This window comes from Pyrus communis, chromosome 15 (assembly GCF_963583255.1).
Source record: "Pyrus communis chromosome 15, drPyrComm1.1, whole genome shotgun sequence".
Taxonomy (NCBI): Eukaryota; Viridiplantae; Streptophyta; class Magnoliopsida; order Rosales; family Rosaceae; genus Pyrus; species Pyrus communis.
Window position 1 is genome coordinate 10,258,502 of NC_084817.1, and position 72,089 is coordinate 10,330,590.

The 72,089-nt window shown below is 37.9% G+C and overlaps 3 protein-coding genes across 11 annotated transcripts; 1 reads left to right on the forward strand and 2 right to left on the reverse strand.

The window, feature by feature from the left end:
* The first annotated feature begins 26,374 nt into the window (after positions 1–26,374).
* On the forward strand, positions 26,375–29,280 carry LOC137718386 (probable protein phosphatase 2C 22). 2 transcript variants are annotated; one of them, XM_068457924.1, is made up of 4 exons: positions 26,375–26,953; positions 27,204–27,410; positions 27,650–27,861; positions 28,498–29,280. In XM_068457924.1, exons 1-4 carry the CDS (start codon positions 26,804–26,806, stop codon positions 29,060–29,062), a joined length of 1,134 nt encoding a protein of 377 aa, XP_068314025.1. In that variant the 5' UTR covers positions 26,375–26,803; the 3' UTR covers positions 29,063–29,280. The 2 variants fall into 2 exon arrangements, with proteins under 2 accessions (XP_068314025.1, XP_068314026.1); XM_068457925.1 differs by having other exon boundaries at positions 26,375–26,935.
* A 1,443-nt stretch (positions 29,281–30,723) lies between these two features.
* LOC137717371 (pleiotropic drug resistance protein 1-like) lies at positions 30,724–37,699 on the reverse strand. Its single transcript, XM_068456725.1, has 24 exons — positions 37,001–37,699; positions 36,780–36,900; positions 36,615–36,703; positions 36,440–36,524; positions 36,198–36,357; positions 36,032–36,112; positions 35,883–35,932; positions 35,699–35,789; positions 35,313–35,614; positions 34,923–35,204; positions 34,512–34,828; positions 34,285–34,445; positions 34,091–34,194; positions 33,810–33,966; positions 33,622–33,729; positions 33,405–33,526; positions 33,008–33,340; positions 32,626–32,916; positions 32,461–32,544; positions 32,186–32,319; positions 31,828–32,055; positions 31,561–31,732; positions 31,198–31,452; positions 30,724–31,107 (listed from the first exon to the last, which is right to left on the reverse strand). The coding sequence occupies exons 1-24, from the start codon at positions 37,249–37,251 to the stop codon at positions 30,850–30,852; spliced, it is 4,236 nt and encodes a 1,411-aa protein (XP_068312826.1). The 5' UTR covers positions 37,252–37,699; the 3' UTR covers positions 30,724–30,849.
* Positions 37,700–60,709: 23,010 nt separating this feature from the next.
* Positions 60,710–69,605, reverse strand: LOC137717562 (pleiotropic drug resistance protein 1-like). 8 transcript variants are annotated; one of them, XM_068456969.1, is made up of 24 exons: positions 69,064–69,605; positions 67,344–67,464; positions 67,163–67,251; positions 66,990–67,074; positions 66,738–66,897; positions 66,568–66,644; positions 66,404–66,457; positions 66,217–66,307; positions 65,825–66,126; positions 65,421–65,702; positions 64,945–65,261; positions 64,697–64,857; positions 64,500–64,603; positions 64,266–64,422; positions 64,109–64,187; positions 63,831–63,957; positions 63,305–63,637; positions 62,932–63,222; positions 62,758–62,841; positions 62,508–62,641; positions 62,153–62,380; positions 61,889–62,060; positions 61,409–61,663; positions 60,710–61,304 (listed from the first exon to the last, which is right to left on the reverse strand). In XM_068456969.1, the coding sequence occupies exons 1-24, from the start codon at positions 69,390–69,392 to the stop codon at positions 61,047–61,049; spliced, it is 4,290 nt and encodes a 1,429-aa protein (XP_068313070.1). In that variant the 5' UTR covers positions 69,393–69,605; the 3' UTR covers positions 60,710–61,046. The 8 variants fall into 8 exon arrangements, with proteins under 8 accessions (XP_068313070.1, XP_068313064.1, XP_068313067.1 ...); XM_068456963.1 differs by having other exon boundaries at positions 63,831–63,994; positions 64,080–64,187; XM_068456966.1 differs by having other exon boundaries at positions 63,831–63,969; positions 64,076–64,187.
* Between the last annotated feature and the right edge of the window lie 2,484 nt (positions 69,606–72,089).

A 72,089-nucleotide genomic window follows, 5' to 3' on the forward strand; every position in this document is an offset into this window, starting at 1 on the left:
AAGCCATAACATGGAAGAGCTGTCATTAAGAAGCACATGTTTCGAGACAGAATGTTCAAGGTTGAGACAATTTTCATAATATGAGCATTGAATTTGCCAAAGATCTCCATTTGGGAATGCATAACCAATGGAATTGTCAAGCTGGTTGTTAAGGAAAAACTGAATCTTATTAACACCACCAACATATGAAAAACCATCTTTAACAAAACTGAGTAACAAAAAACAAGTTCCTTCTTATTGAAGGAACATAGAGTGCATTATTTAAGTTAATACATAACCAATTGACTGTTTTAACATTATCCTGCGAATTGCTTCAACTACCACTTTATTTCCATTTCCAACAAACACATTGTATAGACCTCTTTATTTGTCCCCTTATGGTTTTGAAATCCCTGCAATGAATTTGTAATATGGATTGAACAACTAGTGTCAAACCATTATGGGTTTTGAGAAATGAAAATCATGTTAGACTCACTGTGACAAAAACATTGATTTTAGTATTACCTTTCTTAATCAACCAGACTCTGAATGCAGGACAGATTCTCCTTAAATACTCAATGGATTGACAATGAAAACACTTTTTAAGATGGACCTTATTAACTCTTAAACCTGTGGAGGAAAAAGCACCATCATTCTTGATAGCAACTAAAGTGTTCTTAAGGGATTTCTTGGAACCAAAGTTTGCACCAGCTTGATTTTTGTAACCTGGCTGCTTTTTGCCTTTTTAATTTTCATTTTTCATTACTGTAGTCATTTTACCCTTCCCTTTATTAGAACTAACAAGACTTGCCAACTCTAATCTCTTAGCTTTGGGCTCCTTCATCCCTTCTTCCTCCTGACAGCAGAAGGAAATGAGTTCATTGATGGTCCAATTCTCCTTCTAAGTATTATAATTCACTTTTTTTTTTTATCATAATCTCCTGACAGGGAATAAAGAGCCATATGGACCAAAAACTGGTATGTGATCCCCACTTCTAATGCATTCAGTTTGTTGGAAAGGTTGACCAACTTAAGCAAGTGCTCTCGAACACAACTGATACCATCGTGCTTGGAATTGATGAGTGTTGAGAGATAAGCTCCAATCTCAGCCTTATCAGATTTCTTAAACTTTTCCTCGATTCAAGCCAAGTAGTCCTTAGCCAAATCACATGTTGGTATACCACCTCTGATGTGTTGTTCCATAGCATTTTGCATGATGAGAAGTGACATCTGATTAGCCCTTTCCCACTTTGTAAAAATTTCCCTTTCAGATGCAGTGCTTGAATCAATGAGTGCAGAAGGTTGTGGAGTTTTGAAAGCCATATTGAACTCCATCATTCCCAAGTTCATCTCAATGTGGTGCTTCCATGTGTTGAAATTGTTACCATTGAGTTTCTCAATGTTCACAAGATTCAACATGTCAAAACTTGTAGAAATTACTTCCTTTAGTGAATTCATAAGTTTGTGATCAAGAATGTAGCATCTTGTCACACTAAAGCATGTATAAAATCAACATCACCTTTAGGCAAGACACCATCCATGTATAAATATGAATTACTTAATTCTTGCAGAGCCAAACATAAATATACATGAATATATGTAAAGCATCACCTTTAGGCAAGAAAAACTTTACACAATTGACATGTTCATCATCACTCACTATACATCAGTGAATAAGTAATCCCAGTAATCTATTTCTTTTGAAATATTTTTACTGTTAGCCCTATAAACTGCTTTATTAATTGTTCAGAAGATACTTGTATCATAAGATTAGTCCATATACTTTGGTGTAATTAACTAATTAATCGTAATGCATCAACACTTAATACTGAACTTGCATTCAACTTGCTAAAATCAAATTAACTGGTGCAAAAGCATCAATATTACTGCATTACTGCAAATAAAATGAGTATGAAGCATTTCTGTATGCATAAATATATAAAGGTGTTTCTTAGACATGCATAAAATAAAGATTGTGAAAGAATCTTGTTTACCAACACAACTATGTGTGTACTTTTGCAATTCACAATTTTAATAACAGCGGAATGACATGTATGGATGCAAGTTGAATTCAAGTCCTTCTGATACCACATGTACACTTTACACACACACACACACACAAGGATCCAATCAATTAAGTTACTAAACTACGTGTCATTCAATATGTAATATATACGACTAACCCTAGTATTTACTGCAATGAATGCAGTGTCAATATGAACCAGTCCTAACGTTAAATTTATATGCATGAATAAGCATGCAAACCTGAACATCCAGCCATGGTTTGCAAAGAAAAATGTCTTCCCTTCTCTTGTACGAGAACAAGGTGGTTCTCTAGGTTTCAATGGGACAACCTTTTTACTGACATGAACACCATTTATGTACCAAGAAGAGAGACCAAATCCCGATCAGTTCGGTAACTGCCTCATCCCATCATTAAGGCAGTTACATGCGGTTGTGCACTTAAATTAACTCACATTTAATTCAAATAATACTTAAAGGTCTATCCTTTATGCCTAGCTCATTTACTAAGTATTGCTGCAATTCATAATTTGATGAACTCACATGAATTCAAACATGTGAATTCACATGACTTCTTATATTAATCAGAAGGAGGCAATTGGATGTCACAATGATTATATGTTACGCTACTCAAACCGCTCCATATATGGCATAATGGAAACTAATCCAGCTTTCTACCTGCCCAGTGAAGTTAGTGTATCGACGGGCTTGGATGCGTTTAGTCTGAGCTCTCATTTACTTAATGGACTGGGACAAAAAGCAGCAATGGTGATCTTCGTAAATTTGCAACAGGAAATTAACGCAGGCATTCCAAATCCTAACTTAAAAATATATGGACTTGTTCAGTGCACCCCAGAAATGTCCAAGCAAAGTTGCATTGATTGCTTAAATTATACTTTGGGAGTGTTTGGATCAAGTTGTAATGGAGCAGTTTCGTGTGAGAATTGTGACACCAAGTTGTGGCTTAAGGTATGAAACTTACACCATTTTTTTTCATACTGGTCTCTCATCAAACTCTGTTATTCTCACTGGTTTTGCTAATTTTTGTCTACATTTTTCTAGTACTAACTCTTCTCTTATGGCACTCGTTATACTCCCTGTATCTATCATAGCTGTTGTTTGTATCTTATATTCTTTTGCTAATTCTATTTCACAATTTATGGTAGTTAAAAAACTATTTTTTGGCTTTTCTATACTATAAACAATATTACCTAATATTTTAGTATTTTCTTGTGATTCTACTGAATTAATTTCTATTAACCTATTACTATAGCATTTTTCACATAATATTGAATATGTATTATAGTATTTATTTGCAACTAACTTGGTACACTTACGACATTTTTCTGGCCAACCTAAGTTAATGTATTTGTACTCTTCTTTATGCTGTTCTTCTATGAATGCACACATATACTCTTCGAAATCACTATTTGAACTACTTGGATCTTCCGAGTCTGAATCTATCATATTTATATTTTCTATACTATAAATACTCTCATTATCACTTAAATCATCTAAACTGTATATTGACTATATATCTTCATCTTCTTCTAACTTAAACAACTCCATTAGATGTACTTTTTCTCTGGGCTGTTTTCCTAATTTTGGACACTTAGGTCTAATATGTCCAACCTCTCCACATGAATAATATTTACAACTACTTTTATCTTTTGGTGCTTTATATTTTCTAACCCAAGGTCTACCACTTCTTTTTCAAAATTGTTTTGGAATATATTTTCTCTTCCTATATGTTCTTGAAGGTCTTATGCTGAAATTCTTATGTTGTTTGTAGGGTTTATATGACTTATATTTCCTTTTGTATATTTTCTTATGCTTATTCTTCTTATGATAACCATACTGTTGTGATAAATCTATATTTTTACAACTCATGTAAAATTGTTTCCTAATTTGTCTCTTAACTTTTATTTGACTACACTCTTGTCTAAGTATGTCATATACATGTTGAATTATAGGTCCTATTGCAATATCATTTTTCTTTGGATGCTTTTGCCATTCATTCCAAATCTTTTCACCTATTGGTCCTTTTATTTTTGTCATATAAGTATCTAATAAATTAATATCACTAATTCTACATGTCCTTCCTAAATATTTAAAGAAATCTGTTGTATATTCAGCTATATATTGTAAATCACAAATTTGTAATTATTCTAAATTTCAAATTGCCCTTATTTGTTCTTGTTCACTTCTGTCATCTAACCTATTATGATCTAAAAATTCTTGTTTAATCAAAGTAACAAAACTGTCAATATTAAAATGTATTTTGGCTGCCTGATGCTGTTCTGGATTTTGAACTTTCCATGACTGAAAATAATAAAAAACTAAACCATCTAAAGTATGTTCAAAATAATCTAATATATTTTTTTGAATTACTAAAATCTAACATTAATACTACATGTACGCAACCTTTTTCTCATCTTTCAATTGTTCACTACCAATCTTGTGGATCTACATTAACTAAGTTTAATATATTTCCTGCTATATTAATTTGTTCTAACCCTCTCTCAAATATGGTATCCTATTTTTTCTAGATGGTTTTATCATATTTTCTTCTATGTAATCTACTCTTACTTTTTCATTATATTGTTCATTTGTTGATCTCAAAAATTGTTGGTCAATTCTACCTGTATATCTTGGATTTTCTACTCTCGATGTACTACTTTCTTCTGCTAGATTACATTCTGCTTTCAATTCTAATAAATTATTGTATTCTTTTGATCCTAAAATATGTTCTACTCCTATTTCTAAAATTAAAATTTTCATCTCTTCATCTGAAATTCTATGTAGTCATAAATCATATGCATTATATTTTTCTAAGTACTCTTCTTCATCTAAATGATCAATATCTTCTATAAGTTTATCTACAATATGATCAAAATTTTGCTCAACTAAATTAACATCTAAATTATCAAAAGCTATATGAATATTCTCATTTTCGATCTCACTTTCATCCTCTTCTATTTTTTCTAGTTTCTTGTAATTAGTAAACCTAATTGTTGCTTGACCTGTACTATTTTCCTATATTTGTACTTTATTTGGTTGTCTATTTCTTGCTACTTGTAAATTAGGTAATGTCCACTGAGTTCCTTCTAAAAAAAACTATTATCTACGGGTTTTGCTTCTATCATATTTACATGTTTACTACCAAATGTTTGAACTAAATTTTGAAATTCTAAATTAAACTTATGATTATATCTATCAGACACTTTACCAATATACATTAAGCTAATACACAAATTTTTATACTCTCCCTTCATATTATAATTTTTTGTTCTTATGCTTACTTTAATATATTTACTAAATTCATTGATTGTCATAACATAATTTGGAATACATCCTATGACTGCTAAGTTTGAACTTAAGTCTACTTCAGCTGTTGCTATTGCTGCTTGTTGGTGGTTATCCCATCTATCATCATATATGTATACTAAAGCTTTTGTGCCTACTTGTGCCGACAAGGACGTCGGGCCCCTAAAAGGGGTGGATTGTGAGATCCCACATCGCCTAGGGGAGTGGATCATGTAAGCCTTATATGTATGTTCCCATCTCTACCTAGCATGAGGCCTTCTGGGAGCTCACTAGCTTCGGGTTCCATCAGAACTCCGAAGTTAAGTTCGCGCAAGAGCAATCCCAAGATAGGTGACCCACTGGGAAGTTCTCGTGTGAGTTCCTAGAAACAAAACCGTGAGGGCATGGTCGGGGCCCAAAGCGAACAATATCGTGCTATGGTGGAGTCGAGCCCAGGATGTGGTGGGGGCCTGGGCCAGGATGTGACAATTATTTTTTTATAACAATTAAGCATTTGCAGCTGGTTTTAGGATTCAGGAGCACAATAGTTAAAAGTGCAGTGATGGTACTTATTTGGTTAGGAAAGAATTTGTCTGTTGCAAACAAAACAAAAATACGGTGGATGTTAATCCTAAATCCAATCAGAAAGTTAGGAAGGGAGATGTTAGAAGTGACTATAAAGCAAAACTTATGCTGTATAAGGGAATTGGTTGTGAAAAGTTTGTTGTAACAGTTTTTAATGATAAACACAATCATCCTATGGCAACTGCCTCACACTTATTTAGATTTCATAGTCGAGTTTTGAAGGCAAAGAAGATGATGATTGAACAATATGCGCATTCTAATATTTTCACAAGTAAACAAGTGGGTTCATGGAGGTGAAACTTGGAGGAATTGGCAATATTAGTTACACTCCCAAAGATATGTATAATGTCGAATAGCAAATGCGAACTTGGAACCAAATTCACGCACCACCGTGAGTGGTGGAGGTACAAATCCGAGTAACATGTAAAATAGAAAACAATCGTGGGCAATCCTTAAGGGGGGTGCCGGACAAAGGCTCTCAGACCGTCAAGCAAGTTTGAGACTAACAGTATGATAATTGCACCACTAGAGATAAACCTTAGATGGGTGTATTTATACTAATTGGGGGAGATACCTTTTTAGGGTAGAATCCTTGTACTAAGTCAAGTGAATCCTAGAGGATATCTAGAAGTAGATTTTGCATCCTCTTAGGAGTGTGATTACTTGCGGCGTATGCCAGTTCCTAGATTGTAAGAACTCCAAGATATATAGAAGATCCAACTGATTTAGTATTGGATCAGATCCTCTTATCTTGCTGAACAAGCATGGTCATTATTGGCGGAGTCACTCAGACTCTGTCTATTACCACGGAACAAGATGGTGGTGGCACCACTACTCCGTCTGATCCAGATTCGCTCAGAGTTGTTGAGTCCATGACTAGACTTTTGAGGTAAACATAGTCCGATTAGCCTTACTTCGGCCTTGAAAAATTGTGGTCCCACATATGAGAAAGATAAAAAATACTCATTCTATTTTAAGATGGAGATTAATAAAGGTGGAACACTTGACCATTTTTTTGGGTGGATGTTAAGTCATGACATGGTTATGGCCATTTTCGTAATGTGATTATGTTTGACACCACGTTCAACACCAATGTGTACAGGATGATGTTTGCTCCTTTGTTAGGAGTTGATAACCATGGTCATAATTACAGATCAAGATGGAGCCATACTAAAGGTACTAGCAATAAACTACCAACAACCTTTCATCGGTACTGGATATGACATATTATTAACAAATTCAATGATTAGATAGGGGGCATTTTCAAGGATTTGCATGAGTGCATATGTGATATTGAAAACAAAGACTTTGAGGCAAGTTGGAAGGGGTTTGACGAAGAAATGGATTGGGTGATAAATCTCGGCTTAAGGACATTTATGGCTTGTGTGCAAATTGGATTCCCATATTTTGTAAGCACTTTTTTTTTCTGCTGAAATGTCGAACAGTATGTGCATAGGAAACACTCCTTGATTGAATTGCTCATTCGCTTTAATCAACCCTTGGACAACAATGTCAAAAATAGGTGGTTGGTGACCACAATGATGAAAATTGTCTCTCCTAAGCAACTTCGTACCCCAATGAAATATTAAATAGCCAAATTCTACACCGGATTTATGTTTAAAGGTTTCAAATGGAGGAATTAAAGAGTGTGACTTGTTTCTTGAGGGAGAAGTCAGCGGATGGGAATGAGGCAGTGTATGAAGTACTTAAGAGACCTACAGGGGTGACAAAGATGAAGACGTTGGTGGTTGATATGGTCTCAGAATATGCTAAATGCAGCTGCAAAGAGATGGAGTTTTGGGGAGTTCCTTGTCGCCACATATTTGCCCATTTGAGAATAAAACAAATAGAGTTGTTACCTCAAGATTATATAATGAAAAGGTGGCTTCAAACCGCCAAATTCGATATTGTTTTGGACAGTGAAGGCAAAGAAGATGGCAAAGGTGCCGACAATTTTGTAGCGTTCAAAAGACCTCAGTTTTCAAGAAATGCTTCAAATTTGATTGACAAGGCGGTGATGTCTATAAAAGGTGGCCAATTCTGCCCACACTTTGAAATCCTTGGATACAGAGCTAAACTCTTTAGTTGTTGATAACCCTGGTCGAATAATAATAGAGAGTGAAGAGGGAGGTAGGAGTTCTCAAACTGGTTAAAATTCAATTCAAGTTAAAAGAAAAGGGACATCAAAAATAAGTCAAAAAGAGAAGCGAAATCAATGTTGGAAACACAGCAATGGGAAACTGAATACCAAACACAATGCACAAGATGAAAGTAATTGTCGCCTATGCACTAGCTGACAATATTTTAGTGGTAGTAATATTTCAAACAAGTTTGAATTGTGTTGTAATTTTTCAGGTCTTGTCCTACGGATCCTGACGAACAGAGGTCACACCGAGCGTCGTTGTCGATGCTGTTATCGAGACAACTGAAAGTGCTCACCTTGTGCCAACTTCTCAGCCAACTCAAAATAATAACAATGATGCGACAGCTGGATGTTCGGTAGCGCTAGACACTTTTTACGAGTACATGCTCGATGAACGATTAAGCACGTTATGAAAAGTCATTTGTGGCGGGCACCTTATTAGACAATCAGTGCTAACTGTCCGGAGTGATGTACATGTACTTTTGTTTTGCAATGGCCAAAGCGGTTTGTCTTGGAATGTATTGTGTGATAGCACAATTGGATATTGTGATACACTAAATTTGACTTGTGATGAATGTATATGAATTTTTATGATAACTTATGAAAGTTTGTGAAAATAACAGCTGTATCAATGAATGACCCTTGAAATTCGATACTGATTTTATAGGAACGCATACCTAAATACATTCCGATTTGAAAACGAATCCGAAAACTTGCGTTACAATATACTTAAAAGTGCACAAATTAACGAGACCTAAATCACTAAAAAGGCAAATTTTACACTAAGGATCCTAGAGGGTCTTGTGAGCAGCCTTTATGTAGTGGTGCTCCTCGTAGTCACCACCATCTTTGAGGATTTCATCCACGTTTGAGGAGAAAATGCAGTCCCAAAGGGTTACCATTGAGATACAAACAAAACTTCTCGAACTCATAATAGAAATAGCGGAGCCCAGCTCCCTTCCTCGTCCTCCTCCTCCTCCAAGCCCAAATCCGAATTGCTATCCCCCTCATCGTCATCCTCCTTTTCCGAGCTTAGATAAAAAGAATTTGAATCATCGTCTTCCTCCTTCAACTCATAAAAAGTTTTGTTGTCAGTGATCGAAGCCGAACGGAGGAGGTGGATTTGGTACTGTTCACAAGGTAGTGAAACATCATTGCGTGACCAATTAATAATTAATGGGCCTAAACGAATATTAATTATCCTTAAAATTCCTTGATTGCAGGGTAAGCTTTCCAATGAGGAATATACTGCTGTGAAAAAGGCTTTCTATGGATTCTGGACAAGGAGATTTAGAAGTCAAAAATGAGGTCTCCTTAGCGGCTCGACTTCAACACCGGAACTTAGTCACGTTCCTTTGTTGCTGTTTGGAAGGAGAAGAAAGACTTTGTCCCTAAGGCTAATGGAAGTCTCGATCAACTCATATTTGGTGAGCATATTTCAAAGACTTTTTTATCATGACTACAATCATGCTTTTATTTACATTGTGTTTGGACGAGGAATTTTAAAATGACGGAATTTTATTTTCTTGAATTTGTGAATTTTCTTGTTTAGTTAACCTAAAAGAACAATGAAATTTGAATACAGAATTTTTTATTTCTAAACTCTCACTCATAGAAATTTAGAACTTACACATATTTGCATGAAATTCAAACTTGGGAATTAGAGGAGGTCCCAAATTCCAAGTTTTTTTTTTCATGCAGAAATTCTAAAGTTTCATGTTTATAAGTCCAAACAATGGAATTGATGCATACCAATTTATAAATTATGGCTTTTGTCAAAATTCCAAGTTTATTTCCCTCGTCCAAATAGAGAACATTAAGGGTGGGCATGGTACGGTTTGGTGCAATTCCACCCTCAAACCGAAATCGGAAAATATCTACGACTCGGTTTAGTGCGGTTCCACTTAAATTTACTACTAAAACCATACGGTTCGGTTTACACCAGTTCTGGTTCAGTTCATGACGGTTTATGGTTCCGAATACTAAATCATTTGAGTACCAAATCAAAATGGTATTCAAAGTTTACTTGTTTTTTTTTTTCCTTATTTTTTGCATGCTTGCATTCAAATACGACTTCTAAAATGGTTATACAAAGTTACAAACAAAACATATTTTTTCAAATACTAAATCAAAATGCAAATATCCTTGACACCAAGCAAACAAAAAAAGAAACACAATTCATATGTACATATACATTGATAATACAAATATACATCTACACGTACTATGCAGTAAGAATGTTAGTACGAATACAGTAATTTAAGCCTAATAAGGACTTATCAAGAGATTAAAAAAAATGCCTAGGAAAAAGGGAAAGAAAAAAGCATGATGTAATTGAACACCTTAAGATCATTCTATCCAAGAAAAATATGAAATCAAAACCTGAATGTCAAATTTGGATATCTGGGAGAGAAAATGACCTCATTTTTTTAAATATGTGGATTATCTCAATAGGTGAACCGTGCAAGTGAAAGACCAAATCTAGAAGTGCTCCTACGTAGTCGCACTAGGTGGAACCAGTTTGGCTTTCACCACTCATTTGATGACACTTGTATACAACTATTAAATTTAATTAATTATTTATAGTCACGGTTCGGTTCTAAGTGGTTCTACTAACATGAAAATCGGAACTGGTATGGACAGTTCGGTCTGGTTCTTGAACCTACGTTGACTTTTTTGGTCAACACACTTTTGTTTTTGATTCATTTTGTTGCAGTTCAATTCGGTTTCGCAGTTTCACAGTTATTATGCCCACCCTTAGAGAACTTTATATACGTCAACATGAAAAAAATGAGGCTCCACCATAAAAACAATTGACATATCAAGAGTAGCAACACATGCAGGGTCTGCCTTTTCTCGATGTGGGATTCACTTTCAACATGCCCCCTCACATGTGGGGCATTTTCAAGCCTTACATGTGAGAAATTTTCAAGCCTAACACGTGGGGATTTTGGGCTTCAAGCATTGGATAACTTGGTCTAATACTATGAAGAAGTTGAGGCTTCACCATAAAACCAATTAGCAATATGGGGAGTAACTCAACTTTTAAGTCCTTACAAGGCGAGTAACTCAACTTATAAACCTTTAGAAGGTTTCTTTTTTCACCGATGTGGGACTATTTAATTAATCTTCACATCCTCAAGCGTGGCAAATTTTAAAACCAAACACGTGGACAACACAAATTGGCTAACGTGATGCACATTACCATTGGGCTTCAAATGTGGGCTAATTTGCACTGATTTTATTAAGAAGTTGAGGCTACACCATAAAATCATTTGACAATATGGAAAGTAACCAAATTACTTATCAGCACATGCAAGGACCCTTCTTTCTCCGATACAAGATTCATTCTCATCATAACAAACACCATTACATAAATTTAACTAATATGCAGATCAATCCAAATGCACACGCTTGGTTTGGGGTTGTCTTTACAAAATCATAATTGGCATTGGGCGAGGACTCGTTACCTTCATGAAGAGTCTCCTCTTAGAATCATTCACCCTGACCTCAAAGCTGGAAACATTTTGTTAGATGAAAACATGAACCCCAAAATTGCAAATTTCAGCATGGCAAAGTTTGTCGTGCTTGCTTGATCAAACACGAGGAGAAACTGTTCGAATTTGTGGAACCTAGTATATGTACACTAAACTATGCTGTATATACACCTTGCAATAGTTACCGTGTTTATGTATGTATGATGTATATAGATTACGATTTTCATGAACTTGCACACAATTGATTGAAGAATACTATTGCGACGTACAAAGTGATATCACATACAAAAGTAGTGCATATAGTGAATTAATAGTTCCCCTTAATCTTGTTGAGGAACAGCTATCAAAGTTTTGATTAATTAACAATGCAATTGAAGAACAAGCAATGTCTAGCAATAAAAGAATTAGATACTAACTATGAACTGTTCCTTAGAATTAAGTTCTCCTTTCTTGTTGATATTCATGTGCAGCAGATTTATGGCTCCAAATACTTATTGGTCATTTTTCTGTAAAGTTTGATATTTATAGTTTTGGGGTTTTAATTTTGGAGATAGTAAGTGGACGGAAGAACAGTTCTTTCCAACACCAAGAGAGCGAGATCTCCAATGCTATGTAAGTTAAGCAAAATAAGTGTTGGGGCTTCATGGTTTTTAATCGTCTTTGGGCTTTCTTTCATCTTGTTTTCACAGATCATGAAGGCATAGAAAGCTTGGAGTGAAGGTACAACTTTAAATTTCATGGATCAACGACTTAATACTGAAGCAATGAGAAGCATTTAGATTGGATTGTTGAAAGGCCAAACATTTTTTTTTAATTAAATTTGGCAGCAAAGTCCATCCCACTCCAGCATTGCTATCATGGGCAATGACTTTGAGGAAAATTTATTGATAAATAAGAAAAATACAATATCTCAAGGGGCATGAGGCCAAACCTGTGGAAATTTTCAGGTCGACGGGCCGAGGGCCCACTCCAACAACACCGATATTGTCCCCACTTAACCACCTGCACAATCCTCAGGTGTGGGGTTTTATCACAAAAGGCCTCGGTGTTAATTAGAGAGGGGTATTTCTATTTAAAGCACTCTTCTCTTCTCCCTCTGTCCGATGTGGGACTGGGGGTTCCAACACTCCCCCGCACGTGAGACCCCACTTATGGGTCACACGTGAATTTCCACACATCGGCAACCACGTGGAGCCATGTCGGGACTCACCCAATCACGCGGGGCCAATGGGGACCCACCCAAATACGTGGCATCTTTGGCCTACGTGGACAATCACGCAGGGCCAATGGGGATCCACCCAATCACGTGGCAGTACGGACCCGTCCCCTAGCTCTGATACCATGAGGAAATTTTCAGGTCGACGGGCCGAGGGCCCACTCCAACAACACCGATACTGTCCCCACTTAACCACCTGCACAATCCTCAGGTGTGGGGTTTTATCACAAAAGGCCTCGGTGTTAATTAGAGAGGGGTATTTCTATTTAAAGCACTCTTCTCTTCTCCCTCTGTCCGATGTGGGACTGGGGGTTCCAACAAAACCCTGACCATTAAAGAATTCATGAATAATAGTGCATAGTTCGGAGTTCAAAGAAGAGGTCAAGCCTATTGAACCCGCAAAACAATCTAGAGAATGACCTGTAAAATCCCGAAAGATACCACCAAATGCAGGCACACCAAGGGAACCTCTTGTAGCACCATCAGTATTTACCTTGATCCAAGACTGAGAAGGCGGACGCCACAACACCTCAATAATTTTTGGAGCCTTAGCAGGACGTCCATGAACAAATAGCAACTCCATCACTCTTCCAGTACCCTCGGAACCAAACAAATTTCCACCTAGATCGGGCATGCCCGCGGTCATAGGATCAAATGTTTCATCGTTTCGATTACGGAACTAGCTCCACGCTAGTGCACATTCATGAATCAGCTACACTGTATGTTGTTCTTACTGAAGAAAGAGGATGATGAGAGTCGTTGGAACTCTTCAAGTGGGGGAAAATTATATGCTCACATTATAGCTTCGTTTGTCGCTATTGTCGTTATGCATGGCAACAGAATGATAAGGATAAGATAGGAAGGAAAACTGACACGCATTTTCTCTGTGCTACATATGATATTAGGTTAAGACTCGGAATTTTTCTGTCATGGCCCTTTTGGGCATATACATTTTATTCTACATTGCACCAATTTTGACTATTAAATTTTTAACCAACAATCTAACCACTAAAATACTTGATGTATAAAATGCAACGAAGCATACTAAAAGAATTAAGGATTGAATCATTCAACAAAAATTTAATAATAAACATATATACACAGCAACATACTTAAAAATCTTCAACGACGCATTTGAGGTCATAGGAAAAATAGTTGACCCATTTCTATTTGGTCAATAGCTAGGTGGGATTATGAGGGAGAAGGGAAGTGGAAAAGCCTATAACAAGGAAGGCGACAAGGGTGCTTGACTTTCACTAGGACACTAGCCCAACGGTTTCCCATCTCCTTTGAGCAGATGGTCTAGGAAGATTTTCAGGCGCAATGGTCTCTAGTGAATTAGGGCTCCATTGTGGGCACATTCTTTTGTCACTCCATTTTGCTACCCTCTGATCACTTGATGTTTCTATTTCCAACGGCGAAGGCATAGCATTAGCAATGGCTTCATAGTTTTGGTTGCTTACTAGGGTTCCCATTTCCAATCCAATTGCGATGCAATTCATACCTAAAACGCATCGATTAGTCCATGATCCATGACCATATTTGTTCCTACACACATAAATATTTGACATAATTAAACACCAAAATGACCTCTTCATGCATAACTTCCAATTGGTCATTATAAAAAAAGAGAGAAAAAAATATTGGATGAGGTATTTCTATCACGTGAGAGTGCTGAATGATCTAATTATTCAATTATAAATTTTCACGATGAATGTTTAGCCACTCAATATTGTCACGTAAACAAGGACAACAAGACAAAATCTATCACAACAAATACAAGGCATGAGATTTGGGTTTGATTACACATACCATGCAAGTGATTGGTTTTGCTTTAAGGGCAAAGAAGGGCTTGAACCATGGTTTTGATTTGAAGGTGGCGGATTGAGGCAGCAATTGAAGTTTGTAACAGTCATCTCTCTCTCTCTCTTCTCTCTGAATTTAAGCACTGAAAGAAGGAGAGGGATCGTGTATATCAATTTAAGCACACAAAGACATAAACGGTGACTCTCTAAAACAAGCCATCTGGGTTTGGACCCTCCATCACGAACCAATAGTTGCTTGCCGTCTCTTACCACGATTTTATCTTGTAGATGCGTGTGGGAATGAGTTTCCTGTTCTCAGTTAGAGAGAGAGAATATATATATATATATATATTGTTTGTCGCTCTCTCTTTCTGCACATACATTCAAAAAAATCAACCAACGACTCCTGCAAAACCTCTCTCTTTCAGCAGAAGCTGGCGACAATTAAGCCATTCCACCTGCTTATTAGTATAAGTTGGAACAACAAAAATTCTTTAATCAATATTCTGGATCGTACTCGGTACTATATTTCTACGTATACTCAAAATCAAAATCTAATGTTTAAAACACTGGAGTACTATAGTGTGGAGCCAAAAATAATCAAGAGACAACACGTGAATTTTTAGGTGAAGAAGACAAAATTACCCTTGAGACACACCGGGTTTCCTACAAGCAAGCAATGGAGAATCATCCATCAACCGAATCAAGAGTGCCCAAAATAAGTAACAAGTTCAAATTTATCTCATCCATCTTTACTCCATATCCTCAACAAGGAAATCATTCCATAACCTGTAAAACCTTTCTTACAAATTAAATTAATTAGGTTAATTAATGGATTAATTCCTAATCAATCCATTAATCACCCAATTAATCACCCATTACACACCAAAAATACCCCAAAGGGCCAGCCACCTTTTCTCCAAAGGGGACCGGCCTTGCTCTATAAATAGGACTCTATTTTCTTTGAAAAGGGGGTTCCACACTCTTGCAAAACTCCCAAAAACTCTTCAAACACTTTTCTCTCTAAATTCTAACTTTGGCATCGGAGAATCTTCGGCCAAAGCCCCCCCCCCCTCATTCATCGTGGGCGCGTGAGGCTCTTGGCCTTGACCTAAGGTGTTAATTATTTTTTAGGTACAACTTTGTCCAAGAAGAAGAAAGCAGAAATTTGCATCCACATATAGCACTCAAAAATCTTTAGTTTAAATTTCGTTGGTATTGGTTGGAGTGCTGAGTGCTCTAACCTTGGTTTGACTTTGGAGTTTGGACCAATTAGCAAATGCTACCAAGGCGGGTTCTGACACACCCCGACCGAAATCAGGGCGAGCTGGCCGTCACACGGAGGTGACATAACCATGTGCACGTGCGGAAGCTAATGAAACAGTAATATACAGGTACGAATAATTTAAAACTAGCATACAAAGTACTAAAACGAGTGCTAGCGTAAGTGAGACAAAAGTTCAGAGCAAGTCTACAGCAGTACAAAAGAAAAGATGTGACAATAGTACACCCGAAGGTGACCCTACGCTGGTGAGTGTCTGTCAGAAAAGCCGGAAGAATCCTCTGGGAAACCACCGAAACAGCTAAGCAACTAAAACCTGGAGGGGCGCAAAACAAAAGCGTGAGTGGGCAAAAACAAATCTTTTCTAAAACCATATAGTAAAATACATTATAACCCCTCGTCGTAAAACCTGTATACTTCCCAGAAAATAAACATATATACGTATGTATAGATATGCCAGTCATGCTCAAAGAATATACCAATCATGCTCAAGAATATGCCATGTCGGAATCTCATAATAAAATGCAAGTGCTCAGGTATAAATCATAACAATAACATATAATCTGGCAGCCGGAGTCACCTAACGTGACCTGTACGGCTGCATATAGAGCTCAAATCTCAAACTCAATAACTGAACCTGCCCACGAGTCGGAACCACCTAAAGTGGTCTGTACGACAGGCCCGGGTGTAATACATATGTACGCTCTAGTGCTACGATCACGTGAAGGCTGTGCGAATAATCGCGGGTCACCTACGAGTCGGAACCACCTAATGTGGTCTGTACGACAGGACTGTGCACCTAACTTGGATCTAAGCTGAGCGTGTGGTGCGGGAGGTGAACATCACGTGAAGGACTGTGCCCTACTCTGGGCGGGAGCACTAACACCGGGGGTGCAGGTTATGAGCTCTCTAAGCATCTCAAACTATTACTGAATATAAACATGAATAACACTTACCTGGCACTTACCTGTGCGTTCACAGCACCCAATATGCATATATATATGTATGCCACTACTAATGCATGTGATGATGCATATACGATAATAATAAGGTGCATGGCATAAAACAAACAACCCTTTTTAAACAATTTCTGGGAATATAAATGTATATAGGTATATACGGAAAACCAAAAGCCCATTCACTGGTAAGTGGAAGGGTCGTAGCCCCCCTGCCTCGAGTGACCACGCTCGTCCTCGGGGTACGTATCACCTATACGCGAAACAACTACAAAAACGTTAATTTAAAAGCACATAACCAACTTCTCGTAATAACTTATCATACATTGCTCAAATTGAACAAATGAATATACCAACGTGCTCTACACAACCTCAGGATCACAACCATATTTTTAGAAAAAAATTTCTCCGCCGCACGCGCCCCCACGCGCCGGTCACGCGCAGGCACGTGCCTGGCACGCTGACGGCGTCAACTGACGCCGTGAGGAATATTCCGTTAGTTCTAACGGATTCCGTCAACGGCGTCAGGAATATTCCGTCACCTTCTCCGGCGAGCCTCCGGCGACGTCGCCGGCGCCGGAAACTGGAAAAACCTGCAATTCGTGTTTTCTCACTCGATTCTCAACCATTTTTCACGATTTTAACACCAAATTGAAGCTTAAGACTAGTAGAACACGATCATACAAGTTTTAAAGGCTAAAAATCATGAGATCATACCTGTCCACACAAACCAAAACCGGCCAACTTCGAACCAAGCTATTCCGACATCAAAACTCTTCCAACGAAGCACTCCGAGGCTCCTTGGGACACCACCAAGCTATCTATGAACTTCAAATTCCCAAAAACGTAATGAAATAAGTTTGCATGAATAGTACTCAAAACTGCCATTGTCGAATCGACATGAAAACGACGGATTTCTTACCTGAAAATGGTACGATCGTGCTCCTCTCAACCTCACGAGCTTGAAGGTGTACTTGGTTTCCTCGATCTGTAAGGGTTTGGTGTAGTTGTGTGTGTGTCCGTACGTTTCCAAAGAGAAGGGAAGGAATGGAGCTCGGGAGAGAGAGACAGGGAAAAGACAGAGGGTGAGGGAGATGATAGTGTGTGTGTGTGTGGCCCAGCACATGCCAACACCACACAAAATGACTAAACAACATAACGAAAACAAACTAGGGGTAAAATAGTCATTTCATGTGTATGTTTTCGATATTTCCGGGACGGGATGTCACAACCTACCCACCTTAATAGAATTTCGTCCCGAAATTCAAAACAACCAAGTAGCAACCCCTAGCGGTCAAAGAACAATCGAGGATACAAATCCCTCATTCGATCTTCTGTCTCCCACGTAGCTTCCTCGACTGAATGATTCCTCCACAAAACTTTCACTAAGTTCACCGTCTTGTTCCTCAGAACCTTCTCCTTCCAATCTATGATCGTCACCAGTTCCTCGTCATAAGTCAAATCTGGATTAATCTCTAACGGTTGAGGAAGTATCACGTGAGACGGATCAGCAACATAATGTCGGAGCATAGACACGTGAAAAACGTTATGCACTCTAGCCAACTCCGGAGGCAACTCCAACCTGTAAGCTACCTTACCAACTCATTCTGTGACCATGTATGGTCCGATGTACCTGGGACTCAACTTTCCCTTCTTTCCAAACCGCACGACACCTCTCCACGGTGAAAGCTTCAGAAATACCCAATCTCCGACCTCATACACTCTGTCTGTAGCATGCCGATCAGCTAAACTTTTCTGCCTATCCTGGGCTGCTTTCAGGTTAGACTTAATTACCTGAACATTCTGAGTAGTCTCCTCGACAATCTCCGGACCCACTAAAACTCTTTCTCCAACCTCTGACCAACATAACGGAGTGCGACAAGATCTACCATACAATGCCTCAAATGGCGCCATGCCAATACTCGAATGAAAACTGTTGTTGTAAGCAAATTCCATCAAATCCAACCGTTGGTGCCAAGCATCACCAAACTGCAACACCGAAGCTCGCAACATATCCTCCAAGGTCTGAATAGTTCTCTCTGACTGTCCGTCTGTCTGTGGATGATACGCCGTACTGTAAAGTAGTCTCGTGCCCAAAGCTTCCTGAAAAGCCACCCAAAACTTCGATGTAAATCGTGGATCACGATCCGAGACAATACTCACAAGGACACCATGATACTTCACAACCTTCGAGATAAACAACTCCGCTAACCGGCCCAAAGAATACTTCTCTCTTACTGGAATAAAATGTGCCGACTTAGTGAGCCGATCAACGATCACCCAAATGCCGTCAAAGCCATTATGTGTACGCGGGAGCTTGTACACAAAATCCATAGTGATATTTTCCCATTTCCACTCTGGAACGGGAAGCGGCTGCAACAACCCAAACGGCTTCTTCCTTTCTGCTTTAACCTGCTGATAGACAGCACACCTGCTCACATACTCGGCTATCTCCCTCTTCATACCCGGCCAATAATAAAATGGTCGAATGGTATGATACATTTTAGTAGCTCCTGGATGCATGGCGTAAGCCGAGATATGTGCTTCATCGAGAATTTCTTTCTTTAAATCAACGTTATTAGGCACGAACATTCTACCCTCTAGCATCAACATGCCATCCGAATCACGAACTCTGAGGTCTCTCCTCCTTCCTCGCTCTTGAGCTTGAATTAGTTCTTGAGTCTCCCTATCAGCTACCTGAGCTTCAAGCACCTGGTCAACTAGAATTGGTCTAACTTGGAAATTAGCAAGTAACGCCACTTCTCGATCTTCTGCTTCTAACCTCACTCCCGTAGCACGCAAGTCCACCAAAAGAGGAACATGACTCGCATACAACGCATTGATACGGCCCTGTGACTTCCTGCTAAGCGCATCAGCCACTACGTTCGCACGACCAGGATGATAATCAATCGTGCAATCGTAATCGCTGAGCAACTCCAATCACCTCCGTTGACGAAGATTAAGTTCCTTCTGAGTAAAGAGATACTGGAGACTCTTGTGATCTGTAAAGATCCTACACTTCTCTCCGTAAAGATAGTGTCTCCACAACTTCAACGCAAAGATGATAGCGGCCAACTCCAAATCATGTGTAGGGTAATTCAACTCATGGGGTTTCAACTGTCGTGAAGCATAAGCAATCACCCTACCATGCTGCATCAACACACATCCCAGACCATTCAAGGAAGCATCGCTATAATCCTCGAAATCACCACTATCGTCCATGAGTGCCAAAACAGGTGCATGAGTGAGACAATGCTTCAACCGCTGGAAACTCTGCTCACACTTATCATCCCACTCAAATTTAACATCCTTCCTCGTTAACCTCGTTAGTGGCAAGGCAATCACCGAAAAATCCTTAACGAATCTCCGATAATACACTGCCAAACCAAGGAAACTTCTCACCTCGGTGACGGTTCGCGGTTGCTCCCAACTCTCCACAGCTGCAACCTTCTGAGGGTCGACCAGAATACCCTAAGCAGAAATGATGTGCCCCAAAAACGCAACTTGATCTAACCAAAACTGGCACTTGCTAAACTTAGCATACAATTGGTGTTCCCTCAACCTCTTCAACACCAAAGTAAGATGTCGAACATGCTCCGATTTGGACTTAGAATACACCAGAATATCGTCGATGAAGATAATAACAAATCTATCCAAGTAAAGCTGGAACACCCGGTTCATTAAATCCATAAAGGCAGCTGGTGCATTCGTCAACCCAAATGGCATAACCAGAAACTCGTAATGACCGTAACGAGTCCTGAACGCCGTCTTAGGGACGTCATCCCTACTAATCTTCAGCTGATAGTACCCAGACCTCAAGTCTATCTTAGAGAATACGCAAGCACCTCGTAGTTGATCAAACAAATCATCGATACGAGGTAACGGATAACGGTTTTTAATCGTCACCCGATTCAATTGCCTGTAATCAATACACAGCCTCAAAATTCCGTCTTTCTTCCTCACAAACAATACTGGAGCGCCCCAAGGCGAAGTACTAGGCTGAATGAACCCCTTATCCACTAATTCCTGTAACTGCACTTTCAATTCCCTTAACTCAGCGGGAGCCATACGATAAGAAGTCAAAGAAATAGGATTAGTACCTGGAAGTAACTCAATAGTGAACTCCACGTCTCGATCTGGGGGTAAACCAGGTAAATCCTCGGGGAAAACATCAGGAAAGTGTCTGACCACTCTCACATCCTCAACTCTGCTAGGAACGGCCTCATCTAACACCACATGAGCTAGGTACCCCTGATAACCTTTAGACAACAACTTTTTCGCTCGCAAAGCCGAAATAACGCCATGTCTCACTCCACTCTGCTCACCCACAAAAGTAACCACAGGTAGTCCAGGACGGTGAAACGTAACTACTTTCCCGTAACAATCAATATTGGCACGATAGAAATGCAACCAGTTCGTGCCCAGAATCACATCAATGTCGACAATATCTAACGGGATCAGATCAGCTGACAAAACAACACCCTCAACTATCACTGGACATCCTGGGTACACACAATCTACAACACATCTCTCTCCTCTAGGCATAGCGAACTCTAAATCGTACCCTAGAGGTGTGGGGCGAGGTTGCGTCACTTGAGCAAATGTATGAGAAATCACGGAATGTGTAGCTCCACAATCGATTAAGACAATAGCAAAATAACCAAGAATGTTTAACGTACCCATAATCAGATCCGGGTTCTGAGCATCCTGCAGAGAAATATTATGAAGACGCCCCTGGCCCTGCTGTCGTCCGCCGCGACCTCTGCTCGCCTGAACACCGCGACCCTGAGTACCACGCCCATGACTGGGCTGACCCGACTGTCTCGAAGACCCTGCACTGCTGGTAGCAATCTCACCCTGCTGATACTGTCCTCCCTAGTACCACTGAGAACCACCTGCTGGAGCTGGAGGATACGGCATATAGCTGCCAGGATACGGGGGATAACCACCCTGTGAATACGGGTCCTGGGGATACTGATATTGTCCCGGAGCATAGGGAACAACATCACCCTGGTAGTGGTAGGCACCACCTCTACCTGCCTGGCCATAACTACTCGGACCCTGAATCTGCTGAATCGGTGCAGGTGGTGGCATGAAGGCCTACTGCGGCTTCTGCTGCTGACCCTGGGGACAATTCGCAGCCCTATGTCCCATCTGCCCACACGTGAAGCAACCACTGCTGCCACGCCTGCACTCACCGAAATGCCGGTTATTACATCTACGGCAAACTGGGGCTCGGCCTCGGCCACCATCACCCTGTCTCTGGCCTCGAGCGCCTCCAGCAAACCTACCTCCTCGTCCCTGTCCAGAGGCACTGAAGCCACCACTCGAAGAACTCGAACTGGTGCCACCCCTCTTGAAGTTCTGAGTCTGACGGGGCCCGAGCGACGCTTGACCTTTACCCTTGTCATCTTTCTTCTGATTGCCACCTTTTTCTTCCTCATCACTGTCGCTCAACATATTCTCAGAGTCCTCAATCCTCAACAATATCTCGTAGAAATCCTGGTAGGTCTCACAGTGGGTAGTAGTCGCCATAGAACGCCACCTTTTCCTGTGCCCAAACGAAAACGACGGAGCATCTCTGCCGGATTACCAGCAACGTCAGGATGGTAGCGAGACAAATCAGTAAACTTGCGATAATACTCATTAGCCGTCATCTTCCGCTGTCTCAGTTCGGTGAACTCCTGCTTCTTACGATCAATGTACTCAGGGGGCACAAACCTCCTCTTGAACAAATCCTTAAAAACGTTCCAATCAGTCCTCTGAGCTAGCGTCAACCGACGAAGCTCCTGTTCCCACCAGGCTGCAGATTCCATATCCAGAAACCATGAGGTCGTCTCGACCCACCTCTCCATAGGAAGGTTCCCCTGATTGTGCAACACACGGAAAGTCTTCTCAATGTGCTCTAACCATCACTCTGCGCCCTCGTGACCCTCATTACCTTTGAACTTATCCAATTTCAGATTGTACATAGTCTCCAGAGGAGTCCTCTGGGGAGGGCGAATAGCTGTCTGAATAGCGGTGACAATAGCTTCCCCCATCTGAGTAAAATCGGGGAAACTAGACTCATAAGAGCAATGTGGTTCCCGACGAGGCGGCATAATTCTGACAGAAGACACCAAAACCATTAGAATACTCTCACAAAAGCACAGGACTGCCAAACCTAAGCTCTGATACCAAACTGACACACCCCGACCGAAATCAAGGCGTGCTGGCCGTCACACGGAGGTGACGTAACCATGTGCACGTGCGGAAGCTAATGAAACAGTAATATAAAAGTATGAATAATTTAAAACTAGCATACAAAGTACTAAAACGAGTGCTAGCGTAAGTGAGACACAAGTTCAGAGCAAGTCTACAGTAGTCCAAAAGAAAAGATGCGACAATAGTACACCCGAAGGTGACCTTACGCTGGTGAGTGTCTGTCAGAAAAGCGGGAAGAATCCTCTGGGAAACCACCGAAACAGCTAAGCAACTAGAACCTGGAGGGGTGCAAAACAAAAGCGTGAGTGGGCAAAAACAAATCTTTTCTAAAAACATTTAGTAAAATACATTCTAACCCCTCGCCGTAAAACTTGTATACTTCCCAGAAAATAAACATATATACGTATGTATAGATATGCCAGTCATGCTCAAAGAATATACCAATCATGCTCAAGAATATGCCATGTCGGAATCTCATAATAAAATGCAAGTGCTTAGGTATAAATCATAACAATAACATATAATCTGGCAGCCGGAGTCACCTAACGTGACCTGTACGGCTGCATATAGAGCTCAAATCTCAAACTCAATAACTGAACCTGCCCACGAGTCGGAACCACCTAAAGTGGTCTGTACGACAGGCCTGGGTGTAATACATATGTACGCTCTAGTACTACGATCACGTGAAGGCTGTGCGAATAATCGCGGGTCACCTACGAGTCGGAACCACCTAATGTGGTCTGTACGACAGGACTGTGCACCTAACTTGAATCCAAGCTGAGCGTGTGGTGCAGGAGGTGAACATCACATGAAGGACTGTGCCCTACTCTGGGCGGGAGCACTAACACCGGGGGTGCAGGTTATGAGCTCTCTAAGCATCTCAAACTATTACTGAATATAAACATGAATAACACTTACCTGGCACTTACCTGTGCGTCCACAGCACCCAATATGCATATATATATGTATGCCACTACTAATGCATGTGATGATGCATATACGATAATAATAAGGTGCATGGCATAAAACAAACAACCTTTTTTAAACAATTTCTGGGAATATAAATGTATATAGGTATATACGAAAAACCAAAAGCCCACTCACTGGTAAGTGGAAGGGTCGTAGCCCCCCTGCCTCGAGTGACCACGCTCGTCCTCGAGGTACGTATCACCTATACGCGAAACAACTACAAAAACGTTAATTTAAAAGCACATAACCAACTTCTCGTAATAACTTCTCATACATTGCTCAAATTGAACAAATGAATATACCAACGTGCTCTACACAACCTCAGGATCACAACCATATTTTTAGAAAAAAATTTCTCCGCCGCACGCACCCCCATGTGCCGGTCACGCGCAGGCACGTGCCTGGCACACTGACAGCGTCAACTGACGCCGTGAGGAATATTCCGTTAGTTCTAACGGATTCCGTCAACGGCGTCAGGAATATTTCGTCACCTTCTCCGGCGAGCCTCCGGCGACGTCGCCGGCGCCTGAAACTGGAAAAACCTGCAATTCATGTTTTCTTACTCGATTCTCAACCATTTTTCATGATTTTAACACGAAATTGAAGCTTAGGACTAGTAGAACATGATCATACAAGTTTTAAGGGCTAAAAATCACGAGATCATACCTGTCCACACAAACCAAAACCGGCCAACTTCGAACCAAGCTATTCCGACGTCAAAACTCTTCCAACGAAGCACTCCGAGGCTCCTTGGGACACCACCAAGCTATCTATGAACTTCAAATTCCCAAAAACGTAATGAAATAAGTTTGCATGAATAGTACTCAAAACTGCCATTGTCGAATCAACGTGAAAACGACGGATTTCTTACCTGAAAATGGTACGATCATGCTCCTCTCAACCTCATGAGCTTGAAGGTGTACTTGGTTTCCTCGATCTGTAAGGGTTTGGTGTAGTTGTGTGTGTGTCCGTACGTTTCCAAAGAGAAGGGAAGGAATGGAGCTCGGGAGAGAGAGACAGGGAAAAGACAGAGGGTGAGGGAGATGATAGTGTGTGTGTGTGTGGCCCAGCACATGCCAACACCACACAAAATGACTAAACAACATAACGAAAACAAACTAGGGGTAAAATAGTCATTTCACGTGTACGTTTTCGATATTTCCGGGACGGGATGTCACAGGTTCAAGGGAGGCTCCAACCAAGCATGAAAATCACATAACTGATCATGACGTAGACATGATATAATCTAATAATGAAGTCTTGACGTAGGCATGACATAATCCAATAATAAAGTCATTCTAGATACGTTTGTGTGAAGAAAACAATTTGGTGTTAGAATTTGAATTTTTTTGGTCTACGTGTTCACAAAATATTTTACGGCAACATAACTAATAATAAAAAAAAAAAGTTAACTAAAAAATTTGCCCCTAATCAAATTATCACATAAAATCATAAAAATCTCAAATATAGGGATTCTACTATAAGTACTCTTCTTTGGAGGCAATATTCTTTTAGGAACACAAAGATTCCCTTTAAGTTCCTACATGAGTCCTCAAATGTAGTGGCGAGAGTCCCTAAATAAGGAGTCCCCAATTTGACCGTAAGAGCATCTCCAGTGAGAATCTCTATTCAGGGATTCCCACCACCACCTTTGATGACTCATTTAGGGACTTAATGGGAATACACATGTCCTAAAAGAATATTAGATCCAATGAGAGTGTCTTTATAGTATAATCCTTAAATTTAGTGGTATTTCTCTTCACTTGTAAGTGAGAGATCTTAAGTTCAATTCCTGTCAAAGGCTTTAAACCATATTATTGCTAACATGTTGTGTGGCTAAGCCTACATCTCTCTCTCTCTCTCTCTCTTAGTATAGATAATATCATTTATTCAAAAAAAAAAAAAAAAAAAAAAAAAAAAAAAAAAAAAAAAAAAACCTATTACAACTTTGATCTTCTATGAGTAAACAAAAACAACATTCCGAGAGTCTCATTCACGTGCTTGAGACTTCACCCAACTCAAAATGAACATAGGCCCACCCCGGCCACCCCAAATTGAGTCCCTACGTGGTCCTCAATTGTGAGGAAATAATTGGGGTCTTTGGTCTGTTCCTCTACCCTAGAGATTGGAGTTCCAGCTAATTGAAAGCCACATGGTCTTTAAATTTAAGGACATACGGTAGTGATGATCAGTACATTGATGCAGATTGTCTCTTTCTCCTTCTTTTTAAATTAAGTTACATTTTAAAAATATCTACTTCCTCGAAAATGACCAAAGCATGCGACTTATGAAGTCAAAAACGTTGTTGCTGCTAGTTGCCGATACGACGCAGTTTTGGTTTCCTTAAGAAACCGACCAGTTAAATCTCAGCATTCAGCAGAAACCAGTGTCTTCGTGTAGATCGCCCAAAAACTCTCACAGTGCATCGCTTTCACTGAGATTTCGTCACTCTCTAAAACCCTATCTCTCTCTCTCTCTCTCTCTCTCTCTCTCTCTAAAACCCTGTTCTTGTACTTGCTTTCCTAGACACAAAAATTCCCATTCTTTTCAATGTCTGCGCCTGCAAAACCCTAAATCCCCAAATCCAATTGTAAAAACAAAATTGAACCTTTTCGTTTCAGAAACAGCAATTCCCAGGGGATTCAACTGATTAGTCATCCCCTCCAGTAATCCCAAATCATTTCACTACCAAAAATCCTACTTTTTTCGAAATTCAGCACCCACATAACCATTTCAGCTAAATCCCTTTTTCGTTCAGCAGAACAAGGTCAGTTAGTCACATTTGGAGACTTGAATTTTGGTGGGTTGGTGGGGAAGAGGATGTTGATGGTAGAGAACTATGGAGGGAAGTAAAGTGGAGAATGGAAGCTCAAGTGAGGGTCGGCCTCCGAACCCTCTTTCGACGTCCGCGTACTGGCAGTGTGGCTTCAGCCGCGCCGATGGCGTTCCGGTGCCGTGCAAGAAATCGCTCGTTCGACACCCATCTCTTGTATGTTTTCGTTCATTCCTCTGCTTCTGCATTTTCCCATTTGGATTTCTTAGCTGTTTAGTGAGTAGTTGTATGTTTAGGCATTTAATTGTGTATAACTGAATTCTAGAGTTTTGATTGATTATGCTTACTTGCTATTAGTGGTTTTGTTTTCAGAGTTTTGAAGATCTGTTTTCGTAGCGATTAAATCGTCTAATGTAAATTTTATGGCCGCGGTGCAATTTTTGAATGTGTGAATGGGATTTTGCAGATGAAGACGAAAACAAAAGAGATCAACGTTGAACCAGGAGTTCAAGCAAAGAACTTTGAATCTAAGTTCATTCCAATTGTCCGCTCTGGAGCATGGGATGACATTGGGTCTCGTCCAAACATGGAAGATGTATATGTCTGCGTTGACAATTTTGTGAACGATTACGGGCTCAAGAATTGTAACAATGGTCCAAATGCCTTCTATGGGGTATTTGTCTTCTCTTACATATGTTCTTACGGATTTCCTTACACACGGTGCAATTACATTCTACCGTGAATTGTTTGGTTTTCATTCGTTTATTATATGCCTCAGTTCTTCAGAGGTAGCTTTCCGTCCTGTGGTATTGTTGTTTATATTAAATATGGTGATCTATATGTATTGCACTTGCTAGCTAATATATCTTCAGCATTTCCTAATTGAACATTCCTACCATATTGGTTGGTCAGGTGTTTGATGGACATGGAGGAAAGCATGCTGCTGATTTTGCTTCCTCTCATCTGCCAAAGTTCATTTTTGAGGATGAAGACTTTCCTACAGATATTGAACGGGTCGTCACTTCAGCATTTCTGCATACTGACACTGCCTTTGAGGAAGCTTGCATCTTGGATGCCAAGCTTGCTTCTGGTACCACTGCATTGACAGCTCTTCTAATGGGAAGGTTGGATTATTTTTGTTTACTCTACCTCTGAACTATAGATGCATGTATCATGACCGTTCAATGTACATCAATTTTATTGTCTTTCATTTTTTTTCTACTGTGTGTTGTACTCCCCCGAATTTGTGATGTTTGTTGAATTTTAGTCTCATTCCTGAGTTCTTTTTTTTTTTTTTTCCTGAATGAATTGTCAACTTGATTCATTATTGATCAATGACACTATAAGCATAATCGGGTTAGTACCCTAAATTGTAAGGGTTGGTCCATTGCCTTTTGAAGCAAAGCTTGGAGTTTTAATTAAAGACTGGAGAAAATACTTGGAAAGTATTAAGCAACCTAGTCGTATTCTGTTTAAATTATTTCCTTATCGTGTGGTTAATCTATGATCTAGTTGACCTGTTTAGCTGTGCACAAGTTACGCTAACGTGGTCATAATCTAATACAGAAGGCTAGTGAGTGGGTTTGTTAGGCCAATCATACTTGTTTAGTTGATTGTGATTTGATCTGGATTTTCTCTGTTTATTCCGTTCATGCATGTCCTGTTAATTTGTCCCATGAGTCTCAAAATAGTACTAACAGACGTAACATCAGATGTGTGCCATTGATTAGTCATATGTTGATCTTAGTTTGTGTTCCCAGGTTGTTGGTGGTAGCAAATGCTGGAGATTGTCGAGCGGTGCTGTGCCGCCGTGGCAAAGCAATTGAAATGTCAAGAGATCACAAACCGATTTGTAGCAAAGAGAAACAACGTATCGAAGCATCTGGAGGATACGTGTATGATGGTTACCTTAATGGGCAGCTTAACATTGCTCGTGCATTGGGAGATTGGCATATGGAAGGGATGAAGGGCAGGGAGGGTGGGCCACTGAGTGCAGAGCCGGAACTTATGACAGCAAAACTGACAGAGGAGGATGAGTTCCTTATCATTGGCTGTGATGGGATCTGGGATGTGTTCAGGAGTCAAAATGCTGTGGATTTTGCTCGTCGGAGGCTTCAGGAGCACAATGACCCAGCCGCATGTAGTAAGGATTTGGTTGATGAGGCTTTGAAGAGGAAGAGCGGGGACAACTTAGCTGTTGTCGTTGTTTGCTTCCAACCACAGCCTCCGCCTAATTTGATTGCCCCTCGCTCAAGAGTGCACCGGAGTTTTTCCGCGGAAGGTTTGAAAGAGTTGCAGAGCTTCTTGGATGATTTGAAAACTTGAGATGATGACGAATGGTTTACCCTATTTTCCCCTCTACGTGATGTGTTTGTCTAATTGAAAATTTTCATTGTAGTTTTACTGAGATTTCGAGTTCCAAGTGTAAAATAGGTGGCGGCCAAGTCGGTAACCTAATTTGTTATTATTTTATAACCTCTGATTTAACTCGTGTCGACAGTCCTTGATATGATTTTAATTAGTGGATGGGATTTACAGTGGAATTACTTGTTCGTGAACTTACCTTCGTTATTTTATTGGATGTCCACTGTCAAACAACATAATGATTGGTTATCTTGTACTGATGTTATTGATTGTGAGCAACTTACACACGGGTAGCCTTTTTGAGGAGAACAACTTACGCACGGGTATACAACCACGTGGCGTTGCAAATGAAACGACACGTGGACAAAAACTTTCATATATCTTTATTTTATTGGCATGGGATCATGTGGCGTTGCAAATGAAAGGACACGTGGACAAAAACTTTTACATATCTTTATTTTATTGGCATGGGATGTTATTGTGATGATGTACACATAGCATGTAAGTCTTTTTCTTAGTTAAGGTTGATTAAGCGCTTTTTGGGAATGCTTCTATAAAGGGGTGAAAATCTCTTTGGAAACTCTATGGCAGAAGAAAAAAGTTAAAATGTTTTTGGGTTCTAACTGTTAAGTACTTATTAGGTGCTTCTTAAAGGACTTCCAATTGCTTTATTTTTTTTCCAAGTTGTAATTCTTTTAGACATGGATTTAACCAAGTGGAATAAAGCATGTTCCTCGAAAGAGCATGGAGGACTAGCTATTAGAAGGCTAGATCGCTTTAATAATGCTTGTTTAGCTAAACTGAAAGAGCTGATTATCGATGATAGTTGGTGGGTTCAGATTGTCAAAAGGAAATATCTTAGAAAGGATAATTTTATGGATTGTAATGTTAAACGAAATCACTCTTTGGCCTGAAAATGCATCTTCAACAATAGGACTACCATACATAAGGGTATGAGATAGATAGTAGATAACGGTAAGGACATTTTATTATGGACCCATCAATGGGTTTTTCCTTGCTCTTTGCCTTGAAAGGGCATCCTCAATAATAAGAATATCATTCCTAAGGGTACGAGGTAGATAGCTTATTTTGGACCCATCAATGAGTTTTTCATCACCCACCATACCAATTAATTCCAGAGAGTCAGCCGACAAGTTTGAACTGGGAGTTAAGAGTCGGTGATTTTATTGACAATAATTGTTGAGATAGAAATCGACTGGTTGAAGTTGTTGATCAGGACATTGTTAGGAAAAATTGTAATATTCCTCTTCCTATTCAGAATACAAATGATAGTTTTGTGTGGGGTGCTTCAACTAATGGAGAATTTTCAATTAAGATTGCAACTTGGTTACAAAGTCATAACTACGAGGATGTAAGTAGACAAAGTTGCTAAACAAAATGTGGAATCTGTTGATTCCCCCAAAGGTGAAAATATTTGCTTGGCTTCTAATTCACGAGAGGCTTGAACAGAAGAGGAGGAATATTGTAGCTGACGCCTTGGCACATCACGGACTCACCTTATCTTAGCTTATAAAGCTTTTATATTTGATTGTATGGGAAACGATTGTACAAAAAGTTTTAAGCTTGAATGAAGTTTATTTCTTGATTAAAAATAAAAAATAAAAAAAAATCCCAATAATATTACAATATTATAACAGTGATGGATGAATGGTACAATCGAAGTGACAAATGATGTCTGCTTCCTACAAACTAATTAGAGTCAGAGATATTTCTTTGTGTAACATCTCTCATCTTTTTTGGAAATTAAATGCTCTAATTGCATAGGCAAAGATGAAGCCAAACAGCAATGAAAACCCAACAATCACAACTGCAACGATGCCCAGAAACTCATGCTTGTATCCGAAGTAACTTCTCAAAAAATGCTCTACCGATTCTCCTGACTCCAGTTTCTCCTTTACGTCTCCAAATTGTGAAGCAACCATTCCATACAAGGTCCAGGCAACGGGGCAGACCCAATAGTACCATTTCCACCATATCGGAATCCTCTGCGATAACCAAAACTTAGTCAGATTGCATCGAAGGCACGCAAGAATATATGTATGAGCGTATGCATGTACATGTATGTATAGGCTTACCGTTGGGGGAACAACGAATCCCGAGAAGAGGTTCCAGATTGCGTAGAAGGTAGATGAAGTTATGGCAGCAATGTTGTGGTTGGGAGTGAGAGCCATGGTCATCATGCCATAGAATGTGAAGTACAGCAAGGTGAAGTACATGAAGAAAAGATACCATAAGAACTTGGCAGCTATCCAATCGAATCCCATCATGGCGTATACTATAGCTCCGTAAATAACGGTCTGAATGAAGATGTAGGGAACCTCAATCATCATCTGCAACACAATGTGACTTGGTGAGTAGAGAGCATGTGTTCTTTGAATTTTTCGACATGAGAAGTCTAGTTTTAATTTGAACTTCATGGACTATTGCAAGTCTTTTACCTGCCCAAATGCGTATGGCAAAGCGGAATACATTCCAGCTGCTCTTTCTCTGTAAAAGACCGTTCTCTCAACAGCCACAACCGGCTGCACTGAGGCACCATTTTGTACCCCGATAAAGATAACAGCAGCGTACATGGAACCCATTGCATTAAAGAGATCTTGCTGCCTACTCCTGTGGTTTCCCAAAAAAAGTTTGAACATATTGGTGATTAAGAATTTGAAGTTCTGCAGACCATTTCTATGCTTTAAGTTTACTTATGTGCGTACCTTTTTGATCCAAGGTTCCAGAATATCAAACCGAATAATAAAGCAATGAACGTTGTGAACAACAGCCTTACTGCACTATATGATGGGTTTCGCCAATATGACCAGTGCTGTTTCCACAGGCAAGCCATACATTGGGTGAGAAAAGATCGTGAGTAGCGAGTAGGGAAGTATAGATCTTTAGAACCCAAGGGAGGTGTGTTTAATTCCTCAATCAGTGCTTTGGTTCTCCTGAAATATTCACCTTAAGAGTTTAATGGTTTTAAAGAGCAATAGGAATCAACTGTGCAGGCTGATAAATATAAGGTTTTACTGTGTTCACTAACAACTATCTGAAAGATAATTGAAATGGAACGCTTACTTATATATTTCCGAGTTATTGTATGCATCTGTGAAGTTAACCCCAAGAGCTGCCTCTTGTGCGGCTGAAGTAACCTCCAGCATCCAGGTTGCCGGGTTATATCCATCTTTAATCTTTGGAACTCCATTGATTCCCTTCATGCGGCAAAAGAAAAAGAATACAAAAGTTAGTTATTGACAATGTTATGGATAGTCTGGCTGTAGAACAGACATCCTGCACAGAGAATTTCTGATGCTACGAAGAATATATATTTTATGATTTATTTCTGTACTGACCTCAAAATAATTGATCAGAATGGAGCAATGGGAGCCTAATGGACCGGCATATATTTGCTCACCTCCCAATTTCAGAAGAAGAAGCTGCAATACGATATGAATTGCTTAGAACTTTTACAAGGAAAAACAGGTAATCAGTTCCTTTCTGAATATTATAAATCTAACCTCATCAAAAGCATCAAATATATCTATGCTTGGCTGGTGGATGGTACAAACCAGGGTTCTTCCCGTGTCCACTGTGTTCCTCACTGTTCTCATCACAATCGCTGCTGCCCTAGCATCGAGGCCGGATGTTGGTTCGTCCATGAAGATTATCGATGGATTTGCAACGAGCTCAACTGCGACTGTTAGCCTTTTGCGCTGCTCAGTTGAAAGACCGGTTACACCAGGTAATCCCACAAGAGCTCCCCTGAATGAAGTCAGCTCCACAAGTTCCATGACTTCCTCGATAAACATCTTGAACCAGAAAAATATCAGATCAATGTGTACATGCTGATGTTTTATTTTTGTTTTTAGCGTCTGTTAAAGAAGAATACAAAACTCATACCTCTCTTGTTGCAGAATCAACCTCAGGTAGTAGCCGGAGCCACGCAGAAAAAAGTAGAGATTCATAGACTGTCACATGGGGAGAGTGGATATCAGTTTGCTCACAGTATCCAGATATGCGAGCGAACGTTTCTTGCCTTTTAGGATAGCCAGAGATCGTGATGTTTCCCTTGATATGTCCACCAGTTTTCCTTCCAGCCAACACATCCATTAGAGTGGTCTTGCCAGCACCACTGACTCCCATTAAAGCTGTTAAGACTCCTGGCCTAAAAGCACCACTTACACCCTTCAGAAGTTCAAGCTGATCCTCCTGAACACCCTCCGCTTTCATTTCCTGAAGTACATGGAAAATTCAGTATGCAGGTATTATTCACTGATTAATTAAACCCGCAACTTACTTGTGGCATATCTATGGCATATCTGATCTCATTGAAAGTGAGGGAAAGGGGTTGAAAAGGAAGAACCATCCCTCGCTTCCTTTTTCCATTAGCTTCATCAGTTCTTCCCACTCTTTCGGATTCTGCATTGTTATTGCAGATCACAACGCTTGAATACAATGTGGTATGTTAAGCAGAAAATAAATGGGAAATGATTGAGATTAACTGAATGACTCACCAGAAGAGATCTTTCCTCTTGGTATTAGCTCAATGAACTCTCCATTTCTGCTAAAATTTCTCTCAGCCATGCTTTCTTTGGTTAGCATTGTCTGAGGCTTCCCGAGTGCTGCAGTATTCGTCAATTTTTTAGACAAATAAGTCAAACAATCAAAGCACAAAGAGCATACGAATGATGAGGATACTTACGATCAAGATACTGCAGAGCCAAAGTAAGGAGGAGATTGAATAGAAAAATATATCCAATCAATGCTGCTACTCCAAGCCAAAACAATTTTGCTTCTGGGAAAATTCCATGAGACTTCAGGATCAGAACTCCCAAGGATTCTGTAGAATTAGGTGGAACCTATAACACACGTGGTATCTCCACATAAGCATTGATCACAACCATTCTATCTCGTATCATTTTTTTTTCGTAGGATATACAAACTCAAAGAGAGAGAGAGAGAGAGAGAGAGAGAGATGGTTACTTGTCTCCAACTCTTTCCAAGAAATTCATTCACAGTAATAGCATTTTGTCCATACATCAACGGCGAGATCCAGTAACCCCACAGCCACCATTTTGGAACAGCATCTGATACAAGAAAAATAGGTTTCACAGTTCAAATTTAAATCACACCAGGAGTGATAACTAGGAATCTTATTGCTTCTATAGTTAAATCACCTCGAGATAAGACGAATCCGCCCAAAACCATAATTATAAGCAGTGCAAAGGATCCTGTTGTGCTTGCAACTGTTACATCCCTTCCCAAGGCTGCTATCAACCTGAACAGCCCAGACGCCATCTGGTTTATGCACAAGAGTACAATGTACTGCTTGAAGAACCTGCAACAAGGAGTTTCCGTCAAACCCTGATCACACCGAAAAGTTTGATGCTTTACTTCTTCTCACCTTTCAACATATGGATCAAATCCTATTACATAATAAGTCATGACAACCCAAATGGCACTTTCGCCCAAACTGATTGGGATCTTGAGGATCCATGCAGGAAGTGAGTAAGCCCAGGAAGGAAAGAAGAGAAGGTCTCTCTGCTTGTAAAAGACAGGAAGTTTCATAATTGCCATGTTGAGTTCTGATATTCCGTTAAACATCGCTACAATGACTGCGAAGAACAAAGCTCCCATGTAAACTCCACCATCCACCACTGAGTCCTTATGCATCTTGATTCGTAGAAATATCGATGATGTTATAGAAGCTAAGATACTAAGCTGAAAATCAAGGTAAACAGGAAGAATTATAAGCTAGAATTACCACATTAGGTCAAGTACTATGCAAAATAATTTCTATTTATGATTTACTCACTAGGGCAAGTTTGAAAACGTAGGCAAATGAGTTCCTCTTCATGAGCAAGAACTCTCTTGAAACGCATGCTCGGAACAACTCCTTCTTGTTAACGCCATACCTTTTAGATGATAAAGCAGCACGATGACTTCTGGACTTGTCGAAGGGAGTAGCAAGCTCGTCACCGAGTTTCTGACCAATTGGAAATGACTGGAAAGCTTCGACAAACTCATTGACAGTAACAAATCTGTAAGGCTTGTCTCGACGTGCCCAGTACTGCTCTTGATCCTTCTTTGATGTCACCTATCACACCCCCACCGGAAGGAAAGTGTTAAAAATAAACGATAAGCTATGGAGAGTACTCGAAAACATGCATGCAAGAAAGGTGAAGAGATTCAAAAGCGATATCACCTCTTGCAAGAAGTCAGCAACTCCTTTTCTCTCCGGACATATGAAGCCCATGGATTCAAAAAACTCGAGCACATTTTCACGCGGACCCTGATACACGATTTGTCCATCTGATAGAAGAATTATGTCATCAAAGAGGTTATAAGTTTCAGGGGCTGGCTGGAGGAGGGAGACCACTGCAGTTCCACTTAGAATGTGGATGGATTGCCTGATTGAATTTACTATTTGGAAAGTTGTCGAACTGTCCAAGCCGGTTGAAATCTCATCCATGAAGAGAGCTTTTACCGGTCCAACAAGCATCTCCCCTGCATCATTAGCACACGGAAACCTCAGAAGATTGTGAAATTTAAAGGACTTTTCGACACACAATAATTTGTTCTATGTTTTACCTATCGTGACTCGCTTTCTTTCTCCACCAGAGATGCCTCTTACCATATCATCTCCCACCATAGTATTAGCACAGACTTCAAGTCCGAGAATCTGCAATATATCAAAAGTAGAAACATGAAGTTAAATGGATGGATTCCAATTGTTGTGCTATCTCAAAGCTGAAATGAATTCCAAATGCCATACCTTGAGAATGTAATCAGTAACTACATTGGTCTCCTGCCCTTCTAGAGCCGCTGCCTGCAGAATTTTTGGTGTCAGAAGATTTTTATATAACGAAAACTTCATCCACATAAAAAGGGCATGTTATTTTTTTTTCTCTTCAATCTGTTTACTTGCCTTCAGATATATGTCAATGTCAGGATCAGGCTTGATATTTCCCTCCTTCTCTCTTCTACACAGTTCCACCAACATGTCTGCAAATTTCCAAGTATGAGATAACCCTTGAAACTGTTTGGAACGAAAAATGAACTGTATCGAGCAAATGGTGTTTTGACTAACCGCAATTTGATCCAACTCCTTGACATCTAGCCGAGAAAGCAAATGTCTCTTTCACTGTCAGCTCTCCTATATGGAGATCGTTTTGACTTACATAAGCCGATGTTCTCTGAGGTACAAATTCTTCCATCCCATGTCCGTTATATGTAATCCGCCCGGAAGACTTAAGATTCATCAATTACCCTATTAGGCCAGAGTTGATATTCACTAAAGAGGGAAAAAACACTATACTTTAGTTTTCTTACATTTAAATCTCTACCAAGTCTTCCGGCCAACGCCAATAGTAACGTGGTTTTTCCAGAGCTTGGGGGACCTAAGAGTAGAGTCATTCTGCAGGAATTACATTCGTTAGTTAGATAAGAAGTCAAGAACTGTTTGGAAAATGCACAATGAAGTGTTTTAACAAAAATTTTAACTCACCTTTGAGGCTTGATGATTCCACTAATGTTTTGAAGGATTTTTAGAGGCATCTTTCTACTCGGAAAAATTCGAAGATCATGTAGCATTCCCTATACCAGGAGGAGTTAATAAATTGCTGAACTTGGAATAGATTTTTACTTTCTTTATGTGATTCAAAAGATTTACCTGCAACATGTTGATTGAAAAGTTGAGTAACGTAGGCAGTGCTCTGCTGCCAATATAAACTTTTGCATCCACAGTCAGACGCTCGAACCGGACTTCAATTGTTGGCACATTAAGACCAACTCTGTATTCAAATGTGGAAAAACATAGAAAGATAAACACAAAAACCTCATTAAAATTCTCCCAAAGAGTTAAACACACAAGAATTATGGCATGAAACTCACCGATCAATGCGGTTCTTGAGCTTCAACAAGAACTTCTCATTATCTTTCTCTGCATTGCTCACCAGCCTTTCCAACAAAGTCTTTCTCTCCAACAAGCCAAGATTCTCCACATCAACCTCTCTAGCTTGTCCCTCACCATCAATGAATAAGCCTCTTCCAACACGTAAACAAGTAGGCAGCCTTTCAAGCGCAGCCCATTTCAGAGCTTCTTCATCGTCTTCAGCTCGCGAAGACCTCGAAAAAACTTCCATGATGTTGTTCTACTTGATGTCAAAATGACTTGTACAAGGATCACAACTCATATCACCATTGATGCGCTTTTAACTCCAACTTCCCCACATGGATAGTTGAACTGAAGCAGCTTATATAAAGAAGAATTATGAAATCTTGGACTTTGGTTAAAACATCCGCAGACAACAAATGATAACAAAGCATTCCTTGAAGTGTGTGTGGTGGAGTTTGGTTCCATCTGTCAAAAGTTGATTAAGAAAAATGAGAGAGGAAACGTGATTGTTGAGTAAAGCGCTGCTGCAGGAAAATTCCAGTTTTTGGGTTGTCTTGTCCAAAGTGTGCGATTATTGGAGGGTTGAATTTAGAGCCCTAGTCGTGATTCATGCTTTCGCAAGTGCATGATTATGCATGCATCAGTTGAGTCAGTGACAACAAAATACCATCAATATAAGATTTACTGTGTGAGATTCACATAATTAACGGCAATCAAATAATTTAAGCGCAAGCGAATCATATATATATCAAATTGGCAAATCTGGATATGAACGGACAAAAGGTTGGTGCATTAAAAAAAAATATGATTGGAGCATAAGGCAATGGTTAAGGAACATATGAAATGGAAAGCATACCGAAGAGGGGCCCAACAGGATGAACTGTCAAGAGTGAGAATGGCCTAATGTCAATTTATACATAGGGGTATTAGTGAGACTAGTGACATCATTTAATCATCATTGTTATAAGTTAATTGGAACTTTAACTAACTTTCAAGAAATAATAAGGCAATTTAATCAAAGGGATATATACTCTTTGACAAAAAAAATAAAAATAAATAAAAATCAAAGGTATATATACTTAATTAAAGTTGGTAAAGCTTTCGTAAAGTGAGAAGGTGACCAATTATATTTCAAAAACATAAAAGATGATGGTGACTTAAAGTTTGTGGAAGAAATCAATGTGACAAGTATCTTTAGTTCAATTGTTTAGTTTTTTCTATTATTTTACCCGTCACGTTTATTTTTTGAAAAAAAAAAATTTCCAGAATTTATCTACTGACCACCAAACTATAATATTCATTTTCTTTTCTTTTCATCAAACAATAATTTAAATCTCTCAAGAAAACTATGTAAACTGTAGTATATTCTAGTGAAGCAGCTTCTATTTTGTTGGGAGAAATTTTAAATTCAAAACCCGTGAATACGATCAAATTTTTAGGCATCATCATATGTCTTATGCTCTTTGCATGATTATTGACTTTTACAGATAATTCGATCGCATTGCAGTACGGAGTAGGTAAAGACATGATATTTTCTTTTATAGAAAAACTTCACTTTAATCCTTAAAAAAGATGAGTTTTTAGACTATAACCTTATGTAAGATTAAAATCCAATTTTAGTCCCTAGTACATTTAATCATATCATTTATTAGTTATATTTTGATGTTTTATTTATCTTTTTTATTTTTATTTGAATGTATTAATTACATTTAAATTTAATTTTTATTTCATTCATCATAATATATTTTAATGTCTACATTTAGGGAACTAATTTTTTTATAATATATATTCCGAGAACAATTTTTTATATTCTTCATTTAGGTACATTAATACATTTGAATATTTCGGTATATCCATCGGTACAAACATATAATTACATTGATTCAATATAATGCATTTCGGTCAATATAATGATTTCATTACGTACATTTTGGTACACACATTTGAGTATTGACTTTTAGGTACATTAATTCAATATATTATATTTCGATACATACATTTAGGTACTTACATTTTGGTGCATATATTTCGGTATTAACATTTAGGTACATACATTTTGGTATTGACATTTAGGTACATACATTTCATACGTACATACATTTTGGTATTGACATTTAGGTACGTACATTTTGGTACATACATTTCGGTATTGACATTTAGGTACATTAATTCAATATAATACATTTAGGATCATTATAATATATTTCGGTACAATCATGTAGGTACAAATATTTCAGTACAAAAAAGTCAATTATATATTTCGGCACAATCATTTTTGTACACTTATGTATTTATATATTTTTGTATCACAAATTTCTTTTAATATTTTCTCATTTACATTCATTTATAATTAAAAAACTAAATATGTGCATATTAATAAAATTAAAATTTAATGTGGAGAGATTAAATAAAAATACACATTAAATAACAAAAATTAAATGTAAATTTTGATAAAAGTACACTTCAAGGGATTAAATTGAATATGTAATCTAGCACTAGGTTTTTTTTTTTAATTTTAATCTTTTACAAGGACTAATGTTCAAAAACCCCTTTCTTTTATTATACCTATGCTCTTTGCATGATTCTCAACTTTTATGGAAACACGGATCGAAACAAGAAATCATGGAATTTGCATTTACTTGTTAGTTATTCACGTACAAAAAGTGTTCATTGTTTTGGAAGTTCAACGCTTTGAGAAGGTCTCTAAAACTCAAAATTCATTCCACTTTGACTTGCAGACTCTCTTATCTTCCTAAAACTTATATGTCGCCTCTTAAAACATATATGGGACCCAGCACCCAATAAGACTATGCCATATGTGCAATAAATTTGATTATAAATCTTCATTATGCGTTAACATTCAACAATAAGAGAATATTAAGTTTAAAAGAAATTGAAGAGATGAAAAAACAATTAAAAAACAATTGATTAGCCTGATGATAGGATTTTTACCACCTGCAAAAGTAGGAATAAAAACACTTAAAAGTACTTGCAAGAGTACAAGATTATCGTAGTATAGCAACTCAAGCCAATGTCATTTTCCACAGGAATTGAATGAATAATTTGTATTTATACTAATCCTTAGCTAATTAATTAGAAGTTTCGAAAAGGTTGATTTTGAAATTCAAAATAATAAAAAAAAATTTATATAAAAATAATTAAATAATTGACAAAGTAAATAAAGCAAAAGAAAACGGTTTTGGAAAACAATTTAAAACACTAGGGTTCTGCCGTCACCATTAACAATCCTATGCAATTTTACCAATTACTTATGAATTTTCACATACATGCTTTGAAAGTTAGGTTTTCCTAATACATATTTTCCTCGTGACGTTCAAGCGAAAACGTATATCTAACATGCAACCCATCTGTGATGTCCAGATCAAATATAAACATGCAAGACTCATTAAGCTTTGTGAAAACCCTTTAAAAAACCATGCAACCCTTAAGAGTGTGATGTTTGCCTGAAGTGAACTTACAATTACTAATCACAAGAAGCCCTCTTCAATTTCAAGGTGATGTTCCAACATAAATTACTTGTCTGAAAACCCTAATGGTCGTGAATCACTAAGACAGTTAGATAGTTTAATAACGGTAATTAATTATCCAAAGCAAGCATGCATCCATTCATAAGAAAATTAATAAAATCACATATTCATGATAAGGCTCAAGGCATCGCCCTAGCAAAAGAACTAGTTACGAACAATCATAATAAAAACTAAAGAAAATATATTAACTAGGAAAAGGATTCAAAACACATTGTAGGTAAAAAGTTTGAAGTTCTCCAAAATAATGTGTCTCCCTCTCAATGTTGCGTGCATTCTCTCCCCATTTCAATGTTGCATCCCCCCAAAATCTAATGGCTAAAATCCTTATTTGTACTACTCCAAAATTAAAACCCTCATAGAAAAGAAGGTTTTCTAAAAACTAGGAAATAAAATAACAAAAGGATAACTAGAAATTACATTATTATTCTGACTAGGAAATCTACCTAGTAAAGAAATAGTCACGTTTCTGAACCTTCAAGGCTCCAAAACAGGCCCAAAATGACTCAAATTAAAGATTAGGACCTCCTCTTCAAGTTCCAAGAAGAGCCGAAATCCAAAATCCATCATCTTCCAGCCCAAAAGTCGCCAATAAGCTCTGCAGCCTAATCTGCCCGCACTGCACGCCAGACATAAATTAATTCGCCATGATCAGATGCTTCGAGATAAAATTATGAAATTTTGATACAACCTTCTTGACAGATTCACGAACCTACTCCAAATGAAATCACTCAAAAATTCCACCATTTGATTACTTTATCCTCGAAATAAGTTCACATGTCCTACATTAAAAACATATAGCAAAACATCAAAATCTCAGCAAAATAATAACCAAAATAAACCAAGAATAGGGAATAATATATAGTATAAAATCGACTTATCAAATACCCCCAAACTTAGCTTTTTGCTTGTCCTCAAGCAAAACAATACTCAAAAAGAAAAATAAAACTAGCAAACTAAACTTCTAAACAAAAATTAACATAAACAAATTTTCACCTTCAAGTCGCAATCCATAGAAAACGTTAAAAATTAAAACATCTTTCCAAAAGTTCAAACTAATCCCGCAATATAGAGTCCAAACTATTTATAACCAATTAGAAAAGAATTCATGAACTTCCTTTGGTGTAAAGTGTACTAACAAAGTTAAGGAGAATTGGCTAAAAACCCTTACCACTCGTCCTCTTTATTTAACGCTTCATATAGTAACTTCACATCCTTTTTTTCCTTTTCGATTTTGCTCTTTTTTTTATTTTTTTATTTTTTTTATTTTTTATCGTAGTAACAGTAGTGGTCGTGCAATGTTAGTTCCTTTAAGCTTTCTGTTCAACCTATGTAACGAGCTTTAGGTCAATGACTCCCAAACCACTAGGGCTTTAGGGCACTAGGTGTAGAACACCCCTAATGACTAATTAACTCGAGCTGAAAAGGTTGCGAAACCAACTAACCACCTTGTCCCAGGCCAAAACTCTATCGTTTAATGCAAGAATCACTGCTGATTAGACAGAATTGGCCCAATTACTAAGCAAAGTCTCGGGTAGAACAATTATTACTTTATTTATAATAATAACTAAACTTTACTTTATTTAGAAAAAAAATTAAAAATTAATTTAGACGAAAATTAAGTGTTTCAATTTCACTTCCCACAGGGCATGTTAGTGTGAATGTTCAAATTTTCAAAGTATAACTCATGAATTAGTGCTTAAGCAACGATAAATAGAAATGATTCTATTGTGGGATTAATCTTCACCATGTCCATTTGTTTTAACGTTTAAAATTAACTATGGATATTAACTCAAAAACGAAAATTTTTAAATGACACAAAAATTAAAATACCTAAAACTTAACTTCCCCCCCCCCCCCCCCCAACTTATTTCACACGTGGTCCTCAAGTGTGGAAAAATAAAAGACAGCATGAAAGTAAATTCGGAACAAAACTAAAAACTAGCTAAACAATTAATCGAAAAATGAAAAATGAAAGATAAAATAATAATAAAAAAACAAAAGACAAAATCTAAATAACAGAAAAATGAAAAAGAACGAAAGATAGAACCTGATACGTGACAGGTAATGGAGGCCTTGAAAAGTTGCAGTGGCCGGCGAGAAAATATGCAGGCAAACACAAAGCAGCCCACTCGGCTGCACATATGGGACTCACACGCGTGCCACACTTGCACACCAATAACCCTAGCTGCTAGTGAACAACTCGCACACTTGCACACCAATAACCCAGGGCCGAACGGCTCTCCCTCTCTTATTAAAAACAACTCGCACGTCCCTATGTCTCCCAATTCTGATTTTAAGACACCTCTTCAAGCCTTCAGCCACTTTCTCTCTAAAATATAAGAGATGGCTCTCATTTCTCTAATTTCTCTCAGCCCTATCTCTCTAGAAACTGAGAGATGTCTCTCATTCTTCTCACCTCAAGCCCAGCGCCCATTATTGCAAACCTTCCATTTCACAGCAGCTCCTTTATCTCTCTTAGCTCTTCATTCTTTCTGCAACCAATAACCCAGCAACATGCACGTCTCCGTGTCTCTATAACCCAGCCTTGGTGGAGTGAGCTGAAAGGAAAAAGGTATATAAATCTTTGTCCCTGCAGCTATTTCGGCCCCTGATTGGTTGAATCTGTGAATAAATGGATCAGCCTTTAGGTGAATGATTATGTCTCTGTATATTACGGCATCCATATCTCGCTAATTTGTCCAACATGCTCACGGATTTGTTCTGTTTGTTTGCATGTTGAATATGAATCATGATGAGTGTGGAACAAAATACTTGCATGGTTGAATCCGGGACGCAGGCTTGAACAAAAGTACTTATTTGTGCTGCCTGGATCCCCCACCCCCAAACTTGTGTTGTAATATATATTTTTTTTAAATGTGAGGGAGTGAGTGATTGAGTGAAAGGGGTTCCAAGTAGCATAGAGGCCTTCGCAGCAACCCCACCGTAAGCATTCTTGAACTCTGCCTCATTCTTTTCCGCATTCATGTAATTTCTGCACTTTTACTACTGATAATGAAATCTCTGACGAATGTTGCGGATGTGAATGCATCAATGCTGCTTTGATTTCGCGCAGTGGAATTTAGGACCGAATCAACTCCAAACGTAATCTGCAAGGGCCAAAAAAAAAAAAAAAAACTAATTAGACAAGAACTAAAAAGTGCAATTTTTTTTTTTTTTTTTGGTTATAAAAAAAAAAACATAAAGGCAAGAAACCAAATAAACGGAAATAAAAGAGAGTTAGAAAAATTGGGTTGCCTCCCAATTAGCGCTTTAGTTAACGTTTATAACTAGACTGAGCGGAAAGCTGGTAATCAAGTCACTTGTTCCTTCAAAGTCAACCACTCCTTTATAACGTCTAAATTCAGTGTTTGGATTCTTCATATCAACCCTTCTTTGTGAATGAATCCTTGTACTCGAAGAGGGTCTCCCCCAACAATGTTTATTTATCCATCGAACTGACTTCCACCTTGTATTTAACACCCACAACTTCTACACACGTAGAATTTGTTTATGAGGAATTTGGCTGCCACAAAATAATTTTCGTATGCCTTTGCCTGCTTGTACAATTGGCCTTGATATTCTTTAAATTTAATGGGCTGTACTGCTAGAATGCCCAATTCAGCAACGAAAATTGTATCAGTAGTCGGTTGCCCTGTATGCAAATTCTTAAGTGTGTTCAAAACCTGACCATTTAATTTTCCAGATTTTGAATTTGTGTGAACATCCCTCTCCAACACATCTATTCCTGTGCTTTCCTGCAGTCTTTGTGGGAAAAATTCTGACGGCACATGAACCTGGGGTGCCACAGATTCTGGTGGGATTATAGGATTAGGATGTGTTGCCTTCTCCCCTAGACGTGAATGGCTGGAAGATTGCTCCTTAGCTTTTGAGACAATCTCTTCTTGATCATCATAGCTACGCCCACAGTTTAATGATTGAATCTGAAATCCTTGATGGGTTCTTTCAATGTACAATTCAGATGATTCCAACAATATAGAAATTTTGTCTTCCACCGGAAGTTCTTGGGGCACATCAAGTTGCTCAAAATATTGTAGATTACTTCATAAAACAAAGATACATTTTCAAGCCGGGAGCGTAGTACTCTGAATATGGATCGTTCCAACACCTTTTTGAGTTGTTTCTCATATTGATATGTTTTTGGACAAACTCAGGAAAATATTCCCTTTCGAGGCATTGCAAAATGTCATGGTTCTTCAAACAGCAAAGGACACATGTTACACCCCACTCCCATTTTATTTAAAAAATAATTTTGGAAGTCTTAATTGGTGAGCCCAGGAGCCCAACCTTGACCTGTTTGTCCCAGGCCCCCTTTTCTTAGTTGCCACATGACTTTCTCTCTCTCTCTCTCTCTCTCTCTCCCCGAGCTCTCTCTATCTCATTTATATCTCTCTTCCTCTTGGACCTCACTCTCCCTTCTCTTCCTCTCGAGCTCATCTTTCTCTCTCGGACTCTTTCCCGATCAACACCCACACACACACCCAGTCATCCCCCACACCCAAGGAGACTCCGATGACGACACCACCATGCCACCATGACTCTCTCTCTCTCTCTCTCTCTCTCTCTCTCTCTCTCTCTCTTCATCTCTATGGAGCATAGAGAAACCCCTGCGAGATTCCTCGTCTTTCCGATGATTGGTATGCCTCGAAACCTTTGAAACCCCTTCGTCTTTGTCCTTGTGTCAAATTCTAACGTAGTTTATGTTTTTTGGACGACGAAATTGCACGGAGACACACGGGTGTGCTAAACCCAGTTCCCGACGAACCGTGGTGCTCGAGCCCAGTTTCCGGTCACACTCGAACCTCTTTACGGTGAAACGTAGGTATAAACCTCTTCCTTTCGTCTTGTACCTTGTTTTCATACCTAGATCGCACCTCTAGGTTGTTAGTTGTGGCGTCGACCGAAGCTAGGAAGTTCCGGCCTCCTTCTCTGGCGAGGAATAAGAACCCAGGGCCTTTGGGACTTACATCAAAGCCCAAACCCTTGGCTTTCAGGCCTTCGGGCCATGTGTGGAACTTGGGTTTCGGCCCGTGAGCCATAAACCCAAAACCCTTTTGTCACTTAGGCTGTCGGGCCGCTAAGCTTGGGCCCAAAACCTTTTGGGTAGCCCAACCCAATCCCCTTGAAACCTAAACCCAACCCATCCTAAGTCTAAGCCCAACCCGACTAACCCTTAAGCCCAAAACCCTTAGGGCCTAACCCAGATCCAACCCTAAACCCAGACTCGTTTGACCTCGTCTGACCCAGACCTGGGACCCGTTGACTTTGACTTTCGAGTTGACTTTTTTGGTTTCGTCTGGAACCCCTCCTAGGCTAATTCGACGTCCTGAATCCGTTTTCCCAAATTCAATTGTTATAATAGATTTTTATTAATTGTACCCTTTATGTTCTTAGGGGCAATTTATTATGACGATTCAGTCTTCACTAGCTTGTGTGGCTTTCAACGGGGAAGTACTGTGAATGGACCCTTTCTAAAATGCATGTTCTAATAGTAGAAATGCATACATGGAAAAGCATGATTTAACAATTATGTTCTATGAAACGCTTTGAGATAACAAGCTTACTGAGGCTATTTTGAATTATTACTATTTTTCCTATAACCCGTGTGCTTATAGAATATCTGATGGATGATGATATAATATTTAGAATACGTTTAGAGCACCTCTTTATAGTATAGATCATGGATGACTTTATACTATGAAGTTGTTTTTCAAATATATGTATGTTCAATGGTTTTGTACTTACCTAGTGATCCCTATTCCGTTACGGGACGAGGGATAGATTTCGGTTCGTCCTGGGCGACGGTTATGGTGTTGGCATAGGGCTTGAAGTGTTTTTCCTCTGGTTATTAGCACATGGACGGGGAGCTGGCAAGGGGCCTGAGGGTAATTTTCCTCTGGCTATTTGCATAGAGACAGGGAGCTGGCATGAGGCCTGGAGGGATATTGGACATTCACTAGTGATTGTTATATATACAAGATATGTTTTGAGACATTGCACGGCATGCTAGGTTTCGAAAAACCTATTTTTATCATGTTATATGAGCTTTCATAAAACCTGGGGATTAGTATGTTGATAACTGTTTTATTATATATATATATATATATATATATATATATATATATATATCAACTTGGTACATTCATGCTTGTTTTGCGCCCCCTTTAGGACTTAGAATCAAGACATACAATCCCGAAATCAAGGCACTTCTGCAGTGGCATTTTCGAATCCTCTCAGTGTAGGACCCACTTCTTTATTCATTCAATTTTTATATTAATTCTTTTAGTGTTCTAGACTAGATGTGTGCTCTGAATACGTTCCTTAAATGCATATTCATTATATTTAAATTTATAAGTCTTATTTATTCCTTATTTTCAGCATTTGCATTCAATAAATGACTTTCGTCACCCTCGGGTGTCGGCCAACACGTGCCTATCCTGGTGTTCGGGGAGTATTGGGATTAGGTCGTGTCAGCACAAACTGTAGGTTTAAATCCATAAAAACCCTTTTATGTTAAAGAAACCCATAAAGGCAACTCTCCTACGAGTGGTGGTTCCATTGTTGAATTACTCTTAAAATCAACAAACCAAAACCTACAAAGATAAAAATAAAATCAACAAGTAAATAAAAAGATATATACAAAAATAATTTACTAAAAAAAAAGATAAACACAAATTATTTGAAACAATCCCCGACAACAGTGCCAATTTCTTGATAGGATTTTTACCATCTGTAAAAGTAGGAATAAAAACATTTAAAAATACTTGCAAGAGTACAAGGTTATCGTAGTACAACAACTCAAGTAAGGTCGCTTTCCACAGGGATTGAATGAATAATTTGTATTTATACAAATCCTTAGCTAATTATTTAGAACAAAGTTTCAAAGATGTCGATTTTGAAATTTAAAATAATAAAAACGAATTTAAATAAAAATAAGTAAATAATTGACAAAGTAAAGAAAGCAAAAGAAAACGGTTTTGGAAAACAATTTAAACACTGGGTTTTGTCGTCATCATTAACAATCCTATGCAATTTTACCAATTACGTACTTATGAATTTTCACATACATACTTTGAAGGTTAGGTTTTCTTAATACATATTTTCCTCCTGATGTTCAAGCGAAAACATATATCTAACATGCAACCCGTATGTGATGTTCAGATCAAATGTAAACATGCAAGACTCATTAAGATTTGTGAAAACCATTTGAAAAACCATGCAACTCTTAATAGCGTGATGATCGCCTTAAGTGAACTTACAATTACTAATCACAAGAAGCCCTCTTCAATTTCAGGGTGATGTTCCAACAGAAATTGCATCAAATTACTTGTCTAAAAACCCTAATGGTCTCGAATCACTAATACAATTACATAGTTTAATCGCAGTGATTAATAATTCAAAGCAAGCATGCATCCATTCATGAGAAAATTAATAAAATCACATATTCATGCTAAGGCTTAAGGCATCGCCCTAGCAAAAGAACTAGTTACGAACAATCATAATAAAACTAAAGAAAATATATTAACTAGGAAAATGTCTGAAGTTCTCCAAAATAATGCGTCTCCTTCTCAATGTTGCGTGCGCTCTTTCCCCCTTTCAATGTTGCATCCCCCCAAACCCTAATGGCTAAAAGCCTTACTTATACTTTTCCAAATTAAAACCCTTATTGAAAAGGTTTTCTAACAACTAGGAAATTAACTAACAAAAGGATAATTAGAAATTACATTCCTATTTTAACTAGGAAATCTGCCAAGTGGAGAAATAGCCACGTTTCTGAACCTTCAAGGCTACAAAACAGGCCGAAAATGACTCAAATTAAAGATTAGGATCTCCTCTTCAAGTTCCAAGAAGAGCCGAAATCTAAAATTCATCATCTTCCAGCCCAAAAGTCGCAAATAAGCTATGCAGCCCAATTTGCCAGCACTGCACGCCAGACATAAATTAATTCGCCATGATCAAATGCTTCGAGATAAAATTATGATATTTTAATACAACCTTCTTGACAGATTCACGAACCTGTTCCAATTAGAATCACTCAAAAATTCCACCGTTTGATTACTTTATATTCAAAATAAGTTCGTATGTCCTACATTAAAAACATATAGCAAAGCATCAAAATCTCACCAAAATAATAACCAAAATAAACAAAGAATATGGAATAATATATAGTATAAAATCGACTCATCACCTGACTCACCCAAATCAAACCCACATAAAAAGTTAACAGATCTAAACTAATGTGGAGCGAATTTTAAGTTTTATTGACACAACTTTCAAGTTTCAGGGGGCAATCTCGGATTTAAATCAAGTTCCAAGGGGCAAAGTGAAACAAATTTTGAATTTCAAGAAGTAAAGTGGTAACTTTTGAATTAGAGAGAGCAAAAGAAGATTAAAATCAAGTTCTAAGGGGCGTAGGAGGTAAAAAAAAAAAGATTTATGAATAGCAAAGCGCGCATAGTGATCTTGGAAAGTGAAGTACTCATTGTTATGGGAATGATGAATCCGAAAAAAAGGTTCCACAACAGGTAGAAGGCCGAAAACTCTATAGCTGAAATGCTGGTGTTGGGCGTAATGGCCATGATCATCATGCCATATAAGGTGTAATATAAGAAGGTCTACATGAAGAACAGATACCAAAAGAACTTGCTGAATGTCCGTTCAAATCCAATCATGGCATAAACTATAACCGCATAGATGATAATTTAGATCAGTGTATGGGAGCTCAATGACAACCTGCATTAACACAATGAAATTTGGTGAAAAATCAGTAAGAACTTTATCTGCAAGGTCTCAAACAGTCAAATTTACTCCCATATCTCATTAGAACATTTTATGTTAAATATTCAAATCCCAATCCGGGTTTTTTTTGGATCAAACATCCTCAACATTTTCAATCCACATATCCAAATAGAACCTGAAATCAAGTTAGTGGACAGATTTAGTAAATTGCAAGGACTAACGATCCAATTCGTGGTTAAACTAGAGAACGGAAGCAGCTATTATTCGTGTTCAGAGAAGAAAATGTAACTCAAGGTATAATTTAGAGACCATAGCTACAATTTAACCTAAATATATGATACTGAGATTTCACGAATGAATCCTGAAACTTTCGTAAAATGCATCATACATGTCCAAAGCATATGGAAAAGCGGAGTGCATTCCAGCAGCCCGCTCTCTATAAAAAACTTTCTCAATAGCCACAACTGGCTGAACTGATGCATCAAGTTCCACTTAGGGAACCTCAGAACACAGAACCCATTGCACTGAAAATTTCTTGTTGCTTTTTCCTGAATTAATTCCTGAAGTTTTAGCCAAAATCAAGGATCCGGCTGGAGATGAGGGGTCACAGTTTTACACATTCCGGTTCCATATTTTCCCATGAAGCTAGGTCAAACTATGTCATCATATGTTACATTATTTTTGACATTTAACTTATAGAGGCAAGACCCCGGAATACTAAACCAATTTGTATAGCCATCGTAGTTGTGTTAAAAAGTCTCACTGCGCTGTATGGCGGGTTTGTTGGAAATTCAAATAAAAACAGGCTGTAAAAGGTTGCTTCTAGCTGTTAGTTTCTTTACAGGTTGTATCCACACATGTTGCAACTACAAAGACTAAAGTTTCCTCCATGTGCTAGCTGAAATGGTGATGAAAGACAGCAAGTGTGCTGCCATGTGATGTGCTAGCAGGAAGACAGCAGTGTGCTGCTGTGTATTAGCCGAAAGAGTGTTGATTGCAAGCTGGAAAGATAGCTGCATATGTGTGCTAGACTGTCCAAAGTTCTTGCATGTGTTTTAAAGGGTGTAAAGATGTTAAACACCCCATTCATTGCATGTGTTGTTGCATTGTTTATCAATTTCTGTTTTGTATAAATAGGCCATCTTGCTAAGCTTTATAGCATCCCATCCAAATCCCATTTCCATTCTCATTTTCATCTTGTAAGCTTTAAGAGTTGTAAACTCTTCTAATATTTCAAAGTGTTTGTTATCACCAAGCTTGCTACTTCTTTCATATATCAAAGTCCAAGTGTTTTACCAAAGCTTGTTGCTTCCCTCCTTTCTCTATTTCTTTGTCCAATTTTATTGAGAGTGAAAGTGAGAGGTGTGATAGAGTTTGTAAACTTATCACCCATATATTTTGGTATTGAGTTAGTAAACTCTTGTGAATACCAACAATTGGTATCAGAGCCAGAATACCATTCTGGCAAGTGCAGTAGCTATGGCGTCCAATTTAGTGCAACTCCAAGTTCCCACATTGAAGAAAGAAAATTATGAAAGATGGTGCATCCAATTCAAAGCATTGTTTGGATCACAGGAGCTATGGGAAGTTGTCAGTAGTGCGTATGTTGTACCCACTGCCGAGCAAGAAGCCGTATATACTGCGGATCAAAGGAACACTCTCAAGGACTTACGAAAGAAGGACCAAAAGGCGCTGTATCTTCTATACCAGGGTTTGGAAGATTCAACGTTCGAGAAGGTTGCAGAAGCAACAACGAGCAAGCAAGTATGGGATACACTCAGTACAATCTACAAAGGAGTACATCGAGTCAAGAAAGTGAGGTTACAGTCACTTCGAGCAGATTTTGAAACTGCTCACATGAATGAAGGGGAGAGCATCTCCGACTATCACTCAAGGCTCATTGTGATAGTAAATCAGATGAGGAGAAATGGCGAGAGACTCGATGAAGTACGAGTTGTGGAGAAGATGCTCCGGTCACTCACATCTAAGTTTGAGCATGTGGTGACTGCCATTGAGGAATCCAAGGATTTGGAGATGATGAGCGCAGAGGAGCTACTAGGATCCCTCCTAGTTCACGAGCAACGCATTCAGAAGAATGCAAACCCCACAACGCTAGAGCAAGCTTTGGAGTCAAAGATGAATATTGACAAACCAAATGGAGGTCGTGGGCAGTGGAACTCACGTCGTGGGAGTTCATCTAACCGTAGCCGAGGACGAGCTCGAGGAAGAGGTCGAGGCTATGCACAAAATCGAGGTCAGTCTCAAGAGTGGAGATCTACTCGAGGAAAGGCGCATATCCAATGTCACAATTGCAAGCAATATGGACATTATGCCAATGAATGTTCACATAAAAATGGTGAGCATGTCAACATGGCAGAATCAAGTGGAAATACTGATGAAGAACTTACAGTCTTGCTAGCACACCATGATTCCAGTAGCCAACAAGATGTTTGGTATTTGGACTCTGGTGCAAGCAATCACATGTGTGGAAAAAAGGAGTTTTTTGCCGAACTAAAAGATGGGGCCTATGGATCTGTAAGTCTTGGTGACTCCTCAAAGTTGCCAGTTGAAGGCAAAAGGAAGATCAAGATTATCCAGAAGGATGGTAAAGAAGAATACATCTCCGATACCTACTACATACCAGGTATGAAGAGCAACATTCTAAGCATTGGTCAATTGCTCCAGAAAGGGTACATTATACATATGGAGAATATGTTTCTCACTCTCAGAAATGCAAGGAGAAAACTTATTGCACGTGTTCAAATGTCAAAGAACCGAATGTTCCCGTTGAAGTTGAACACAAAGATTGGGAGTTGCAACATCGATGTGATGGAAGATGAGTCATGGAAATGGCATCTTCGATTTGGCCATCTTCATTTCAATGGCCTAAAGTTGTTGTCAAGTGGAGGAATGGTTCGTGGTTTACCCCAGATTGAAGCCACACGCCAAGTATGTGAAGGTTGTGTGCTTGGCAAGCAAGCACGACTATCGTTCCCTGTTGGTGATACATGGAGAGCAAAGGCACCACTGCAGTTGGTGCACACAGATATATGTGGTCCATTGGATCCCATGTCTTATGGAGGTAATAGGTATTTTATTACCTTCATTGATGATTTCAGTAGAAAGACTTGGGTCTATTTTCTCAAGGAGAAGTCAGCTGCCCTAAAAATTTTCAAGGAGTTCAAGGCACTCACAGAGGCTGAAAGTAACCACAAGCTTGTGGCTGTGAGATCAGATAGAGGTGGAGAGTACACCTCCAATGCTTTCCAAGCATACTGCAAGGAGCAAGGAATTAGGCATCAACTTACTGCTGCCTATACCCCACAGCAAAATGGGATAGTCGAAAGAAAGAATCGAACCATCCTTGACATGACAAGGTCCATGCTTAAGGAGAAGAATTTGCCAAAAGAGTTATGGGCAGAAGCTGTAGTTTGTTCGATTTATTTGTTGAATCGATGTCCAACAAAGAGTGTCAAGAGGATGACACCACAAGAGGCTTGGAGTGGATACAAGCCGAATGTTACACACCTAAGAATTTTTGGATGTGTTGCATATGCTCAAGTTCCAGAAGCCAAGAGGAGGAAACTTGATGATAGAGGTGAGAAGTGTGTGTTTGTGGGCTATAGTGAAGAGTCCAAGGCATACAAGCTCTACAACCCACTAACTGGCAAACTAGTGGTTAGTAGAGATGTCATCTTCAGTGAGGAAGAGACATGGAAGTGGAACAACAAAGAAGTCAGTAAAGAGAAGATCGTCTCCACTGATTTTGAAGAACCAGAAGTTGTACCACCTATTGAGCAACAGCCTGCTCAAACAATCACAACAACTCCAGTGCACAGAATTGCAAGGAGTGGTCCTACATCTAGTGAGGAAAGCAGCTCCTCAACTCCAGTGAGGTTAAGGAGTCTCACAGAGATTTATGGACAAGAAGAAGAAGAAACCAATTTTTTCTGCTTCTATGCAGACCATGAGCCTCTCTCATTCAATGAAGCTGTGGAAGAAGATTGTTGGAAGAAAGCCATGGAAGAAGAGATCCATGCCATCGAGAAGAATGACACTTGGGAGTTAACAAAGCTCCCACCAAATCAGAAGGCTATTGGTGTCAAGTGGGTTTACAAGATCAAACGCATTGCAGATGGAAGTGTGGATCGATACAAATCAAGGCTTGTAGCAAAGGGCTACAAACAGAAGTATGGAGTGGACTATGATGAAGTCTATGCTCCAGTTGCAAGACTTGACACGGTAAGATTACTAATCTCTCTTTCCGCTCAGCATAAATGGAAAATTTATCAATTAGATGTCAAGTCAGCCTTCCTTAATGGAGTTCTTGAGGAAGAAGTGTACGTGGAACAACCAGAAGGCTTCCAAGTACAAGGAAAAGAAGATAAGGTGTATCGTTTGAAGAAAGCTTTGTATGGCCTCAAGCAAGCACCACGAGCTTGGAACTCAAGGATTGACAACTACCTTCACCAAAATGGATTTCAGAAAGGTCCATACGAGCATTCAGTTTACATGAAGAACGGTGAAAAAGGGGAGTTCTTAATTATTTGTCTCTATGTAGATGACTTGTTGTTTACAGGAAACAATGAAGCAATGTTCTATGAGTTCAAGCAATCCATGTTCAGTGAATTCGAGATGACTGACAATGGATTAATGTCATACTTTCTTGGCATAGAGGTGAAGCAAGAAAGTGACGGTATCTACATCTCTCAACAAAAGTACATGAGAGATATATTGGAGAAATTCAATATGGACAAGTGCAATATTGTCAACACTCTAGTTGCAACTGGATTGAAGCTGTCCAAGGAAGGAGAAGGTGAGTTTGTAAACTCAACCGTGTACAAAAGCTTGGTTGGAAGCCTAAGGTACCTTACAATCACAAGACCTGATATAGTTTATGGTGTTGGACTCGTGAGTCGATACATGGAAACACCAAAGGAGTCTCATTGGCTGGCCGCCAAGAGAATTTTGAGGTACATAAGAGGTACTCTAAACTATGGTCTATTTTATAATTTTGGTGAAGATGCAAAATTATTTGGTTATTCAGATAGTGATTGGGGAGGTGACCAAGATGAAAGGAAAAGCACAATTGGCTATGTGTTTTTTCTAGGATCAACAGCTTTCTCATGGACTTCAAAGAAGCAATCAATTGTTGCTTTGTCATCATGTGAAACCGAGTATGTTGCTGTAGCCTCAACCGTATGTGAGGCAATTTGGTTAAGAAATCTGTTGAAGTCAGTGTGTCATCCACAAGTGGAATCGACTGTGATTCATGTGGATAACGTGTCTGTAATCAAACTTGCAAATAATCCTGTTCAACATGGAAGGAGCAAGCACATTGATACCAGGTTCCATTTTCTAAGGGACCATGTGAAGCAAAAGACAATTGAGCTTGTCTATTGTCACACAAAGGAACAAGTGGCTGACATCTTCACTAAGCCACTACCAGTTGAATCATTCCGGTTATTGCGTGAAATGCTAGGCATGAAGGCATTTTGATTTGAGGGGGCGTGTTGGAAATTCAAATAAAAACAGGCTGTAAAAGGTTGCTTCTAGCTGTTAGTTTCTTTACAGGTTGTATCCACACATGCTGCAACTATAAAGACTAAAGTTTCCTCCATGTGCTAGCTGAAATGGTGATGAAAGACAGCAAGTGTGCTGCCATGTGATGTGCTAGCAGGAAGACAGCAGTGTGCTGCTGTGTATTAGCCGAAAGAGTGTTGATTGCAAGCTGGAAAGATAGTTGCATATGTGTGCTAGACTGTCCAAAGTTCTTGCATGTGTTTTAAAGGGTGTAAAGATGTTAAACACCCCATTCATTGCATGTGTTGTTGCATTGTTTATCAATTTCTGTTTTGTATAAATAGGCCATCTTGCTAAGCTTTATAGCATCCTATCCAAATCCCATTTCCATTCTCATTTTCAGCTTGTAAGCTTTAAGAGTTGTAAACTCTTCTAATATTTCAAAGTGTTTGTTATCACCAAGCTTGCTACTTCTTTCATATATCAAAGTCCAAGTGTTTTACCAAAGCTTGTTGCTTCCCTCCTTTCTCTATTTCTTTGTCCAATTTTATTGAGAGTGAAAGTGAGAGGTGTGATAGAGTTTGTAAACTTATCACCCACATATTTTGGTATTGAGTTAGTAAACTCTTGTGAATACCAACAGGGTTTCACCAGTAAAACAAATGCTGTTTCCATAGGCAAGTTATGCACTGGGTAAAGAAAGGCTGAGAGTACTGTGTAGGGAAGTGCAAGTCTCTTTCATTTGGTGGAGTACTTAGTTCCTTGATCAAAGCCTCGTTTTTACTAAACATTCAACCCATAATGTTAGTGGCTTAAACAGAATCTTAGTACTAATAAACATGGTTACTTTTCGTATTTTCCTTTCCAACTCAACCTAATAAAATATCGGAACTCCGAAGTGTAAGAGTTTAACAAAACTCTAGTTCATATCAAAGTCTTCAGAAGGAGATTCGCAGCAGCTAATTTGTTATTGACAATTGTCAAGTACATAAGGAAGTGAAACTATGAATGTTCTTGCAGGAAAAAAATAATCATCCTAACTGATATATATAAACTGACTACTCTGAGATTTGTTTCTATGGTGATTTTGGATTGGATCACATAACCCTTAAATCTAATCAATTATCCAAACTAGGTGAATCGCGATAATTCTTATTTTTGTTTTCCTAGATATCGTACCCCTATGTATCTGAGTTCCTGTATATGTCAGCGAAATTAACTCCAAGAGCTGCTTCTTGTCCTGCAGAAGTAACCCCCAACATCCAAGTTGCAGGAGTTTTGGAAATTTCCTTGATGAAATATAACTCATTTATGTTAGCAGTTGAGCAGAATGTATTGCAGATAGTATAGAATTTCATGTACTTGTAACCCTATCTAACCTCAAAGTAGTTGATCTAGGGGGAACAATGGTGGCCTAGATCCAACATAAATTTCTCCGCCTCCTTGTTTCAAAAGAACAGCTGCAAGAATGTTATTAGTTCTTGTAACATTAAGTAGCATAGTCAAATTGTGTAACCTAAAGCATAAAAAAGGTAATGCCAACAGTGACGTCGTCTTTCAGAGCCCGGGGGTCTAAAAGCAGTGTCTTTCTGCAGAAATCAGACTAGAAATTTGAGAACTCTATGTTAAATATTTGCATCAGTAATATTGCCTAATTGATTACCTTCTTGGCTTGATAATTCCACTAACATCATTGAGGATTGGCAATTGTTGCTTTCGACTCGGAAGAATATGGACGTAATTCAAGAACAATTTGAGAGAGAGAAAGTAAAACGTGATGTACAAAAGAAATTTTAAGCTACATATAAACTGTTACTGCACAAATTTGTGAAAGATGAAGTGCCTCTAATGTACCCAGTTTTTGGTTTGTTTGATTCAAAAGATGAATTACCTCTGACATATTAATGGAGAAGTTGAACATTGTAGGCAATGCCTTACCACCAACATAAGCTCTTCTTTAACATTTAAATGCTCGAACCGCACTTCAGTCATTGGATATTCAAGAGCGGAGTCAAGAATTTTTTATTGGGTGGGCTAATTTTATTTATTTATTTTTAATGCATAAGTTAACTTCTATAAGGAAACTCTAATGAATGACCAAACAAGATATTATTGTTGTTCAATTAATTAGAAAAACAAATATTTTAATATTTTATTATTTGGACAAAAAAAAAAAAAAAGAAGAATAAGTCACTCAGTATCACAGTTTGGTGGTATTCCTCTTCACTTGGAAGTGAGAGGTCTTGGGTTCGAATGTCATGGATGGCGAATTCGATACCAAATTAGGTTGCTCATTGTGTTGCTTAGCCGAACTCTCCTCTATTCTTAGTGTAAAAATATCGATGAACTAAAAAAAAAGAAAAAAAAAAAAATTGGACTCCACTAGATCAAGGAAGTTTGTTGTATTATTAATGGCATTGGCATTGAGCTTTTCAATGTGAACATGGGTGGACTAGCGGTGGCTAAACTAAAAACTTATATGAGGTAAAATGAATTGGGCGTTTCTAAGTGCAGACCTTGCGTGCGAACTGGAATTTAACGGTCGTGATCTGACGAGCTCACGCCTAAAATCGAATTGTTGTGACTGCAATTCAAAACTTTTTTTTTTTTTTTTTTTATTCATTGCGGCGAAAGGGGGAGGTGAGAGAGGTTCTTCACGCGTCCAAGAAGGAAAGAATGACAGAAAGAGGGAGGTAGTGTGAGGAATCGATTTCAGGTGGACTGAATCTTTGTTTCGATTGTGACCCGGTAGTTCTATACCTTTAATTTCTTTTTTTTCACTGGGTACGTTTTGTTGGAGAGAGAGGGAGAAATTAGGGTTGTTTTCGCAGGGAAAGAGTGGCACAAAGAGGGAGCCAATGAATGGTGGAAGTGTTTGATTTTAGGTGGATACCGTGGATTGAAGCTAAATTTCGATTGCGACCCGTAAACCTGTAAAATTGAAATTCAAATACAACCCACCAAGCTTTCCCGCACTTTCATGCAAATTAAAATTGCATATCGTGGATTTTTATAGCTGAACCAGCTGATACATTAAATGAAATGGCTCTCAGGGTCTATGATCAGACATACATGACCAAACATTTGTGTGTGTCTTACCAGACATGTCTTTCCCTTCAGAAGGAACGGGAGTTTAATACACATTTATTTTATATGAACTTCAAAAAGTATATCCTGTGCATAGTCCAACATTTCATAAAATACTTGGTTTTTACACAGTTACACTTAGTAATCTCTCTTACATAAATCATAGTTTAATATGCATACATCATTTTTTTTTTGTGTATTTATTTTTTACAAGTAATTTTTGAACATATGTCAAACTGTAATTTGTACGTGAAAAGAAAATTGTAATTTTTAGTGTGCCAATTGAATATGTTAAACTGTGATTATACTTGAGAATTATGACAAAAAACTGTAATTAATTTGTATGTAGAAAAGACATTGGAGCAAAAAAACCAATCTCTCTTTATGTACCACAAATCGCAGATTTAAAAGTAAAATATTTTAGGGGCAAAACGAAAAGAAACGGCTTCAGATCTGCAGCTGCATGATTTTCCCTACACAAGAAACAAATATCAATCACTTAGTTAAAAGGTAAAACTACAGGGTTGTTTATTCAATTAAACGTGCCGGTTCCATACGTGCAATGAACAAATTAATTTGATTCTTATTTAATCGTGATATGAACCTGTTGCTTATTGCTTAATATCCCAGCTAGCAAGATTTAATCAATTTCTAATAATGAATGAGACTGTGAGAGTTCCATTGAATTATAAATTGCAATAAAATAGCAAAAGCAAGATTAATCATTATATTTCCTCTTCTTTTTTTGTTTCAATTTGATTATGTCATCGCTAAGCACGAGCTACAATGTCAACCCTTTTTTAATAAGCTCCGGGCAGACAGATATTTTGTCTTGCTTGCTAGCTGGTCGGCCTTCCATAAAAAAAGAAATAAAAATAAAAATAAAAATAAAAAGCTTTGAGAACGTGATCTAATGCGAGATCAGAGACACGGATAAGTTGTCATTCTTATTATTTAAAAAACAATAATCAACTTGAGCATTATATTCTCAATGTGCGTTCAAGTGGTGAATTTTCTAAATTGAAAGGAATTGGTAGTCTTGCAAAAAAATAATGGAGACAGGGAGAAATATAGTATATAATCATGTGTAATTGTTATCACATTAGCTTTGATTCTACTAATTGCCACTACTTTAGTCGAGTGAGTCTTTTTTCACTCTGAATATTGTGAAAAGTAAATTACATAACCAAATATGAGACCAATGGTTGATTGATTGCATGGTGGTTTATATTGAGAGCAATGTTTTTTCTTCCATTAATAATGAAGTTATAATGCAGCATTTTCAAAATATGAAAACGCATCGTGGACAATTATAAATTGTATTGTTATTTTTTTTTTATAAATTATGAATAATAGAACTACAATTTCATTTTAAGGTTATTATATGTCTAAGAAATGTTTATGAACTTTATTGTGACCTTCCAAATTATTTTTTTGGATCTGTCAGTGATATTAGATGCATGAATTTTTTTCACCTTAGCTGGGGGAAAGATCAAGTCTCAAGAGGCTCTCAGAGTCTCAACCATTGACTTTGAACCAAAAGTTCGTACGTGCAATCATTTTCATCTTAGCTAGGGGGAAAGATGAAGAGGCTCTCAGAGTCTCAACCATTGACTTTCAACCAAAAGTTCATATGTCTAATAACCATTCAAGTTAGCACATATGCTTGGACCCGGCTTCTCTGCCCTCCCACTTCCCATACATTCTTATCCCCTCCTATTTTGTGCGGTCACAGTTACGCCACGTCAGTATTTTATATTGATTTTTTTTTATAGAGATAATAAAACAAAAATCAATAGTAATATAAAATATTGACGTGGTTTAACCGTGACCACACAAATAGGAGGGGATGAAAGTGTATGAGAAGTGGGAGGGCAGAGAAGCCGGGTCCAAACATATGTGCTAACTTGATTTGTGATTAAACATATGAACTTTTGGTTGAAAGTCAATGGTTGAGACTCTGAGAGCCTCTTGATCTTTTCCCCTAGCTAAGATGAAAATGATTGCACATACGAACTTTTGGTTCAAAGTCAATGGTTGAGACTCTGAGAGCCTCTTGAGACTTGATCTTTCCCCTAGCTAAGGTGAAAAAAATTCATGCTAAGTCAATGGATTAAAAAATTTAGGTTTTAACCAAAATAATAAAAATGTGTTATAAGTGAATAGTACTATAAATGACTTTTTATAATAAAAATGTCTTTAACGTTAAAAGTGAACAGTATCAGGAGTGTTTCGTTAAAACTCCTTTATTACTTATTAAAATCCCATTCTAAATCTTCTTGAATTAAACTTACCATTCATCATCCATCATTGTTGTTGAGAATAGGAATTTATATTGGGAAAGAAGAGACTTTGTATGAGTTTATAAGTAGTTGGTACTTTTCACATTATCAATTGCTTTTATGATGAAACCTCAAATTTCTTCATCTATCAGAGCATGTTATCCCAAATGTGAAGCCTAATGGCCACACGTGCTTTATGTCACCTGATTTGTGTTGTTCACGAGTTAGACTTGAAAATTTGTCACACATAAGAGAGCGTGTTGAGCGTATGAATCCTATATCAGAAAAAAGAATAAACCTTATATGGGAAATACTTGAGCTACTCCACATATTGCCGATGTTAATTTTAAAGTTGAACCTCAACTTTCTTCAATTATCAATTTTGTCTTTTAAATTCACATGACTGACAACATAATTAAAATCTTATTCATCCGTAATAGACCAAAACGGGTACGAAACAGTCTTTTTAAGGACAATGGGATGGTGATTCCACACTTTCGTTTTCTCTTTCTGCAGTCCTCCATTTTTTTTCCCCTTGACACTCCTTTAATTTGTTCAATCTAGAGGAAAGCATAGAGAGAAAAGAAGAGTGCAAAAATTACTACTCCTAATTTACACATAGGTGAGATACAAGACCCTATTGGGCCCAAAGACATTTATTAAACAGAAACGAAATTTACATGTTGAATTAAAATGCAATTACAAAATTCAGATCAAATTCCATACATATGGAGTCGGCTTTGGCATACCCTATAACATGTATATTATGCATACTTACAAATATCTTGGAATTCCGTAAAAACCAAGGACATGTTATTGGCTTTTTATGTTTTCTTCAGAATCTCTCATCTCTTTTGGAAATTAAATGCCTTGATTGAGAAGGCAAAAGTGAACCCAAAGAGCACACAAATGCCAACGTGCACAGCTGCAATTACACCCAAAAGGTCCCGTCTATACCCAAAGTAATTCCTCACAAAGTGTTCCACACTTTCACCTGAATCAAATTTGTCTTTTATGTCTCCAAACTGCGAAGTAATCAATCCGTATAACGTGTATGAGACCGGGCAAATCCAGTAGTACCATCTCCACCAAATTGGCATTCTCTGTGATAGAAACAAATTTAGTACATTGTAAGTAATGGTTCATCGTGATACAAGGAAGTTTCTTAAACTCAAACCAGACATACATAAGAGCTATAGGAACTTACCGTTCTTGGAACGATGAATCCTGAGAAGAGATTCCATATTGCATAGAAGGCAGAGGCGACTATGGCACCAATGTTATGATTGGGAGTCACGGCTACGGTCATCATACCATAGAACGTGAAGTATAAGAAAGTGAAGTACATGAAGAAGATGTACCAAAGGAACTTGCTGACTGTCCACTCAAATCCGATCATTGTGTATACAATAACTCCATATATGATTGTCTGAACAAAAATATACGGGAGCTCAATCACTACCTGCAAATCATAGGAATTTGGTGAGATCCATACCATCATGGCCGAATTCAACAAAAACTAATAAAATTCATGTTTATACAACTTCAAGGGTAAGAGTAACCAAGTAGACTGAAACATGCTTCAATAATTTGTTCTTTTTGAAATTCTGAACATTTCAATAAAGAAGAATCACAGTTTGATTGGATCATCTACCCTTTAGAAAGGCAACCTTAATGAGAGAAATACCTGTCCAAAGGCATACGGCAATGCCGAGTACATTCCAGCTGCCCTTTCTCTGTAAAAGACTGTCCTCTCAATAGCCACAACCGGCTGTACTGATGAGGAATTTTGATACCCAATGAAGAGAACAGCAGCATAAATGGAACCCATTGCATTGAAAAGATCTTGTTGGTTTCTCCTGCATTTTCAATAATTATTGTCAAATTAAGGACTAAAGTTTCCATTTTCACACTGTTTTGTTGTATGTTTTAAACTTGGGGTGCCATTTACCTTTTCGAGCCCAGATCCCAGAATATTGTCCCAAACATTAAAGCTATGAAAATTGTGAACAAGAGTCTCACTGCACTGTATGGCGGGTTTCGCCAGTATGATAAATGTTGTTTCCATAGACAGGCCATGCACTGGCTGAAGAAAGACTGAGAGTACTGAGTAGGGAAGTACAAGTCTTTTGAACCAGCTGGAGGAGTACTTAGCTCCTTGATCATGGCCTTGTTTCTCCTGAACCATTCAAGATGTTATTAGTAGTTACAAAACCAAATGTGCTAAAATTCAACTAGAAAATTCTTCAACTTCCAGGTTTTAGGGGCATTTAGAATTAGAATTAGAAACTTCAGCGGAACCCTACCTGTATAGTTCTGAGTTCCTGTATATATCCGTGAAGTTGACACCAAGAACTGCTTCTTGTGCTGCTGCAGTAATCTCCAACATCCAAGTTGCAGGATTGTAACCATCCTTAATTTTAGGAACTCCATCAATATCCTTTGTTAAAACAAAAACCATGTCAGTAAATACAATTAGGTATGACAACGTTTGAGAGAGTGCGAATTCGTAAACATGTTAAACAGATATTGGAAACATGCTTTTATAAGCCTTACCTCAAAGTACTTGATCAAATGTGCAGAATGACGGCCTAAAGGACCAACATATATTTCTTCACCTCCCCTTTTCAAAAGAAACAGCTGCAGTGCGAGATTGAATTGATCAGTTATGGTAATATTAAGTAGCACATTCATTTTTTTTTTAATTCTAAAGCATAAAGAGTGTCTTGCCTCATCGAAAGAATCAAATATGTCAATGCTTGGCTGATGGATGGTGCAGACTACAGTTCGCCCAGTGTCCACTGTATTCCTCACTGTTCTCATTACAATTGCAGCTGCCCTGGCATCAAGGCCAGAGGTTGGCTCGTCCATGAATATTATGGATGGATTGGCAACAAGCTCTACTGCAATCGTTAGCCTCTTACGCTGCTCAGTTGAGAGACCATTCACTCCAGGCAATCCAACAAGCGCTTCTCTTATGGAGGTCAGTTCCACAAGATCCATGACTTCCTCAATAAACATCTGCAAAATTTTTAGTCAACAACTTGACTAAACAGACCACACTAAATTGACAAATATGCGACCTTACTGTCATATGCTTTACCTTTCTGGTAGTGGAATCAACCTCAGGAGGCAACCGGAGGGATGCAGAGTAAACCAAAGACTCATAAACTGTTACATGAGGAGAGTGTATGTCGGTTTGCTCACAATATCCTGATATGCGAGCAAATGTTTCTTGCTTTTTAGGATACCCAGATATTGTGATGTTTCCTTCAATAAATCCACCCGTTTTCCTCCCTGCCAACACATCCATTAGAGTAGTCTTTCCAGCGCCACTAATACCCATCAGAGCTGTTAAGACTCCTGGCCTAAAAGCACCGGTCACACCCTTCAGAAGTGGTAGCCGATCCTCAGTTACCCCTTGCTTTTTCATTTCCTGAAGCCATGTTATAAATTTGAGGTTAAAGATGTATTCAGTGCTACTTGTAGAGAAGTAAAGAGAAGCATTGTTGCCTGAATCTCAAACCGAATTCGTGAATAACCAAAACAAAATGGGAATTTTCTTCAGAAAAGCTCTTCAAGCCTGAAATCTCAAACATTGTTTTCGCTTACATAAAACTGAAAAATACCTGGGGCATGTCAACGGCATATTTGATTTCATCAAAAGTAATCCAAAGAGGTTCGAAAGGAAGAACCATTCCTCGCTTCTTGTTTTGATTGGCTTCAGTAATGCTACCCACTCTTGCAGACAGTGTTCTTGATGATACACTTCTTCGACTTTCATTCCTTGGGTCTGCATTGTTAACCAAGAAATCATGTTATAGATCGAAATATGCAAGCTACTAGGGAGACTTAATCTTGGGAACTTTTCGACTCACCAGAAGAGTTCTTCCCTCTTGATGATAGCTCAACAGAATCTCCAGCTTTATCAGTAAGTTTCTCAGCCAAGGCCTCTTTGGATAGTACTGCTTGAGGCTTCCCAAATGCTGCAAAATAGTTGTTCGGGTCATTAGTTATAATGCTCATATGGAAATACCAAAAAACATATGTGCACAGATACTTACGATTGAGAAACTTCAAGGCCAAAGTATAGAAGAAATTGAATAGAAAAATATATCCGACTGTAGCTCCTACTCCAATCCAGTACCAATATGGTTGTATGAAAACCCCGCGAGACTTCAAGACCATAACTCCTAACGATTCTGTTGAATTAGGAGGAACCTAGAACACAAATATATCCATATGTATCAGCTAATGCTTTCAAAATAAAATCCTGAAACACTAATGTTTCCACTTACATGGCTCCAACTGTCTCCGAGAAATTCATTGACAGCTATGGCGTTTTGGCCATACATCATCGGTGAGGCCCAATAACCCCATATCCACCACTTCTTCACGTTGTCTGATTCAAAAGACATATTTAAAACCATCAGCCAAAAGAAATGTGATTATTTTTCTTATTACTTAGATTATATTGTTTCCATGCATAGTTCACCTCGAGACAAGACAAAGCCACCCAAAACTAGTACTGCAAGCAACGCGAAAGACCCGAATGTGTTTGCAACAATGATATTCCTCCCTAATGCCCCCATAAATCGGAATAGTCCTGATGCCATCTGGTTAAGCAATAGGAGTAAAAGATATTGTCTAAAAAACCTGCCATTTGAGAGACGTCATCAGATTCTGAAACCACATGTGAATTATAAATAGGATTTGTAGTGTGTATGATGTTTTCTTTCTCACCTTTCGATGTTTGGATCAAAACCAATTACATAGTACGTCATGACCACCCAAACGGCAACTTCTACGAAGCTGATAGGGATCTTAAGGATCCATGTCGGTAAAGAGTATGCCCAAGCAGGATAGAAGAGAAGGTCCCTTTGCTTGAAAAATACAGGAAGTTTCATGATAGTCATGGCAAGCTCTGAGAACCCATTAAACATAACTACGATCACTGTAAAGAACATATCACCCATGAAAATACCCCCATCGTCAACTGTATTCTTATGCATCTCAGTCCGGAGAAATAGGGTCATTGATATAAAAGCCAATATAATGAGCTGAAACCAAAAACCACAAGAAATCAATATGCCTAGTACTCATTGAGCTTCGCTGAACAAATCTTCTTTTCAAATAGTGTTAGCACTTTTTTCGAACTATTTTCCAACAAATTATAGAAATCCACAGTATGATTCCAATTTACATTAAACACCACTTACCTGAGTCATCTTGAAAATGTAGACGAACGAATTCCTCTTCATAAGCAAAAATTCTCTATCAATGCAAGCTTTAAGCAATTCCTTCTTGCTAACACCATACGTCTGAGTTGTTAAGGCTGCAGGGTGACCCTTGGACTTGTCAAATGGAGTAGAAAGCTCATCACCAAGTTTTCGACCAATATGAAATGACTGAAATGCTTCAGCAAATTCCTTGGAAGATATAAAATTATATGGCTCTTCTTTATCCGCCCAGTACTGCTCCTGATCTTTCCTTGATGTTACCTATAATACAGCAGGCGAGGGAAAAAAAAAAAAAAAAAAAAAAAAAAACATAAGGTTAGGAAAAAGGACCTCTCTGAAGAACGAGAAAGTGGTAACACAACAATAGGAGTGCAAATTCTTACTTCTTGTAAGAAGTCAGCTACTCCTTTCCTCTCTGGACATTTGAATCCCATGTGCTCAAAGAACTCGATCACATTTTCGCGGGGGCCTTGGTACACGACTTGCCCATCAGACAGCACAATTATGTCATCAAATAGGTCGTAGGTTTCTGGTGCCGGTTGGAGAAGAGAGATAACAGCAGTTCCACTGAGGATGTGAATGGATTCTCTGAGTGATTTCACTATCTGAAATGTTGTTGAACTGTCTAAACCAGTTGATATCTCATCCATAAAAAGTGCTCTTGCCGGTCCAACCAGCATCTCCCCTGCAGTTATGGATCAGAATTTTCAATAACCAATAGGCAAGGAAAGTATGTCCAACATTAGTTACGGCAGTATGGTAATCAACGGTTTACCTGTTGTGACTCGCTTCTTTTGTCCGCCAGAAATACCTCGTACCATTTCGTCCCCCACCATGATGTCTGCGCAAACCTCAAGTCCCAAAACCTGCAAAGTTTGTGTTAGCATCTGAAAGAAAAATGGTCCCAAAATCTGATACATTTATCTAATTTGAGCTTAAACTTAGAAGGAAAACGAATCCACCTTGAGTATATAATCTGTAACTACACTGGTCTCCTGTCCTTCCAGCGATGCTGCCTGCAAAAGTTGAAAAGCATTTCAAGATATTGAAACGGATTTTTTCAACAACACTTTTGCATTATCTGAAATATGTTATAAACAGAAAGTTCTGTGGATATTAAGTTTACCTTCATGTAGATATCTAGATCAGGATCTGGCATGATATTTGCTTCCTTTTCTCTCCTTGATAATTCTGCCAACATTTCTGAAAATTTGACAAATGAAAAATTCGTTTCAGATTCATGAGAATACTTCAGTTTAAACCACAAATGTCAAATGTTTTGGGGTTTCAACTTGCCATAACGTGGTCCGACCCCTTGACATCTTGCCGAAAAAGCCAATGTTTCTCTCACTGTCATTTCCCCTATGTGGAGATCATGCTGACTAATATAAGCCGAGGTCCTCTCTGGCACAAACTCTTCCATCCCATGTCCGTTATATGCTACTCTCCCAGAAAACTACAAGTTTATGAACAATTTTATCAAATCATGAGGTGAAACAACTATGTTAATAAGGGTTGGACACAGGGTTGGAAATCTTATATCCCTACTTTTAGATCTTTAGCAAGTTTTCCAGCCAAAGCCAATAGTAATGTGGTTTTCCCAGAGCCTGGGGGTCCTAAAAGCAGTGTCATTCTGCAGAAGCCGAATCCGAAAAATCAGAAGTGGACAGTTAAAAGGAGTGTGTGATGATTTACACCAGTATTTAGTCCAATCCCGTTACCTTCTAGGCTTGATAATTCCACTAACATTAGCAAGGATTGGTAGCGGATGCTTTCTACTTGGAAGAATGTGAACAAAATTCAGGCACCCCTTCAAACAGAAAATGTCATCCACATTAAGTTTCAAAAGTATAAATTGTTGCAATTGCATGATTTTAAAGAAAGAAGGAATTGTTGAATTACCTCCAAAATATTAGCAACAAAATTGAATATTGTAGGTAAGGCCCTGCCCCCCACATAAGCTTCTGCTTCAACATTTAAATGCTCATAACGCACTTCAATTGTTGGCATATCAAGTCCAACCCTGAGCCAAACCAAACCAAACCAAACCACATGCATCAATTTTTTTCCAAAACAAAAATCTGACCACAAATTTCTTTAGAAAGGCTATTAAAATCTACTGAAAATATGACTTTAGCCCCTAAAACTTAATTTTCTCTACATAAAACCTACATAAGTTTTTTTTTCTTGAATAAAACTCATTAACTAGATTCCACATCAGCAAATTCATTAATTATGTTTGACTTCACACATTAAAAAAATTTCGCATGCCTAAAATACCCCTATTTGAATATTTTTCTTTTATTTATAAACCCTCTTTGAATGTTTGATGTACATAATTAATGTCAAGCAGATGGATAGTAAGAGAGAATTAATGATTTTACAAAAAAAAAAAAAAAAACATTAATGTTATAAATTCATTGCCTAATATATAATAACATAAAACATGTCTAATATATGTTATTATACATGCTTAATTTAGTCAATAAAATTATATTTTACATGTTAATGTAGGTAAATTATTTCACACACACACCCACCTATATATATATATATATATATATGCCTAATATATGTAAAATTCATACAAAATAATTTACCTACAAAAAAAAACATTTGATTCAAATAGTGCACCTACTATATTAAAATTTTAAAATGTTAGATTCCTTAAAAAAAGAAAAATAATATACCCAGTATATGTAAAATACATGAAAAATAATTTACCTACATAATAACAAACCCATATATGCAAAATACATGCAAACTAATTTACCTTATAAATTCATTGTTTAATTTTTAAAAGAAATAATGTTTCTACTAGTTTTTTTTTTTTTTTTTTTTTTTTTTCCAAAAATAAAGTTCCTGTTATTTAATTTTTACGAAAATTGTGTACCAATTGTGTAATTAAAAAAAAAAATTTACATATTGTTTTTTTTTTTTTTTTATGAAAATAATGTAACTAATTGTTTAGTTTTTACAAGAAACAATGTATCTACTAGTTTATTTTTACCTTTTTTTTTTTTTTTTAAATTTTCACAAGTTAATGTATCTACTTTTTCAATAGAATGTATATTGAGCTAACTAGATTTGGATTAGGCGATTTCACATAAAAGAAGAAAAGAACTTCTTTTTTTTTTTTTTTTTTTTTTAAATTAAAAGCAAAAAAAAAAAAAAAAAAAAAAAACTTAAACTAGTTGAATGTTGTTGACAAGCAAAAGACAATAAATTAAAAGTCTACAAAAAAAGCCGTAATAGCAATATTAATGTTGGTGGCATGGTGTTGTAAATAAATTTAAATGTATGGACATCTTTTATCTTACATAACATCAAATTCAAAATTTGGGTTTTATTTTGATGTTTTAATATAGGTGGGTTTATGTCTAGAGTTCAATAGTTGTAAGGAGCTAAATCTAAACCATCCTTTATTGCACAAAAGTCCCATCTTGTTTCTTTTTTTTTTTTTTTTTTTTTTTTTGAAAAAAAACAATATTTTAAACTACTCCCATTCATAGGAACGGATTCAACTGGGGTGCGAGGGTACGGGTACACTGCCTTGACTCTATAATTCTATTTTCTTTTCTTGACTTTCACAATGCAAAGTTAATTAAGATGCAAAACTTACCGATTAATCCGGTCCTTGAGCTTCAACAAGAACTTCTCATTGTCTTCTTCTGCAGTTTTCACCAGCCTCTCCAACACATTCTTTCTTTCAAGCAACCCAAGATTCTTGATGTCAATCTCTCTTCCTTTGCCTTCTTCCTCGGTGAGAATTCCGCGCCGAATGCGCAAATAAGTAGGCAGCTTCTCAATGGCTGCCCATTTCAGAGCTTCCTCATCATCTTCATCGTGTGAAGACTTGGAGAAAACATCCATGGTGCTGTTCCTCCAAATATTAGAACTGCTCAAACGAGCACTACTCACTCTAATTATATCACCACTACCATTATCCATTTTTACTACTTTCTTTTTTCACTTCCAATACAATCAAGCACAACAACCCACAAGGCCTTGTGTAAATCTCATGCAAAAAAAAATGAATTCGTGGATTTCTGAGAAGAAGGCAGCTCGGTATCCCAGATAGGACTGAATATTTATGGATGAACAGACTGCAGAGTTAACATTAATAATGCATGTAGCAGGTTTCTGTGTTCCTGCATTGAGAGGATTTTGTGGGGGCTTTTTGAATTTTTGAGGTTGAACTGAGAGAAGGGTATTTATATAGCTCTAGCAGTATACACAAACTAAATGAATAGTCAACGTGTATAGGTACATTGTTGTTGTAATATGATGTAAGAGCATACCTCATATATATATATGGCTCAACTTGAAAAAATAGAAGTTGTGGAAAGATTATTCAACAAAATGGGTGGAAGTTACTTTAATTGGATTTCGGTTGCGAAACATTAATATCGGTGCTTGTGTTTTATACACAAGTAATATTTTACATTGAATTTATTTAAATTATGAGGAGTGAGTTTTAAATTGTGTACGAACATGAGAGGACATTGTTCTAATTAAATCGGTTAAATGTATAAGATGATGGGCCATTTATTTCTTTGAGAACCCTTTACAATGGAGTTTTAAAATCATTAATGAGGTGGCATTTTACTTGAGCTGTCCAAGAATCCAGACCTAATATATATACTATGACTAGCCGACTTTTTTTAATAACCAATGAGAATTAATAAGAAAAATAATCAGTACGTAAGGAAGAGGAAAGATACTGTCCACCAAACAAAAACATTAGAAATGAATGCGCCCCAAGTATTGTTTCTTCTTCACACTAATTCCCCAGACAGCACTAAACAGAATAAGTTTTAGGGAACTATTATTAGTATTCAAAAAATCTCATTCTATAATCTTTGTGAGTATTTTTCTTTCTAATTATAAAAAGTTTTGAGTGCTAATAATAATTCCCCAAATTTTATTGTCAACTTAGACCTAGGTTAGAGACTGTAAATCTTATGCCACCTATTTCTTATATATTATGAGAAATGCTAAGGAGATTTTCTTAAAAGTGGAACTCTTCATGAACTTTCAACCCTTCATGTTTTTTGTACAATGTTTTATAAAGTTGGCACAAAAATTAACGTTAAACTATGAGATATCAGATAATCCATGAAGAGTCTCACTTTGAGAGCGTCTTCTTAGCATTTCTCTTCCTATTATTTAGTGAATATTTCTTGGCAGACACTCAAAGCCCCAAAAAGGGTTTCCACTCCTTTTAACAAAAGTTTATGGCAGTCTTCTAATTTCCAGGAAAGTGGAAGTTTGTTCCTATCTCTTGGAAAACAATCAAACTTTGATCATCTCCAAGGCATGCTTCGATCCACATATCAAGCTGAAAAACGTGTGGAATATAGGTTTTAAGCACTTCACAGGGATGAGGCAAGTGCATACGCAAAAATTGTGTCATGTAGTATCCATAAAATCCAATTGACCAAAAAATAAATAAATAAAATTTGACACATAAATAAATGTCCACCCAATTTTTATTTTTATTTTTACTTTTTGAGGTAATAAATGTCCACCAATTATTAAACGGTAACTTTATTAGGATATTAGCTATTTAAAAGTTGGTTTTCCACTCCTAACATTTAACAATTTAACCGGCTAATGCTATAATTTGTAATAAAAAGATAAATTAGAACATGCTTCTAAAAATAGCTATTTAAAATTCATGTCAAGGTGCCGCATAGATTAGCAAATAGCACTTTGTGACTGAACAAGGATATAAATTAGCAAATAGCACGTACTCTAAAATCCATAATTTTGAGTAATTTCATCGTAAGAGAAGAGATCAACTCCTCTAACCTCCTAATCAATCTAAAACTTGACTTTTGTGGTATTGAATTACAAATTTTAATGTGAAAGCCACATCATTTTTAATTCTTTTTTTGTTAGTTAAATGCAAGAGAAGTAAGAAAATCAAAATAATTCAATTACACATCATGTGCTAGAAAATAAAGGAAAGTTGAGTAATTCCCATTTAGAGAAAATAAATTAAATGGAACTGAAAATCTTTTCCATCTGTTTCAAAATAGGAGAAAAACATAATATGGAACAGAAAATCTCTTCCACCTGTTTCAAAATAAATAGAATCTGTGATGGTCCTTGACTCTTTGGCATACGTTAAAAACTTACTGAACAATTTCTTGGGGTTCACCCAAGTGGCAAGGAGTGGTGGGTATTATGCCTACATTTGTAAACAGAGGGAATGATATAGGAGTACCAAAATGTTAAATTTTAATTTGATAGCATAGCAATTCCAACGAGAGATACAAAATGTCTTAAAATATGTATTACATTTTTGTTTGGTCAGAAAGTTTTCAAAGGAGAGATATAAAATATTATTCTTCATCGGAAGATATAAATAAAAACTTAATTTACATGTTTTTTTAGGTCATCTCCAACTGAGGGCTGGTCAGAGGGCTCGTTTTAGCCCTTTGGCCCTCCAGGATATTAATATTTTCATGAATAGTACAGGGTCATATTTGCCTCCATTTCCAACCAAGGGCCAAACGGCCATAGGGCTCGTTTTAGCCCTATCACAAAAAATTGTCTCCAACCGAGGGTCAAAGGGTCATAGGGTCAAACATAATTTATTATTTAAAAACTACTACTTAAATTCAAATCCAACGGTCATAG

What these genes read in the sequence shown, in the direction of transcription:
- LOC137718386 (XM_068457924.1), top strand. Translation starts at nt 26,804, where the DNA reads ATGGAGGGAAGTAAAGTGGAGAATGGAAGCTCAAGTGAGGGTCGGCCT. An exon ending in TCGTTCGACACCCATCTCTT is followed by an intron (nt 26,954 to 27,203) that starts GTATGTTTTCGT and finishes GGGATTTTGCAG; the next exon opens with ATGAAGACGAAAACAAAAGA. An exon ending in ACAGCTCTTCTAATGGGAAG is followed by an intron (nt 27,862 to 28,497) that starts GTTGGATTATTT and finishes TTGTGTTCCCAG; the next exon opens with GTTGTTGGTGGTAGCAAATG.
- LOC137717371 (XM_068456725.1), bottom strand. Translation starts at nt 37,251, where the DNA reads ATGGAAGTTTTTTCGAGGTCTTCGCGAGCTGAAGACGATGAAGAAGCT. An exon ending in CTCAAGAACCGCATTGATCG is followed by an intron (nt 36,901 to 37,000) that starts GTGAGTTTCATG and finishes ATTTGAATACAG; the next exon opens with AGTTGGTCTTAATGTGCCAA. An exon ending in TTGATTCTGCAACAAGAGAG is followed by an intron (nt 32,917 to 33,007) that starts GTATGAGTTTTG and finishes TTCTGGTTCAAG; the next exon opens with ATGTTTATCGAGGAAGTCAT.
- LOC137717562 (XM_068456961.1), bottom strand. Translation starts at nt 69,392, where the DNA reads ATGGATAATGGTAGTGGTGATATAATTAGAGTGAGTAGTGCTCGTTTG. An exon ending in TTACAGATTATATACTCAAG is followed by an intron (nt 66,308 to 66,403) that starts GTGGATTCGTTT and finishes CAAACTTTGCAG; the next exon opens with GTTTTGGGACTTGAGGTTTG. An exon ending in ATTTGATCAAGTACTTTGAG is followed by an intron (nt 62,642 to 62,757) that starts GTAAGGCTTATA and finishes GTTTTAACAAAG; the next exon opens with GATATTGATGGAGTTCCTAA.